The sequence below is a fragment of the Cnephaeus nilssonii genome, assembly GCF_951640355.1.
Source record: "Cnephaeus nilssonii genome assembly, chromosome: X".
In the NCBI taxonomy this organism is placed as follows: domain Eukaryota; kingdom Metazoa; phylum Chordata; class Mammalia; order Chiroptera; family Vespertilionidae; genus Cnephaeus; species Cnephaeus nilssonii.
In genome coordinates this window covers 18,524,349-18,596,437 of record NC_137071.1, presented here as the reverse complement: position 1 = coordinate 18,596,437, position 72,089 = coordinate 18,524,349, and the positions used below count along the sequence as shown (strand labels likewise).

The 72,089-nt window shown below is 45.3% G+C and overlaps 1 protein-coding gene and 1 pseudogene across 2 annotated transcripts; one reads left to right on the top strand and one right to left on the bottom strand.

Annotated features, from left to right (window-relative positions):
• Nucleotides 1-27,988: 27,988 nt before the first annotated feature.
• On the bottom strand, nucleotides 27,989-29,176 carry LOC307095902 (ETS-related transcription factor Elf-3-like; annotated as a pseudogene). Its single transcript has one exon. The product of its transcript is annotated as an ETS-related transcription factor Elf-3-like (transcript).
• Nucleotides 29,177-37,412: 8,236 nt separating this feature from the next.
• On the top strand, nucleotides 37,413-37,958 carry LOC307096121 (ferritin heavy chain-like; the record flags this gene model as incomplete). The annotated part of the gene is made up of 1 exon (XM_079765673.1): nucleotides 37,413-37,958. The coding sequence occupies one exon, from the start codon at nucleotides 37,413-37,415 to the stop codon at nucleotides 37,956-37,958; it is 546 nt and encodes a 181-aa protein (XP_079621799.1).
• Between the last annotated feature and the right edge of the window lie 34,131 nt (nucleotides 37,959-72,089).

The window sequence follows — 72,089 nt, the reverse complement described above, 5'->3', positions numbered from 1 at the left end:
TACACATATTGAGCAAATAAGGAAAAAAAAATACCCATGTTGAAATGGATAGAAGAGGTTGAGACAAAATATTACCATAAACCCCATCCCTGTCATGCAACACACAACCAGGAGAGAACTCACAACTCCTGAAACTGAACACAGGTCTGGCTACCTGCCACAATGAAAGCCAAACTCATGAGTAAGGTGCTAGTAAGAAAGAAAGAGGTTTATTCAAGTGCCAGCCACTTGAGAAGATGGTGGACTCTCTTCCCAAAGCCTATCTTTTTTTTTTAATCCTTGTATCATTATTTATTTATTTATTATTTATATTGTTGAAAGTATTACAGATATCCCTTTTTATTCCCTATTGACCCCTTCTAGCTCACACCTCTCCCCAGCCCCAGGCCTTCACCACACTATTGCCTGTGTCCAGGGGTTATGCATATATGCATGTAAATCCTTTGGTTAATCTCTTCCCACCCACCCACCCCCACCTTCCCTCTGAGATTCTAGCCCATCTTAACATATCAGTGCAGGCAAGGGTTTTTTCAGGAGGGAGAGAGAAAGCTGAACATGCAAGTTCTAGTTTTGAGAGAAAAATCATGTTAGAATAACAAGCTAGGTTTAACCTTTACTAAGATTAACATGGGTAGTTTTACATAAATTATTTTATAAGCTTACTTTGTTGGTAAATTCTTATTTTAGTTCTATTCTATGGCTAGTTAGACTTATATAAGTAGTATATCACATTCATTCCCCATAACACTCCCAAGTTCTCCCTGAGGAATGAAGGGTTTGGACCCCATATATGATATTTCAACTTTTAAGATTTCCACCAGAGACATGGGCCCCGAAAACATGTAGCTTTGAAAGCTAACAAGGCTTGTGTCCACGAGACCACACAGAGATGGCAATGCTCATTCTTTCCTTGCAAGAAGCCTATTTGCTTATCTTAATAGCTACAGGGCAGACTTCTACTCTAACATACATCTAGGGGCCAACTGCAATACTCCCCAGAGACCCCAGAAAACCCAGAGGATGCTGGATATCATCTTTGTGCTCTCTCTCTGCCTCACTCCAGTTCACTAGTTTATCTCTCAGAACAGAGCGTTTGCACAGGTCTGATGCCCTGGGAATGCCCCTGAACACCTGACTCAGGGAACCATTCTTAGCTGGCTATCCCCGCCCCCCCAGGCACAGTGCAGTGCACTATACAGAAACACCCATCTCCAGTCTTCTCATAAAAGAGAGGATCCAGCTTCCAATCAGCCTGCATCTAGGTGCTGACTGAGATGCTCCCCTTGGGACACTGATAGATCTTGGCACACCCTCAGCTACTGGGAGCCACTGAGAATAAAGAAGACTGCTTAGACAGGCAAAAAGGTTTGAGAGATAACTTAGAGCTGGGTAGATTGAACCAGTAAGATTCATCTGCTACATGAGATCACTCCTTTAATATCACACTTTCATCAATGGATAAGCCATCCAGTCAGAAAATCAATAAGGAACATTGAACTTAACACATTACGACAGAAGGACTTAGACATTTACAAACATTCCATCCAAAAGCAGCAGAGTCTTCTGTAATGCATCATGTCTAAAACTTCCTTTATTTTTCTCGCTAATTGCCCTGGTTGGTGTAGCTGAGTTGGAGCTTTGTCTTGTGCACTGAACGGTTGCCAGTTCGATTCCAAGTCAGACCAATGCCCAGGTTGTAGGTTTGGTCCCCAGTTGGGGCACATATCAGAGGCAGCCAATTGATGTTTTCTCTCTCCTCTCTCTCTCTCTCTCTCTCTCTCTCTCTCTCTCTCCCCCCCCCCTCCATGTCCTCAGATTAATATTAAAAAAGGAAAACCTGACTTCTGTATATATGTGCTACATTTAAAAGGCAGTTCTCTGGACCATTGGGAATAGAGCCTGCCCACAGCCTTGGGCAGTGTCCTCCCTGCTACTATCCAAAATGTTCCCAACCCCAATCTTTAATGGCAACTCCATCCTTCCAGTTGTACAGGCCGAAAACCTTGAAGTCACATATGAATCTTCCTTTTCTTCATACTCACATCTATTCCATCAGCAAGTTCTGTTGGCCCTCCCTTCAAGATATATCTAGAATCTGGCCACTTTCCCCATCTCTGCTTTCACTGCTCTGAGACATCATAATCATGTTTCTGAATCATGACAATAGCCTTCAGCTGGTCTCCCAACTGCCACCCTTCCCTCCTTTAGTCTGAGCTCAAGCTAAGGTAATACTGTTAAGGTATAATCAGATCTGGTCAGTCCTTTGGCTTAAAACCCACCAACAGCTCTCCACCCCAGAGTAAAAGCCAGACTCCTTGTAGCATTCTACAGGATCTATACAATCTCACCCGTACTTCCCTGTCTTTATCCCTCCTACCCTTCTCCTTGTTCACTCTGCTCCATTCATCTAACTGCTGTCTTACTGTTTCTCAAAAACACCAGCCAATTCTGACCTCAAGGTCTTCATTCTTGCTGTTTTCTCTGCTCCACTTGAGAAACACAGCATATCCAGTGAGCCAACCCCAAATGCCAAGCCAACTCTGGGCTCTGCACTTACCTCCTTGTTCCTTCCTCTTTATCATACAAAAGTTTCATGCCTTCCACCCTATTTTGAAGTTTTCTGGACCGTTGGGAATAGAGCCTACCCACTTCATGAAGTGTTAAAATTTGTATTACCTAAATTGTCTTCTTTAATCACTCTTAACAACCTTCTGAGTCAAACCTATCCTAGTCACTATTAAAATTGCAACCCAAACATCTCACCCCTTCCCCACTTTACTTTTCTACATCCCATCTATTTTCAGCTGCCATACTATGATTCTTTACTCATATATTTTGTGTATTATCTGTCTGCCCCAGCTAGAATGCTAAGTTTGTGAGAGTTGGGATTTGGCTCAGTTTTGTTCATTATGATATCCTAGAGCACCTAGAACTCCTGAGACGTAGAATGTGTTCAGACTGAGTGAATGAACTAGGGAAGAGGCAGCTACACAAGACAGTGACATTTAGGGATTTCCTGTATTAGCTTTTCTTTCCCGGGCATTAGTCATGTTCTTTTTATGTTCAGAGTTTCAGCATGAAAGAGATAGCTCAGGGACATTCCAGCAGAGTCAGAAACATCACTGCTTAGGAAATAAGATCCTAAAAGATATAAGGGAACTGAAATTTCATACAAAGGAAAAAATGGGCGATTTAGCATCTCACCTGGAAGATGATGGCCAACTGTTCTCCAGCTCTACTGTTTTGGTTTTAACCAGAAACAAAAGTTTACATTCTAGCAAATTCTAGCTTAAACTTTTGGGATGATATACAAGGAAGAATTCAGTAATGGGCACCCTAGCTAAATACTGGATGCAATGGATTAATCTTTCTCTGGGAGGTTTTATAGAACAGATTTCCCTTCGGGTCTGGTCCCATTTGGTAGCAATGTAAGCTGGGTAAAAGCTAAAACAAGAATGTAAAATGGCTTCATAACAAACCTTTCTTTCCCTTGACCCTCTGGCTTATCTTTCACTCTCTTGTTTGGCTGAACCTCTTGTTTAAGCCTGATCTTTTTAATATATGATAGGATGTCCTACTGCAAGTCACAAAATAGCACCCTATGAACCATTCTGGCATTCTTTTTGCTCAAACACAGGTCAACGTTTGCACTTGTAAGTAATGCTAAATTCTTCCTTAAATCCTTCCTCAACCTCCCACCATGTTTCTCTTAAATTTTTTTTGAGATCCTAAAGCTGTATAAAATACTCTGATGTAGTGATGATACAAAACCTGACCTATTTACATATATGCTACATTACAAATTATAACTATAAAGTAGGTGTTTAATATTTATTTTTTAATATATTTTATTGATTTTTTTACAGAGAGGAAGGGAGAGGGATAGAGAGTTAGAAACATCAATGAGAGAGAAACATCGATCAGCTGCCTCCTGCACACTCCCTACTGGGGATGTGTCCACAACCAAGGTATCAAACCTGGGACCCTTCAGTCTGCAGGCCGACGCTCTATCCACTGAGCCAAACTGGTTAGGGCAGGTGTTTAATATTTAGTTTAAGGGCCTTTTCTAACTCTAAAAGCATCTGAAACAATTTTTATCAATATTAATAAAAATAAACATTTACTTTGTTTCTACTTCACGCAAAGCACTTAGGATACGAAGTTAAAAGAGGGGCTGGTGCCCTGACTGGTGTGGCTCAGTTGGTTAAGCATCATCCCATGCACCAAGCAGTCGCCAGTTTGATTCCAGATCAGGGCACATGCCCAGGTTTCCGGCTTGATCCCCAGTAAGGGGCATGCAGGAGGCAGTTGATTGATGTTTCTCTCTCCTTCTCCCTCTCCCTCTCTCTCTAAAATCAATAAAAACATTTTTTTTTAAAAAGGAGGGGCTGGTGTGTGCCCTCTTGTATCTCACAGTCTACTAGTAAGAAATAATTGCCATAAATCATGATATAAGACTTAAACAAGTTAAAGTGGAAGGACAAGGAGGTTGTACTAAGCAAATAGGGGGAATCAGGCAAAATTTCACAGAGAAGATCCCTACACTAAGTCAAATAATTGCATTTTCAAGCACTATGCTAACATTGTTTTATGTGTTTTGTTTGGAAAAGACCTTTTCAATTAATTTGCTCTTCAGAGTAAATTAATGTTCCCAGCAGTATATGATGGTCATGAAAAGATCCTGTAAGGAATTGGTAGCCAGATGTCTAACAGAGTAACATGCAGCTCAAGGATTATAATTGCCAATAAAGTTACATATTTCTGAGCACATTTAGCAAAGATTATTTAACAGATGAGCATTACTACAAGCACATTGAATCTGCCAAGTACCCCATCTGAATACTAACTGAACCGAGCATTGCTGTACAATAGAACACACATAGTAGGTCCAAATTAACTTTTGGTTTGATTTCATTCTTACATAAAGGAATCAACACACGAAAAACATAATATATTCATGTGTTTTGATAGATTTGTACAATCCCCTTTCATCAAAAAAGACAGCATATTTGGAGCTTTCTAGCAAATATAGCAGATTTCTAAACTACAAAAAAAAAGTAGAGAAGAAATGAAAGATTCATATTAATAGCAAGAATTGTTATGCTGATTGTGAGTTATTTGTGCTCTGTACTATTTTTTGCTTTCTACTGAATAGTCATTATCTTACTCCATGTTTCCCTTTCAAGTCATTTGGAAAATCCAAATGAAGAAGCTGAATAAGGAGATGTGCTTCGACATCTGCATCCTGAAGTGTCAAATTAAAGTGACTGTGTAAGTCCTGCCCCACTCACAAACAAGTAGGGTTTTATAAGTTTCAGGAGAAGCTAGATTGGGCTGCAGTAACAGACTGCACAATCTCAGTTGCTAAACTCAACAAAGGTTTATTTCAGAGATCAGGCACCAGCCTCCTTCCATCTTGCAGTTCCACCATTTCAGAGGCCTTTCAGTTGAGCCACATGGACAAGAAAATGAGAAGATGTAGAAGGCACATTTGTGGAAGTCACAGAACATTTTTGTTTATATTCTCATTGGCCAGAATTCAGTCACAATTTCCCAATCTAACTGCAAGGAAGGCTAAGAGATACTGTTTTTCTGGGTGCCCAGGAAAAGGAAGTGAATGGATGAACACCTAGCCAGTCTTTGACACAGAGGGAAAGAACTTAAAATACACATTTTTATTCAAGCAATGTTATATATGATGATTAGAGTCCCAAGTCAACACACCCAAGATGCAACTGAATAACATTGCAATTAGAGTAACACCTGAATGACTTAAATGTCACCTCTCTGGCCATCTTGTCTACCAAGACCAAAGTTGAAAACTCATTAAGTTATATTAGAGGTTCTGCATTCTATAAACTCATCTTCCATTTAGCAAACATTTATTTTGCCTATCTGTGGTAGGTAGGCACTAAAAAAAAAAAAAAAAAGGAAAGGATCTAGCTATTTCTCTCAATGACAATAATGAGACTATCTTTTGCCAGATCAAGATAAGAACCAGGGTGTTTCAGGAACTGCAGGTAGATCAGTTGGCTGGAACACAGTGGAAAAGACAGGTGCAACAAGGGCCAAGGATCCAAGACCCTGTGTGCCATTCTGACAACAATTTGAGCTTAAATGGGAATCTACTGAAAGAATTCAAGCACAGAAGTACAACTGGATGAGTGCATTTGAAAGACTACTCATACTGCCTGCTTCATGGAAAATGAACTAGCAGAACATGATAGAGACGGCTGTGGCCATTATATAGCTGCCACTATTTTGCCATTAAGGACATTTTGTTATTGTTATCTGCATCCAAGGATATTTTTCCATGGATTTTTAGAGCAGCGGTCTCCAACCTTTTGGACTTCATGGACCACCAGTGGTCCACGGACCACCAGTTGGCGATCACTGCTCCAAAGGTTTCCTTAAACCAATGGTCGCCAACCTTTTGGACCTCACGGACCACCAGTAGTCCACAGACCACTGGTTGGCGACTGCTGTTTTAGAGTGGAAGGGAAGGGAAGGGAAGAGACTGAGATAACCAAACATCGATGTGAGAGAGACACATCGATTAGTTGCCTCCACAGGCGCCCCAACCGGATTCAAACCCTTGACCGGATTCAAATCCAGGACCCTTCAGTCCACAGGCTGATGCGCTATCCACTGAGCCAAACTGGCTAGGGTGCCATTAAAGATATTTTGATGTAGATACCCTGACCTGGACATTTTGACATAGGGTAATTTTGAGGCAGTATAAAAAAATCATTAGGCATTCTTTTTCCATTATCAAAATAAAATTTGTTGTTTTTTTCTTCTGATTATATGCTCATCATGAAATATTTAGGAAAACCAAGACGGCCGCATAGGTTAACGCAGGTACTCACCGCCTCCCACAACCATATCAAAATTACAACTAAAATACAGAACAACCATCATTCAGAACAATCTGAAAGCTGGCGAAATGGGAAGTCCTACAACTAGAGAAGTAAAGAAGAGATCACATTGAGAATGGTGGGAGGGGCAGAGGCATGGAATATGCTGGTCCAACACCCATGTGTGGTGTTTTGGTCTTTTTTTTTAATTGGGAGGGAGATCGACCCTGTGGAGGCCACCCCTGAGGAGCAAGGGGTCCCAGCCCCACACCAGACCCCCAGCCCAGGATGCCAGAGCTGGGAAGAGAAGTCCACATAACTTCAGGTTGTAAAAACCAGCAGGGGTTGTGGCTAAGAGACACAGAGGCTGCTGGAGTCCCAGGTGTTCCTCTTAAAGGGCTGGCACTCAAACTTACTAAGACTTGCTCCCTCAGGAGGTGTTGGGGGACCTAGATACATACAGGGAGGAATTGGATTGTCTGGCATCAGGATAGGAACTCGGGGGCAGCTTTCTCCCAGATGGAGGTGCTTGCAAAGGTCACTGTTCCTATGTTGCAACCTTCCCTGTCACAGGGCTGACTGGCAGGGGCCATATCTGAGTCTCTATCAACCTGGATTACACTATTTGCTTCACCCTGGCCCTGGTGATTCCCTAAGACCCCGTCCCATCCAATTTGCAGCCCTGCCCAAGCTGTTTGCAGCAACTTTTTCATATGAATGGCCTGTCCTGGTTCAGGCTTCAGACTTTGCTAAAATCTCTCAAACACTGCAGCTGGTGTCAGTAATCCCCAAAGGTATCAATAAGAGGCCCAAGACCTGGCACTAGTACCAGCCTGCCTTACTTCACAGTTGGGCCTCACCTGGGCACTTCCAAACACAATACAAATAGCAAGTATCTTCAAATCTCTTTGTAGCCCCTGGCAGGTGATCCCAGGAAGTGGCTGACTTTGCACCTCCATAGAGACCCTAGAGCCAGTGCACCTGGTGGACAGCTTCAGACCATGCCAGATTACAACTCTACACATCCACAAGTGACACACTCAAGGGGCACACTCAGCAAGCACCAAAGTCCCACTGAAGCAAGTCCTGCCCATAAGGGTGTCTCCTGCACAACAGATCTCCCAGTGTAGACACAGCTGGTCATCACAGCCAATTGGCCTGGAGGTCAATTCCCACTAGTGACACCATTAGCAATCAAGACTTTACTACAACAAGACAGTGCACACAGCCCACACAGGGGTGCACCTAGAGTGTCCAGCTCAGGTGACTGGGGAGGCTGAGCCACGGGGCCCTATAGGACACCTACTATACAAGGCCACCATACCAACTCCAGGAGACATAGCATCTCTACCTAATACATAGAAACAAACACAGGGAAGCAGCCAAAATATAGTGACAAAGAAACATCTCACAAATGAAACAAATGGAAGAAAGCAAACTACTGGACACAGATTTCAAAACCACAGTTATAAGGTTACTCAATGATCTTCATGAGAGCTTCAAGGTACTTACATTTTCAAGAATCTTAGTGAGAATGTCAAAGACATGAAAAAGGACCAGTCAGAAATTAAGCATGCACTAACTGAAATAAGGAATAATTTACAAGGATTCAACAGTAGAGTAGAGGATACTGAGAATCAAATCAAAGATTTGAAATATAAGGAAGCAAAAAACACCCAATCAGAAGAACAAAAAGAAAAAGGAATCCAAAAATATGAAGATAGTGTAAGGAGCCTCTGGGACAACTTCAAGTATACCAACATTCACATCATGGGGGTGCCATAAGGAGAAGAGAGAGAGCAAGATATTGAAAACATATTTGAGGAAATAATGACAGAAAACTTCCCCTACCTGGTGAAAGAAATAGACGTACAAGTCCAGGAAGTGCAGAAATTCCTAAACAAGAGGAACCCAAAGAGGCCCACACCAAGGCACATCATAATTAAAATGCCAAGGATTAAAGACAAAGAAAGTATCTTAAAAGCAGCAATAAAAAAACAGTTAGTTACCTACAAGGCAGTGCCCATATGACTAGCAGCTGATTTCTCAACAGAAACCTTGCAGGCCAGAAGGGAGTGGCAAGAAATATTCAAAGTGATGAACAGCAAGGACCTACAAGCAAGATTACTCTACCCAGCAAAACTATCATTTAGAATTGAAGGTCAGATAAAGAGCTTCCCAGAAAAGGAAAAGCTAAGGAAGTTCATCACCACCAAACCAGTATTACATGAAATGTTGAAGGGTATTATTTAAGAAGAAGAAGGAGGAGGAGGGAAAAAAAGATTAAAAATATGAACAACAAAATGTCAATATATACATATCTATCAACAATTGAATCTAAAAAAATAAATGAACAAGAAATCTAATGAAAAAAATAAACTGGTGAATAAAATAGAATCAGAGGCATGGAAATATGGAACAGACTGATGAATCTCAGAGGAAAGGGGGATGGGGGGAAGGGAGAGATTAACCAAAGATCTTATTAACACAGACAATAGTATGATGAAGGCCTGAGGTGGGGCTGGAACCAGTGGCAGGGAGTAATGGGGGGGGGGGGGAAAGAGGGACCTCTGCAATATTCTCAACAATAAAGATTTAAAATAATAACAATTAAAAATGAAATATTCAGACAATACAATGAGGTATAAAGGAAAAGTAAAAATCACCCATAATTCACTGCCTGGTTCAAACTGCTGTTAACATATCCAGTGTATACATTTCTATACCTTTCCCCATGTATGCTTTTTCTAATAGAAATGTGATAATAGCATAAATGCAGATGCAACATGCTTTCTTTGCTTAACAATACATTCTGAACATTTTTCCAAAGCAATAAGTATAGTTTGGTATCATAATATTTAATAGTCATAGAGTATTCCTTTGATTGGATGTCCCATGAGGCAATGTAGGGTAGTGACTGAGGGTGTAAGCTCTAAATTCAAATTCTCTGGATTCTGATCCTGGCTCTTAACCAAGGGTCAGCAAACATTTTCTGTAAAGGGCCAATTAATAAATATTTTAGGCTTTACAGGCTGTATCAGTTATGGTTCTCCAGAGAAATAGAATTAACAAGATATATGAATAAATATACATATTTTATATCTATATCTATCTATCTATCTATATATATATATATATATATATATATATATATATATATATATAGAGAGAGAGAGAGAGAGAGAGAGAGAGAGAGATACCTATTGATAGGTATCTATAACTATATATCTATAGATACTTATAGAGATATCAATCTCTAGCCATCTATCTCTATCTATATATGTAGCTATAGATATATCTATCCTATCTAATAAAGAAGGAATATGCAAATTGACCATCACACTGTCACAAAGATGGCTGCACCCACAGCGAAGGCTGAGTTCCCATAACGAGCCTTAAGGAGCAATCAGCAGGGACCTGAGGCTACATGGCTCTGGGCCAGGGCACAGGACCTGAGGCTGTGCCCCCCGCCCAGTGGGGCTTGACAGGAGACCTCAGGCCATGCCCCCTGCCTGGCGGGGCTTGATGGGAGACCTCAGGATGCACTCCCCCCCCCCCCCGCCCGGCTGGGCTTGATGGGGGACCTCAAGGTGCATCTCCTGCCCTGGAGCTGGGCCAGGGGACCCCAGGCCGCACCCCCCACCCTGGTGCCGGGCCGGGAAACCTAAGAGTGCGCTAGGGGACCTGAGGCTGCGCCCCCACCCGGCCCTGGGCCAGGGTACCTTAGGCCGCGCCCCCTGCCCTGGCGCTGGGCTGAGGGACCTCAGGCCGTGCCCCCCACCCTGGCGCCGGGCCGGGAAACCTAAGAGTGCACTAGGGGACCTGAGGCTGCGCCTCCCTCCCGGTGCCAAGCCAGGGGACCCCCGCCCAGCAGGGCTTGACAGAAGACCTGAGGCTGCGCCCTCCACCCGGTGTCGGGCCAGGGGACCTGAGGCTGCAACCCCTGCCCAGCAGGGCTTGTCGGGGGATCTGAGGCTGCACCACCCACCCTGCAGGGCTTGATGGGGGCCCTGAGGCTGCACCCCCCGCCCGGTGCCAGGCCAGGAAACCTGAGGCTGCACCCCCTGCCCAGTGAGGCTTGATGAGGGTGAGGCTGGCGGGGTCTGGATCTAGCCCAATGGGGGTGGGGCCAGCTGGGTCTGGGTCTTGCACGATTTTGAGGTGCCGCAAGTGGGCAGGGACTTGACTCTGGGTCCTGTGGCACATCCCAGACTCTGACAGGAGGAAGATTTTCATATATATTTTACTAATTTTCTTTCATCTCTGACACTTCTATTATAGAGAAAGGGCAAATAGCAATATTAAAATATTTCCTCTAGCCCTAACCGGTTTGGCTCAGTGGATAGAGCGTCAGCCTGTGGACTGAAGGGTCCTAGGTTCGATTCCAGACAAGGGCATGTACCTTGGTTGCAGGCACATACCCAGTAGGAGGTGTGCAGAAAGCAGCTGATCAATGTTTTTCTCTCATTGATGTTTCTAACTCACTATCCCTCTCCCTTCCTCTCTGTAAAAAAATCAATAAAATATATTTTAAAAAATAAAATAAAAGCATAATGGATTATTATTAAAAATAAATAAATAAATAAAAAATAAAATATTTCCTATAATTAAACCTCTTTTAATGTGCACGAATTTCGTGCACTGGGCCACTAGTATAAATATATATAGATATATAGATGTTTTTATATATGGAGAGAGAAGAGGTATTTTAAGAAGTTGGTTCACATGAATGTGAATGCTGGTGAGTCCAGAATCTGCAAGGTGAACCAGTGAAGAGTTGCAATTCAAGACTGAAGGCAGTCTGTTGGCAGAATTCCCTCTTCTTCCAGGGATGTCAGTTCTTTTCTATTAACTGATTAAATGAGGACTACCCATACTATGGAGAGTAATCTGCTTTACTCAAAGTCTATTGATTTATAGTATGTTAATCTCATCTAAAACGTACCTTCACAAAAACATCCAGAGTAATGTTTGACCAAATATTTAGCTATCATGGCCTAGCCAAATTGACACGTAAAATTAACCATCACATGAGCCATATGATTGATCTCTGTTGCAAACTAGTCAGCTCTGTCATTGTAGTGTGATAGGAGACATATACAATATGTAATCAAGAGGGCTCAATCCTCAGGGCACATAGAATCAAGCAATGAATGCATAAATAAGTGAATAACAAATCGACATCTCTCTCTCTCAAATCAATAAAAAACACCCAATGCTCCTAGGAGATTTAGAAAAAAGTTTACATGACCTAGTTTAGAAAGAAGCCTTGTGCTAGAATACTTTTTTAAAAAAGTATTTTTGAATACTATTAATACTGCATTTTTCCAATAAGTATCTGACCAATTTGTTTATGCTTCAATAAATATTTGGAAAAGTGAAAAAAAAAAGCCAGACCAAACCACACTTTAAGTGAACTTTTAAGAGAAACCCGCTGATTTTAAAAGACTTGCTCCAATAGTCAAGGGGTACAACGTCTGAGTACTCAAAACAGGTTCATCTATAACAGTGATGGCGAACCTATGACACGCATGTCAGCACTGACACGCGTAGCCATTTCTGATGACACGCGGCCGCTGAGGCGGCTGCATGCCGAGGATGAAACATTTGCTGCTCCTGAGGATGAAACATTTGCGAAATAATGTTTTTTCCTCAAAGTGACACACTACCCAAGTTATGCTCCGTTTTTTGGCGAAGTTTGACACACCAAGCTCAAAAGGTTGTCCATCACTGATCTGTAATAATAAAAGCGTAATATGCTAATCAGATCAGACAGTTGAATGACCTTCTGGACATCCTTCCAGACAAAGCCTCAGTAGCAGGGACCGAGGCAGAGGTGGTTAGGGGTGATCAGGCAGTCAGGCAAGTGGTTAGGGGCGATCAGGCAGGTAGAGGGGTTAGAAACGATCAGGCAGGCAGGCAAGTGGTTAGGGGCGATCAGGCAGGCAGGCAAGCAGTTAGGAGTGATCAGGCAGGCAGGCAGAGTGGTTAGGGGTGATTAGGCAGGTGGGCAGAGGTGGTTAGGGGCAATCAGGCAGGCAGGCAAGCAGTTAGGGGCAATAAGGCAGGCAGGCGAGTGGTTACGGGCAATGAGACAGGCAGGCAGAGTGGTTAGGGGCTATCAGGCAAGCAGGCAGGTGAGCACTTAGGAGCCAGCGGTCCCGGATTGTAAGAGGGATGTCCAACTACCAGTTTAGGCCTGATCCCACAGTCGGACATCGCCCGAGGGGTCCCAGATTGCGAGAGGGTGCAGGCCAGGCTGAGGAGACACCCCTCCCCCATGCATGAATTTCGTACACCAGGCCTCTAGTTTTAAATAACTACATAGACTTCTTTTTAGCACTCAGGACATCCACCTTTTAAAAATGTAGTTATAAAAATACAAAAGTGTAAATTCTTAACATGATATAAATGGATAATGTGTCATAACAGAGGTTGTTGATTTTCAAAACATTAGAAAGCATGAGGGAGCAAAAAAAAAATGGCAAAAAGGGAAAGGCATAATCCCCAAATTGTTAATATTCCAAGGCAGAATATCACACAATGGTGGAATTTCCCTCCTTCTTTTCTCATGCAAGTCTCACATCTCAGTAAGTGCAGAGGAGATACTAACCCAGCATCACTTCAAGCTCATAATGCAATACTTTGTGGCATTAAAAGGGAACATAATTATTTGTCACCTTCCCATCCCCTCTGTCCTCTTTCTGCACACTGACTTCTGAAGTCATCACAGCCTGCCCATATCTGCTGTAGCTTCTTTCACCTGCCAGAACCATACTGACACATTGAATCTGAATAGCAGGGGGTGTGTTCCATTTTCAGCACCTGCATGACCAGGGGTTTGGCTTTTATCTTTCAGGGCATCATGTATTTCTATGGATTCTAAATAGATAAAGAGGGAGCTTGTCGATAATTGTGCCCTGCCACTATTGTGACCACGAGCTGTTAACAGGAGATAAAAACAAGGCTGACCAACCCCATGTGGTGATTCAGACCCCAATGTAGCTGATATTCTCCCTTGAAGAAAGTCAAGTTGGGACAACTTAGGATTGATTTTTTTCTGAATCAAGGGACCAGAGGAGAGGATGTATTTTTTTCCCAATATTTCCTGAGGAAAAAAAGTAAGACCATTTGGGGAAAATGTAAGTTAGATCAAGAGCCCTGTAAGTCTGATGCCTTAAATTTATTTTATACCATTGAACCATCAATTTCTGGATGTTAATTTTGTGTCTTGCTACATTGCCTAATTCATTTATTAAATCTAGTAGTTTTTGGTGAAGTCTTTAGCATTTTCTATGCACAATATCATGTCATCTGCAAATGACAGTTTTACTTCCTCCTTTCCAATTTGAATGCCTTTTATATGTTCTTCTTGGCTGATAGCTGTGGCTAGGACTTCCAGTACTATGTTGAATAACAGTGGTGAACGTGGACATCCCTGCCTTGTTCCTGTTCTTAGGGGAAATGGCTTTAGTTTTTTGCCCATTGTGTATTATGTTGGCTGTAGGTTAGCCATACAGTATATGGCCTTTATTATGTTGAGGTATGATACCTTTAATCCCACTTTGCTGAGAGTTTTTATAAAAAGTGGGTGTTGGATTTTGTCAAATGCTTTTTCTGTGTCTATTGATATGATCATGTGATTTTTGTCCTTCAATTTGTTAATGAGATGCATCACATTTATTGATTTGTGATATTGTGGCAGCCTTGCATCCCTAGAATAAATCCCACTTGGTGATGGTGTATGATCTTTTGTAAACATATATTTTTATTGATTTCAGAATAAGGGAGAAGGAAAGAGAGATAGAAACATCAATGATGAGAGAGAATTATTGATCGGCTGCCTCCTGCATGTACCCTACTGGGGATAGGGCCCACAATCTGGGCATGTGCCCTGACTGGGAATCAAACCATGACCTCCTGGTTCATAGGTTCACACTCAATCACTGTGTCACACCAGCCAGGCTGATTTTTTAAATATATTGCTGGATTCAATCTACATATATAAAAGGCTAAGTGACCAGCCTGTAGGTATGATGTGCACTGACCACCAGGGGGAAGACACTCAACACAGGAGCTGCTGAGCAACAGCAACTTTGCAGAGTGCCCTCTCACACTCTGGGACCCCTCAGGGGATGTTGGACTGCCGGTTTTGGCTGGATCCCTGAAGGCCAGGCTGAGGGACTCCAACTGCCAGAGGAACCCCGCTCACTCTGAAGATGCCTTTCAAGCCCCGGTCCCCCCCCACCCCCCCACCCCCGCCAGGTGCGGCTGGCCAGGGAGGACCACGGGAGGTTGGCTCAAGGGCATGTCTGGCCTGTCTTGCCTAGTCCCACCCCGCCAGCCACCTTCTAATTAATTTCCTTTCAATGTGCACGAATCCATGCATCAGGCCTCTAGTTTGCTAATATTTTGTTGAGGATTTTAGCATCTATGTTCATCAGGGTTATTAGCCTGAATTATCTTTCTTTGTAGTGTCTTTATCTAGGTTTGAAATTAGGATAATACTGGCCTCATAGAAAGAGCTTGGAAGTGTTCCTTCCTCTTGGATTTTTTTGAATTGTTTGAGGAGGATAGGTGTTAGTTCTTCATTGAATATTTGATAAAACTCCCCTGTGAAGCCATCCAGAGCAGGGCTTTTTTTTTAATTGTTATTATTACTGCTTCAATTTCATCCATTTTTACTGGCTTATTCTAGTTTTCTGATTCTTCCTGATTCAGTTTTGGAAGATTGTATTTTTCTGTTTCATCCACATTGTCCAGCTTGTTGGCATATATTTGTTCATAGTATTTTCTAACAATCCTTTGTATTTTTATGGTGTCAGTTGTTACTTCAACAAAGTTACTTCAACTTTGTTTCTCATTTTATTTATTTGGGTCTTCTCTCTGTTTCTTGATGAGTCTAGCTAAAGGTTCATCAATCTTATGTTTTCTAAGAACCAGCTCTTGGTTTCATTGATCTTTTGTTTTTTGTTTGTTTGTTTGTTTTAGTCTCTCCGTCATTTATTTCTGCTCCAGTCTTTATTATTTCCTTCCTTCTACTTACTCTGGGCTTTTCTTGTTGTTTTCTTCCTAATTCTTTAAATTGTAGAGTCAGATAGTTTATTAATATTTTTTAAAGTAGGCCTGTAGTGCTATGAACTTCCCTCTCAGAACTGCTTTCACTGTATCCCAGAGATTTTGAGTTGTTGTGTGTTCATTTTCATTTGTTTCCAGTTAGTTTTTTATTTCTTCCTAGATCTCACTTGTATCCCATTCATTGTTTAAGAACATGCTATTTAGCCTCCATGTGTTTGAATTTTTTTAGTGTTTTTATTGTAATTGAATTCTAATTTTATGCCATTGTGATCCAAGAAATGCTTGATATGATTTCAGTCTTCTTGAATTTATAGAGACTTGTTTTGTGTCCTAACATGTGGTTTATTGTTGAGAATGACTCATGTGCACTTGAGAAGAATATATATTAAGTAGCTTTGGGGTAAAGTGCTCTGTAAATGTTAATTAAATCCATCTGATCTCGTGTGTCATTTAGAATCACTGTTTCCTTGTTGATTTTTTTGCTGGAAGATCTACCCAGTGAAGCCAGTGGGATGTTTAAATCCCCTATTATGACTATACTAGAGGCCCAGTGCACGACATTTGTGCACTGGGTGGGGGCGGGGGTCCCTCAGCCCAGCCTGGGCCCTCTCGCAGTGAGACCCCTTGCTCCTTACTGCCCACCTGCAGCAGAGGTGGGAGAAGCTCCTGCTACTGCCACTGTGCTCACCAGCCATGAGCCAGCTGAGCAGCACTCCCCCTGTGGGAGTGCACTGACCACCAGGGGGCAGCTCCTGCGTTGAGCGTCTACCCCCTGGTGGTCAGTGTGCATCATAGCGACTGGTCTTCCACCCTTCTGTCGATTTGCATGTTAGCCTTTTATTATATAGGATTGCTGTCAATCTCTCCCTTAAAGTCCTCCAGAATTCGTTTTATGTATTGAGGTGCTCCTATATTGAGTACATATATGTTTACCAGGGTTATATCCTCTTGTTGGATTGATCCCTTTAGTGCTATGTAGTAGCCTTTATTGTTTCTTGTTATGGATTTCATTTTTAAGTCTATTTTGTCAGATATGAATATTATTACCCCAGCTTTTTTTTTTTTCCATTCCCATTTGCATGGAAAATTTTCCCCCATCCCTTCACTCTCATCCCGTGTATCTTTTGTTCTGAGGTGAGTCTCTTGTAGACACCATATATTTGGGTCATGTTTTCTTATTCATTCAGCTACTCTATATCTTTTGATTGGAGTATTTAATCCATTTACATTCAATATTATTATTGATGGGTACTTATTTATTGCCATTTTAATTGTTTAAATCTTTATTGTTGAAAGTATTAGAGATGTCCCCTTTTTTCTCCATTGACCCCTTCTAGCCTGCCCCTGTTCCATGCCCCAGGCCTTCACCACACTACTGTCTGTGTCCATGGGTTATGCATATATCATACAAATTCTTTGGTTGATCTCTTCCCACCCACCCATTCCTGACTTCCCTGTGAGATTCAACAGTCTGTTCCATGCTTCTATGTCTCTGGATCTATTTTGTTCTTCAGTTAGTTTATTTTGTTCATTAGATTCCACATATGAGTGAGATCATGTATGTAATACTTGCCTTTCTCTGACTTGCTTATTTCACTTAGTGTAATACTCTCCAGGTCCCTCCATGCTGTCTCAAAGGGTAAGAGATCCTTCTTTTTTACTGCTGCATAGTATTCCATGGTGTAAATGTACCACAGCTTTTAAAATTTTTTAACCCACCTGTCTGTGCTCCCATCCCTCTTGCGTGTCACCAACTGCCAGCGACAGCCAGGTATCGACCCAGCGCTCCAGCACCATCCATTTTTAGGTCTAGTTGAATCAGCAGGTGAGTTGTTACACACTCCTTAGTGGATTCCGACTTGTACCACAGCTTTTTTTATTTAGTCTTCTAATTCACTGATCCAATCCTCAGCTTCCCCTAATCTGCTGTGTATTCCTACCAACATGTTCTTTATTAGTGTTATGTCATTCATTTCTGACTGGCCATTTTTCATAGTTTCTATATCTTTTCTCACACTGTTGAGCATCCTTATAGTCATTATTCTGAATTCTGTATCTGATAAATTTCTTATCTCCATTTCATTTATTTCTTCTTCTGGAGAATTCTCTTGTTCTTTCATTTGGGGCTTGTTATTTTTTGTCTCCCCATTTTGGCTGCCTATTAGGGTTTGTATCTATGTATTAGGTAGATCTGCTATAACTCCAAGTCTCTGGTGTAAGACGTGTCAGAAGCTGTTTGTAACCAGTCCTGGTACTGTTTGGAGCTATCAGCAATCCATAGTTTGTGGCTCCCTCTGCTGGGTTTGTGTGTGTTTGGAAAGGACCAAGATGCATACCAAAGGGTGCTTTTGCTAGCCCTGGGTCCAGAAGGAGATCAGGCAAAAACTCAGAGTCTCCAGAGATCTGCCTCTGCCTGTAGTCTGTTATTTTCAGTCTCTTAATGAGCCTCAGGCAGTATACCACAGCCAGGTGTAAACTCCACAGGGTGGGGCAAGAGGTTTTCCAACAGGTTTAGGCAATTTCTTCCCTCCCCCCCAGGCAAAAGCTGCCTGGATGATAAAGGTCTGCCAGAGAAAGATGACCTCCACAGCTTGAGGGAATGACACAGCACAGGGAACCAGGGTGTCTGCCTTCTGAACTCTATCCCCAGAGCCCCCTACCCTGGATTCTCCTCACACAGCTCTAATCCACTCTGACCTTCCTCTGCTGGAGCCCAAGGTGAGTGGCTGCACACGAAATGTTCTGCATTGGCCCTTTAAGAGGGTGTCTGTATTACCAGCCATCTCTCTCGCTTGCAGGCAGCAACGCTGCAGCTTTTTACAGCCAGATGTTATGTGGGCACCTTTCTCAGTTCTGGTGCCCTGGGCTGGGGGGCCCAGCTTGGGGTTTGGACCCCAGAGTTCTCAGTGGGAACCCCCACAGCTGAGATATCCCTCTGGAACTTCATCTGCTGTCTGTGGGAGCCGGCCAGCCCTCTTGTGCCTTCACACTTCCTACCAGTCTCTATGAGGTCTCCACTTTCTGTCCTTGGCTATCAGGGTTCTCTCCAGCCAGTCTTCAGTTGATTATTCAGAATGGTTTTTCTATATTTTAGTTGTAATTCCAGTTTGGTCGTGAGAGAGTGTCATTGTAGCTTCCACTTAATCCACCCCCATCCCATGAACATTCTTTTATATTAGTTTAGTGTACACATATTCTATATCACATTCTGGGTCATAGTATAGGTCATTTTACTTTTAAAGAAACTGCCATACTGTTTTCCAAAGTTGTTATACCACTTTAAATCCTTGCCACATCCTTTCCAATACTTGGTATTTTGTGTTTTAGCTATTGTAAAGGCAAAATGGTATCTTGTTGATGATACATTGAATTATAACCTTCAAATCCAGGGAGCCAGGAAGTTGGAAGTGAAGTAAATGTCAGCCTAAACTCTTCCCATTCAACCTGGATGTGGGTCCAGATCTGCAGCTACACTCAACTGCCATTCATGCTGGGTCAGCATAGACTTGACATTTCATGAACAAAAGAGGCTTTATGTAAAGCTGATATCATGCCATATTCAGTAGACCTGAGATACCTTTCATCTTTAACTCCCTCTTCTCTCCCAAATCTCCACACAAATGTTCAACCAAATATGTGACACATAACTGATGAATACCTAGATAGAACCTGACTGAAATCTCAGTTTCAGAGTATTACCTACGACACCAAACACCAAGTTCAAATTCACTGCAAAAATTAAAACCAGGGGTTTATTACCCCACGAAAAGCTAAAGGCTAAGTTGGAAACCCCAAAAGACTGTGATCCTCAAACAACAGTCATTCCCCAAGTCTCTTAATCAGCCAGTGCTCTTGTGGCCTCATCTAAAATTTGAGTGTGCCAAATCTGAGAGTCACATGTATCTGATGAGAACTGATGAAGTGTGGAAAATATCCAAACTTCCTTTAAAATAACTTTCCTAGAAAAGACAAGGGTGTTTTTTTTAACTTCACAACTATGCTTTGTTTGACATTTAAAGAATAAAAATATTTCTAAAAATCAAAGGCAAGAGCCCACTGCTTTGCTCTTTTCTCTATTTTATTTTGTCCTTTTTGCCCAACTATTTCTGGAGCCCACAGCTAATAATAAACAATGTGCATTGACTAACCTTCTTCCCTTTCCCCAAGAGGTGACACAGAGCAATTCTATTTAGGATAACATCTCCTCTGCAGAATATATCCCAAAGCTTCCTGGTGTTAAATAATAAGTTATGGAGAAGAGATAGCAGGAGAGAAATTAAGAGGTGAAGAAAGAGGAGCACTGCTCTTTCTTCAGCTGAGATTTGACAAGTCTTGGTAACTAGAGGCTTACAGCACACTTGGGAGAGAAATGCTGTCCTTCAGGGATGTTGCTGCCCTAGCACATTGTGAAAGCTTTCCTTGGCTGAGCAGATGATGCTAAGGAGCACAGCCTACCCACCTAACAAACCTCCCTGTGCACACAGAAGCAGCCATAATCCACCAGCTACCTATTCCCATAATTCATTATACTTCCAGGTTGCAAGCTGAGAGAGCTATGGGCACGGTGCTATGGGAACAGTGCTATGGGATCAGTGTGCTAGTGACCGTTTTGCTAGAGAACTAAGGAAAAGAACTATGGAAATCATTTGGAGTGTTCACCAAATAGTTTCAGCCCTCCACTTTCCAGGCACATGGTGAGGTGGCATTTTTCTGCCTCCTTTGAAGTCAGAGCATCTCATTTTCGTTGGGCAGTGAAATGTAAGCAGAAGTGACATAAATCACTTACCAGTGGAAGCTTTAAGAGACAATGTGAAATTTGTCATTTTTCTGATGACCATAGAAGTGTGTGTTGAGATGAGGCCTCTATCAGTGTGGCAATCATGAACATGAACAGGGCCTCTTCTGGATGCACAATGGGTATCTAGTATAAGGAAGACCGTCTGCTTTCTTGATCCTGAGAGTAGGTATCTCCTTAAATTTTATGTCCTAGACACTTCACTTGCCTTGCTGGTCAAGAGCAAGAATTAAGCTCTTCTTATATTAAGACACCGAGATTTGGGATGGGGTTATTTGTTACTGCAGCACTCTGTAGCCCATTCTGACTGATGATACACGCCTGTCTTAGAATAGAAAGAGGAACACAGACAGACTCCAGCACTGGGCCTGAGCTTTTCATGACCTAGAGGCTCCAATTCTAAAAATCACTTTTGTTTTTATTCATAAGTAAGCCAGCATTTGAGAAAATAAAATCATATTAAGTAATCAAATTCAGTGAATTTATAGATATTCCTGCATGTAATAAGCATATCCAGAAGAAGAATAAAAAATGAGCAGTTAAAGAACATAATCAGGGATTGTCCCAAGGTAGGATGATTGTACATAAATGAAAAGTAAAAAGGACACAGGGTGATCAAGATTCAGATAAAATGCCTGTTCTTCTCTTCTCAGGGTCCATATAAAAGTAGTAAAATTCCATTTATAATGTTTACACAGACCTGCTACAAATTACCTGCTGGGTTCAAATCAAACTCTCCATGTACATAGGTATAGGTATAAGCAGCTCTGTCAACATAACACAGGAAGCCTGTAATACTCTTTATCACGGCGATGTAGATACCTGCTTAAGAGTATCCCATTTGTCTACAAAATAATCACCTAGTTAAGTACCATGTGGTACAAAGTTGGATTCTTTGGAATCACAAAACCGTGATGAGCTTTTAGACCTTTTCTAGAAAAAATCAAACTAACTCCCCCTTGCTGCAAACCTTTAGATACCATCTATAATTAGGATGATTGGCACATCCCACAGTCTTATGCTGGGAGATTTCTCAAGTGCTTAGAGAGTGGGCTCGATAAATCCAAGACTGCACTCAAGCCCAGGGGGGCCAGTTAGCTTCAAGAGCTTATGCATCAGGGACAGCATAGTACCAAAGGGACCACCCCTGAGAAAATCCTTCCCAGATACAAACTACACCCACATTTGTGGTCTCAAGACAAATTCTGTCAAGTTAGCCACAAAAGAGCCTGGATAAGCATGTCTAGAGCTCTCCACAATCCATTATTGCTAATGGAAAAATAAACCCTAACACTCCTCTTACTGGTTACATTACCTCTCCATGGTTCTGCCAATGAACACACTATCTTTCAGACATACTCTTTATGAAAATATTACTATTTTGTAACAGGATAAATACCCACCAAGGTGCTTCATTTCAGCACCTTTAAATATATATATATAAAGTCAGTGACTGTAATGACCGAAGGCTCAACCAAACACCGGAAGTCAGTCCTGCAGTCAGTGCTGGGTTGCCGTGACCCAGCACTTACTGCTGAGGGGGGCTGTGGATCTGGCCTGGAGAGAGAAGCAGGGTCTGATCCGTAGCCTCTGTGGCAGCTGTGATCAGCTCTTGCCTCTCTCTTTTTCTCCAGGCCTCTGCGGGGGATGCTGATCAGCCCCACCTCTCTGATTAGGCCCAGAGATAAGCCCAGAGATGCTGACTGGCATAGAAACTGACCAATCAGAACCAAATATGGGTGAAGTGCGAGGAGCCAATGGCTGCCTAGGAGGCAGAGCTTTTGACACTGACGGGCATAGAAACTGACCAATCAGAACCAAATCTGGGTGAACTGCAAAGGCAGAACCTAAGGTGGGGGCTGAGGAGGGGTTTTAAGGCAATTGGGGGCGAGATCAGGCTGGCAGGGGAGGGCATTTTGGGGCAAGATCAGGCTGGCAGGCAGAGGCAGTTAGGGGTGATCAGGCAGGCAGGCAGGCAGGCAGGCAGAGGCAGTTAGGGGTGATCAGGCAGGCAGGCAGAGAGGTTAGGGGTGATCAGGCAGGCAGGCAGAAGGGTTATGGGCGATCAGGCAGGCAGGCAGGTGAATGGTTAGGAGCCAGCGGTCCCAAATTATAAGAGGGATGTCCCACAGAGATCGGGCCTAAACTGGCAGTTGGACATCCCGCAAGGGGTCCCCCGTTGGAGAGGGTGCAGGCTGGGCTGAGGGAACCACCCCCGCCTCCCCCCGCCCCCGTGCACAAATTTCGTGCACCAGGCCACTAGTACTATTATGTTAATTGAGCCCTTTCTCCTGAGGAATGAACCCAGTAGTCACTGTCCTATGGTCTCAATTAAAACCCAGGTCATAACGTTCTTCCCCCACCTGTTTGACATCCTACATTGCCAGTCTCAACAATGGTGAATCAAAGCCTGAAATTTGGTTATTGTAGATCCCTCTCTTTCTCTCTTTACCCTCAGCCATCTTCAAAGCTTATTCATTTTCCACCTCCATGACATTTGCATCTTATCCTTCCCCTCCATTACCCTTGCTACTGCCCCACTCCATGCCCCACCTTCTCATCCTGGATCATTCCATTAGTCCCTTGGATATTCTCCTTCTCTGCAGACTCATGCCCCACTAGTCTACCTCTCACTCATGCCAGAGTAATCTGTCAGAGACAAAAATCTGATTTTGACACTCCCCTGTTTCGAAAAGTCTCAAGTGCTCAAGGTAAACAATAAATCCCAGAGCTGGGATCCTAGATTTTCAGATTTCTCTTGAAATACTTAGAGCTCCCCCTTGCATTCACACATCATCCATCACAAACTGCTAGTACTTCTCTGTTTGTGTAGCATAGAACATGTGGGGTCACTAACTGGAAAGCTCTTCCCTTCAAGTTCTGCCTGGGAAATTTCTACTCATCATCTTGATTGTCACCTTTTTGAGACCATTCCTGAACTTCCTTCATTCCTGACCTTCCTTTGTGGACCTGTTGTACTGGTAAAACGTTCTGATCCTGTGTTGTAGTGATCTGCTGCTGCGAGTCAACAACCCCCTTCTCCTGCAAAACACAGTGGTTTAAAACAACCACCATTTTATTATTGGTCATAATTCTATGGGTGAGCTGGTTCAGCTCAATGGTTATTCTTCCCTTTGTGATGTCAGCTGGGACTGCGGTCATCCAGAATATCTCCAATGGCTTGCTCACATGGCTGGCAGTTGGTGTTGGCTGTTGTCTGGGAACTCAGCCTCTTTCCCCCTCCTTCGTGTGGTTTATTCTTCTCACAGTATGGTGGCTGAATTCAGAGGAGTAGTTCCAAGAGTGAAGCTTCTGAGTGGAAGGAAGAAAATTCTGCCCTTCTTGGAAGTCCTAGAATGCCACTTCCACCAGATTCCATTGGTCAAGGAAAAATAAGTGCCAACTCTATCAATAAGGAGCAGCATGCTCAAACAGGGAGGGGGGAATTGTTGGGGCTGTCTTTGGAGACTAGTTACCATACCCTGGTTTGGTAGCTAGTTTGGTTTGTGTTTAGCGTATCCCTAAAATTCTGAAAGCCTCTTGAGGATAGCTGGTATGTTTTAATCATGTCTTTACCCACAATTCTTAGGACAGGTCCTAGAAAGTGCCACTTAAATGGTTAATACATGTTTGCTGACTCTAGCAATCCAATTAAATCAGATTAAATCTGACCAAAGTTTTTGAGCACCTATTTTGTGCTATTCTATCTTGTTGGGTGCTGTGGAGGTAAAGAAAGGGTGTGTGCCCTCCAAGGGCTTATGAGTCAGGGACAATGTAGCACCAAAAGAACACAACAAAAAAAGATGATTAATAGTTCAAGGCAATTACAGACAAGCCATAATTGGGTGGTCTATGATTGATTGCTATGCTAATTTTGTGGACACTAATCCCTATAGATCTTCTTCAGGGGAGGCTGTGTTCACTTAGAATATGTTTTATGTAGGAAATGGGGTTGGATCTGAGTCGAAATGTCAAGCTAGGACCTGAGATGGGATAAAAAGATGATCATGAGGAATGAATACCGAAAGCAATTATGTGGAGTTGGGACCACACAAGATGCATTACTTAGTATGCTTACACACACAATTGTGAAGTTTTTTCAAAAGAATCATTGCTATAAGTATACTCTAATAATTATGTACATGAATAACAGTGGTCAAAAATGTGAGTTATAAATATTTTTTTAAAAACCAACTAGGAGAAATGGATAAACCGTGCATGGCAGAGATTATATTGCTCACTGAATATCACATGTTTTTGCCTACATCTCCCAGCTTCCACTGAAGTTGCTTTGGGCCAAAGTGCTATGACTTCTGGTTCAAGGTAATAAAGAATAAGTGGGAGGTCTCCATGCTTCCTTTCTCCCTTCTGTGCTGTTGGAAGTGACACATTCTGAGATGGTAGGACTGCAGGATGGCATTGAGCCTGCATCTGTAAGTTAGCCATTGTTGGAGAGCCACTAAAGAAAGTCACTTCACCTGTTCCAGACTGTGAAGTGAGCAAGAAATACATCTTGTCTTCAGCCATTGAGATTTTTAGGTTTTGTTTTCCACTGCAGTGTACCTTACTCAGTCTGATTCTACCGAATGTTCTCTAGGAAGGACCTGAATGTCACATAATAAAAATCATTTATCCTCTATTTAGAAAAGATAACCACCAAAGAAAACTTTTAAAATATGCTTTTGGCTATCTGCAATTGGGGATTATGCTTTCCTGCCTAGGAGCAAATAATTAAGAGGTGTCTAATTAAATAGCATCTTCAATCCCTTATCTATATTGATTGGATTCACTTATGCAGTGCTGTGTAGACACTCTGCAAAAGCTGTAATCCTGGGTAGTAGAAGGTGAGCAAGGAAGGACAAAGATTTATGTGAAATAAACAAATAATCCTCAAATCTCATTAAGTCAACACCTTCCCCAACCAGACTTTTTAACATGGCTACTAACACGTACAAAATGACTCTCCCTGCTTCCTCTTTCCCACTCCTCTTTCTCGCAGGCCTACTAATTAGATGAGATGCAACCATGGAGTCAATCACCTAAGGCAGTGGTCGGCAAACTCATTAGTCAACAGAGCCAAATATCAACAGTACAACGATTGAAATTTCTTTTGAGAGCCAAATTTTTTAAACTTCTTCTAATGCCACTTCTTCAAAATAGACTCGCCCAGGCCGTGGTATTTTGTGGAAGAGCCACACTCAAGGGGCCAAAGAGCCGCATGTGGCTCGCGAGCCGCAGTTTGCCGACCACGGACCTAAGGAAACAAGGGAGCCAGGGGTCAGAGAAATACACAAGCTAGACAATTAGAGCCTGAATCTTGGATGGCAGCTCCACTTTGGCCATTACTTTGTTCCCCGAGACTGTCCTAGATGAGGTACTTTCTTTCTTCTATCAGCTCCATTTATTCTCTGTCCTGAAAGAATACACAGCTGCATACTAGTTTCTGGGTCCTCATGACTTTGTTAGGCTGTGCATTAAACTTGAGCCAAAGAACAGATGTTCTTTGGAGTAAATTCCTCTGAAGTGAGCAGTGTCTGCAGAAGGCCCATCTGAGAATGGTCCTACCACACCCAGGGAGCAAGATCTATAAAAAGGAATTAGACTGGCCTCTGAATTTTCTGCCCTGAAGAGAGGAAATCAAGAGAATATCCCAACCTCACGCTCCTCCTGCCCTCCCATCCCCTGCCAGTGCCTCCCACTGGCTGAACCCAACCGGAAGCAGAGGGCACAGGGGCCCATGGATGCAGTCCACACAGGTCAGCCTCCCAGGGCTCAGAGTAAGATGAAGAAGGACAGAGAACAGTACTGGAGAGGCAAATGGAGGATATCCAGCAAACTGAATAAAACTGAAAGGTTGCAACTTTAAAGAAAAGGTATATTTAACTGAACTTACTATCAGTTATTGACTTCCACACACCAGTACATACAATGGATGGCTCAGTTCAGAGGCCTCCCCTTTGGCTCTTCAAGGCAGCGATTCTCCTTTTCACCCTCCAATCAGAATAGTGAGAAAGTAGAGGCCGGAAGGGGCATTCTCCTCTTCAGAATATAATGTGTGTGGGTGTTGGACATGGCTCATTAGTGCCCAACCAAACAGGAGCCACCACAAAACTTTCCCATGGCCTTTGTTTTAAAAAGATGCCTTTTGGTGGAGACAAACACTGCATTCGAGCTTCCCCTACCTCTGATCACCAGCTGGAAGGAATTTTTTCTGGAAGGAAGAGCCCATGGCCCATTCCTGAATACTCTACACCAGTGATGGAGAACCTATGACACGCGTGTCAGCTGACACGCGTAGCCATTTCTGATGACACGCGGCCGCTGAGGCGGCCGCATGCCGAGGATGAAACATTTGCTGCTCCTGAGGATGAAACATTTGCGAAATAATGTTTTTTTCCTCAAAGTGACACACTACCCGAGCTATGCTCAGTTTTTTGGCGAAGTTTGACACACCAAGCTCAAAAGGTTGCCCATCACTGCTCTACACCCTTAGCATCTGTGGGTCCCAACAGCCCTTTCAGCATTATGACTCAGGGAGCACAAAAGTGGTGATGAAGGGATCCTTTCTCCAGGTTCCAAAAGCTTATGTTACTACCTCCTTCCAGGGTTAATTTTACCCAGATGGTGCATGTCAGCCTGTCAGATTGCCCTGTGTGTCAGTCAACCCTCCACTCTTTTTTTATTTTTTACAAAAAGCCCAGAAGGCACTTTATTGGGGGGGTCTCTGTGCCCCGCTGGAGAGAGAGGAGCCGACCCACCCTGAGCGTCTGGCACTCCCGCCCCCCCGCTGGCCCAGCCCAGGGCCGAGAACAGTCAGGGGGATGTCTTAGAAAAAAACAGATCTCTATGTACACCTGGCGCATCTGTAGCACATAAATTAGGGAGTGCTCTGACCCCTGCCCACGGAGCCCACACATTGGGAGGGAGGCGGACCCAGTCCAGGGAGGAGTGCAGGCCCTGTCCCCTGGCTCACGGTGCCCTGGGTCTCCTTGCCCCCCGGCCTCCGTCCGGGCACCCAGCAGAAGGAAGGCGGCGTTGGCAGCCTGCTCCGGATTGGGCATCAGGAGGCCCCGTAGAAGCCACACTTGCAACATTGTCACCGAACAAGTCACTTCAAACCAAGGGCTTGTAATTCCACGAGGCGGGGGCCGAGGAGACCCTGAGCCTCTGCTGGGTCCACAGAACAGCAGTCCTCCCCATCGATTGATCGGGGCCACGGCCTCAAGTCCATGTGTCTGATTCGGGTCCACTCAGACCCTCAGTTCCGACTCCCGACCACCTCCTCCTCCTTCCAGCCAAACTTGTAGACGAGCCGCCATCCGTCCACGCGCTCCAGGATCTCCCGTTTGTAGTAGTACCTCCTGGCCCGGCTCAGCTTCTTGTAGGTCATGCTGCTGTTCGTCTTCTGGCCCCACAGCTGGGCCACGGCTCGGAGCGCAGGAACTTGAACACGCCCTCCTGCCGGTGCTCCCACTTCATCAGGCCCTCCTTTAGCTCCGGGTGGATGAGGATGTCCAGGATGATCTCCCACAGGTGGGTGCCTCTTGGGGGCGTGCTTGCTCTTCCGGCCCTCCACACTGTCCCGAGTCTCTCTGTTCAGCTTCCGAGATGGCCCCGCTTCCGCTTCCCGTGCTTGGGGTCCCCCTTCTTGTAGTCAGGGCAGTCTGCCCTGGAGAAGAGCTTGCTGTCCCTGGGGTCCAGGTCCACGTCGCTCTTTCCCCCTCCCCCCTGAGTTGGAGGAATGGGAGCACCCAGAGGCACCAGTCCCTGCGGTGGAGGTGAAACCAGTGGAGACATCCCAGCTGCCCATGGAAGGGGACGGGGACGGGGACGCCCCGCCCCCCCCCTCCCCTGCGCCATAGCTGCCCGAGTTGTAGGGGCTGGGCTGCCCGCATCTCCAGGCCAAAGGGGCTGCCCTGGTCAAAGGGACTGGGGCCCCCAGCGTCTCCTGGAACGAGGTGCTGTCCTGCTCCAGGAGATCAGTGATCCAGCTAAGCTCGTCCGGGAAGCTGGATGTGAGGTCCCACAGCTGGGCGTAGAACTGGTCCCCCAGGGGCCCGAAGACCAGCCGCAGCCGCAGCCGCAGCTCCTTGGGCGCGCAGCTGCAGAGCGCCACCCCATCCATGTTGCAGCGCGAGAAGTCGGTGGTGCTGGCTTGTTCTTCTCCACCTGGTAGCTGATCCAGTTGAGCACCTGGGCCTTCGACCAGAACTGGAGCTGTTCCCGTGACCAGCTGGCCTTCTCTGGGCCCTCGGGCGGCATCTGGGGGTTACTCAGGGACAGCACGAGGTCGTCGGCCCCAAAAGCAGCGACGGCGGTCGTGGGGGGGGGGGGGGGGTGTGGGGAGCGGGTGTGTGTGTGTGTGTGTGATCCTCCGGGCTGTACATGGTTACATGGCGCTGAAGTAGTTGCTGAAAACGTTGCTGATCTCACGGGTTGCGGCCATAGGGCTCCAAAGTGGTGGTGCGGGAGGACGCAGAGGGCAGGTGGGCGGGATGGCGGGATCGCAGGCACCAGTAACGCAGGAGGCAAAAGCTCAGCAGGTAGTCCAACCCTCCACTCTTTAAATCGTTTTTCACTACTTTCCCTGCCTGGAAACTCTCACCACTCCCTTTGTTCTCAGGTGCTTCTGGTTTTCTATGGGTCTTCACTGGCCATACCTAGTTCTCTGTCCTCTCTAACATGCACTGGGCCGGCCTCAGCCCCACAGTGACTACAGTGTTCTGCTGCTGAGGTCCCTCCTGTGGCCTGCTCTCTAATTGCCCCCTTCCTCCGCTGGTTTGCATTGGTTCCCTGCTTCCCCGGAGTACCCCCTGCCTTCTTCTCATCAGAGATGCTGTCCTTCCAGTCCACATCCAGTCAGGAAGTCTATGCCTTTACATCCCAAATACTTTTCTGGAATCACATCTCTGGTGAGAAGCCCATGAAAGGGCGTGATACACTAAGCCCACTCCTGTGGAATTTGAATGTGTTCCTAGTGGGGCTGGGATGAGAATGAAGAATGTTAGAAGATAACTAAAGAAAAATAAACTCATGACTCTCATGTAAATACAAAGTAAATACACGTCAAATATTTTCTTTCACTCATTAATTAATGAGGAAACCAGTATGATGTTACAAATGGTTCAAAGGAAAATGCAAAATGAGTTCAAAATAAGTTGCCTTCCACCAGACACAATTCATCTGCATTTCTGTGGACAAGAATAATTTGCATTAGTTTTCCACAATTTTCAGAGTTATAAAATAGATCAAAATCAACGAAGGGGGCTCTAAAAACAACACCTAGTACATTTTTTCTTTGCCAAATTTAAAGTCATCCACAATTTTTCCTGCTAGGAGGAAGGCCTCTCCCTTTCCCCACAGAAACCCACATCTGTTGTAACTATTGGAAACACTGTCTGTGAGGTGGGAACAGGCATTTCTGCTTATGGAGACCAATATATACATGTTCTCCTGAACTCCAAACCTCAATAACTGCTATAGATGGATTGTGTGCACCCTACCCCCCCCCCCATTCATATATTGAAACCCTAACCTTCAATGTGATAGTACCTGGGGGTGAGGCCTTTGGGAGTAATTAAGTCATGAGAGTAGAGCCTTCATGAATGGGATTAGTGTCCTCATAAAAGAGACTCTGGGGAGGATTCCAAGAAGATGGCGGCGAAGGTGAATGGCTGATCTGTTGCCTCGCATGGCAGTTTTGGAAATACAACTAAAAGATGGACTGGTGAGCGCGGCGACTCCTGCTCGCGTCTCCCCAGGCCGGGCGGCTGCTCCTCTCAGTCAGCACCTCAGCCGGGGCCATGAGCTCGTGGGCGACTGTGGCAGCTGCTGTGGCGGCGGCTGCGGACTCGGCGCAGTGGCTCTCAGTGAAGGAAGAGACCATCTTTCTGCAGGATGGGCCCATCCGCGTCACCGACCTGGCCGAGCTACCCAGTGAGATCCTCGGGGCCCCAGTGGCCGCCGACACCAACTTAGAGGATTTTTAGGACTTCCTGTCTTACATTCAAGTCCTTTAGCCATTTTGAGAGAGGAGAACCAAGAAGGCAGCAAAGTTAAACAAAGGAACTTCGCCCCGCACAGCAATTTCAAAAATACAACTGGAGGACAGAGCATCTGCCACCCAGAACCACAGGAGAGCTGGCTGAATGGTGGATTTACAGCTAAGAGGGAAGAGGAAAGAGCAAACTCAGAGGGGATGAGGTGCGGAGGCGCGTGGGTCGGACTGGTGGCGGGGGAAGGGTCGTGCGGCTTTTGCTCCAACCCTAGGGGAGATTAGCTCCCCATCACCCTGAAATCCAGCTTCTGGGGACGCGCGGGAGACCCAGACGCCTGCGGGGAGAGGCTGGACTCTCAGCCTTCGTGTCAGAGAGTGGGAGTAACTTCCTTGCGGAGGTGCGCCCAGCAATCAGTGTTTGCTGCGCTGGAGTGCGGAACGAGGGGGCTTAGAAATGTGGAAAGCAGAAAAAGCAGACTTGCAGCCATTGTGGTTCGCCACGCCATGGCCTGGTGGCGCCCTGAGGCCCCGCCCCGCCCTGAGACCCGCCCCGCCCTGGGACCTTCCCCGAACGTTTTGCAGGCCCACCTGGGCTCCAAGCAACGGCTTTTGCATGTGGGGGGCCTGCCCTGTGGCAGCTTGACCAGATAAACTGCGGTTCTAGTCGGACTGCTCCAGGGCCGCTCAGACAGGAGGAGGAAACTGCAGTTTTTGCTGTAATTCCTGCTGAGTGGCCTCAGGCAGTAGCTGACCTACACTCCATTGGAGACCCAGAAACGAGGGCATCTAGTGGTCGGTGTGAGATGACACCAGATTTCAACCACTCGCATAAGGGACACATTCAAGAGGCAGAGGCAGTGAGCGCCAAAGCCTTGCTGCACCAAGACCCGGCCCATAAACCTGTCTCCTGCACAGCAACTCTTCCTTTATAGACACAGAGGGTCCGCACGGCCAATTGACCTGGAGGACAATTCCTCCCAGCGACACCAACAACAATCAAGACTTAACTATACAAAGGAGGACCAAGATGGAGGCATAGGGCGGAAGCCTGATTGTTGCCTACCACAACAATTTTGAGACTACGATGGGAGAGCAGAGCAGACACCATCCAGAACCACCGGAGGGCTGGCTGAGCAGCTGCTCTACAACTAGAATAAAAGAGAGGGGTACGCAGGATGATGCTGATGCCGGTGACCCAAAGATCACACTTTAAGAACTACGGCTCAGGCGACACAATGGCGGCCTGGAACGTGCTCAGCGCAGTTCCCCCGGTGGTCTCTGGCTGAGGGGACGGCTCCACTCGCTGCCGAGCACGGACAGACGAGCCCCTGGGAGACATGGGGTGGGAGACTCCGCGCTTGCTGACCTCCGAGTCCTTCAAGAATCTCAACACCCCGGAAGCGGCCAGGTGCGCTCGCTCGGTGACCGGCCACCGCTGCAGACCCAAGGGCCGACGCAGCCACCCCGGACCAGCCCACCGCCGCGCACCTGGCACACCGGAGCTTCGCCGAGCCCGCTGCCCAACGAGTTCTGCGGCAGCTGCCCTGGAGCTCTGAGAAAATGGCCGAAGGAATTTCTGAGAGGGAATTGACCAACAGGAATGGGGATCAAGAAGACGAAACCCCGCTGGGTCCCGGATCCGGGTGAAGCCGCGCGCCCCTGGGTCCGGGGGAAGCTCGATCCCGGGTCCGGGCAAGGCCGTGTGCCCCTGGATCCGGGTGAGGCTGGGTCCCGGGCCCGGGAGAGGCCACGCGCCCCTGGGTCCGGGTGAGGCCATGCGCCCCTGGGTCCGGGTGAAGCTGAATCCTGGGTCTGGGCGAGGCCGTGTGCCCCTGGATCCGGGTGAGGCTGGGTCCCAGGTCCAGGTGAGGCCCTGCGCCCCTGGATCCGGGTGAGGCCACGCGGCCCTGGGTCTGGGAGAGGCCACGCGCCCCTGGGTCCGGGTGAGGCCACGCGCCCCTGGGTCCGGGTGAAGCTGGATCCCGGGTCTGGGTGAGGCCATGTGCCCCTGGATCCGGGTTAGGCTGGGTCCCGGGTTCGGGTGAAGCCGCGCACACCTGGGTCCAGGTGAGGCCACGCACCCCCTGGGTCCGGGTGAGGCCACGCACCCCCTGGGTCCGGGTGAGGCCACGTGACCCTGGGTCCGTGTGAAGCCGTGCCCCTGGGTCCGGCCGAGACCAAACCAGAGGGAATCGGACCTGCATTACCACCATTTGTCCACCATCCAGAGCTGAGGGGTCAGTGCCGACATGTACACATAAGGAACTGGTGGACATTGATATTGGGTCTCAAAAGAACTGTTGGTCCAGAAAGAAACTCACTACAGACTGATTCATTTGCCTGTCAGCATAACTATTATTGCTCGTCTCACATTCAGTTCTTATAAGTATATCTCTAGTGACACATGATCTCGCTCATCTAGGGAAATGATGAACAACATAGACTGATGAACAAGAACAGAACCAGAAACAAGGAGGCATCGATCAGACTATCAGGCCTCAGAGGGAGGATAGGGGAGGGTGGGGGGAGGGGGGAGAGATCAACCAAAGGACTTGTGTGCATGCATATGAGCCTAACCAATGGTTAAGTTCAACAGGGGGTTGGGGCATCCGTGGGGAGGGGTGTGGGATGGGAATGGGGGGATGAGGACAAATATGTGACACCTTAATCAATAAAGAAATTAAAAATAAATAAATAAATAAAGAGACTCTGGGGAGCTCCCTGGCACCTTTGGCCATATCAGGACACAGTGAGAAGACACCCATTTGCAAGGTAGAAGAGCATTTTTGCCAGAACCCAACCATGCTGGCACCCTGATTTGGGCTTCCAGCCTCCAGAACCGTGAGAAATAAACACCTGTTGTTTAGAAGCCATCAGTCTAGGGTACTTTTTTAAAAATATATATATTTTATTGATTTTTTTTTAATAGAGAAGAAGGGAGAGGGATAGAGAGTTAGAAACATCAATGAGAGAGAAACATCGATCAGCTGCCCTCTGCTGGGGATGTGCCCACAACTAAGGTACATGCCCTTTGACCGGAATCGAACCTGGGACCTTTCAGTCCGCAGGCCGACGCTCTATCCACTGAGCGTAACTGGTTTCAGCCAGTCTAGGGTACTTTGTTATAACAGCCTGAATGAACCAAGACAACAGAGGATGGAAGACTCCTCCCTTTTAGAACATTGTTACTCAGAGTGCAGTCTGGCATCACCTGAGATCTTGTTTAGAAATTCAGATTATTTTTTAAAATTTAAATTCTTTATTGTTTAAACTATTACATAAGTCTCCTCCCCACCCACCCACCCACCCCATTGACCTCTCTCCGGCCAACCCCCAGCACATGCCCTCACCCCCCTACTATCTGCATCCATTGGTTATGCTCATATGCATGCATACAAGTCCTTTGGTTGATCTCTTACCCCCTCACCCCTTGCCTTCCCTCATAGGTTGGACAGTCTGTTTGATGCTTCTATGTTTCTGGTTCTATTTTTGTTTATCAGTTTATGCTGTTCATTATATTCCACAAATGAGTGAGATCATGTGATATTTATCTAGCAATTCAGATTTTTGAATCAGAATCTATATTTTAAGAGGTCCCAGACATCCCAGGTTTATGGATCAAAAGACTTAATATTGTTAAGATATCAATACTCCCCCAAACTATTTAGTTTCAATGCCTATCAATAGCATAGCTAGCTTTTTTTTTCAAGAACTTTGTAAGCTTATCCTAAAATTCACATGAAAATTCAAGGGACCCAGAGTAGCCAAAACAATCTTGAAAAGAAGAATAAAGTTGGATGACTCATACTTCCCTATTTCAAAATTTACTACAAAGCTACAATAATCAATACAGTGTTATTCTAGCATAAGTTTAGCTATATGGTCTTACAGAATACAATTAGGAGTCTAGAAATAAACTGATATATCTGTGATCAATTGATTTTCAACAAATGTGCCAAGACCATCCAGTGGAGAAAGAATAGCTTTCTCAATAAATGGTGCTGGGATAACTGGAAATCCACATGCAAAAGAATTAAGCTAGATCCATACCTCACATCTCACACAAAAATTAACTCAATAACAATAAGAGACCTAAAGGTACCCAAAAGTAAGAGCTAAAACTATAAAATTCTTAGTAGAAAACCTAGATGTAAATCTTTGACCTTGAATTAAGCAATAGTTTCTTATGACATCAAAACCTCAACAAAATAAAAAATAAATAAGTTGAACTTTTAAGAACTTGTATTCTTCAGAGGACACAGTTAAGAACGCACAAAGACAACCCACAGACTGGGAGAAAATATTTGCAAATCATATATCTGATAAGGCACTTGTATCTAGAACATACACAGAACTCGTACAACTCAACAATAAAAAGACAAATGATTCTACTTAAAAGGATTTGATAGACATTTCTCCAAAGAAGGTATACAAATGGCCAATAAGCACATACAAATATGTTCAACATCATTAGTCATTAGGGAAGTGCAAATCACAACCACAATGTGATACCACCTTACATCCACTTAAGATGACTAAAAAAATAATTTTTATACAGACAATAACAGTTTTGGAACCCTCACACATTGCTGGTGGGAATGTAAAATGGTACAGTCACTTTGGAAAACATTTTGACAGTTTCTCAAACTATTAGAGTTATCATGACCCAGAAATTCTATTCCTAGGTATATACTCAAGAGAATTGAAAATATATGTCTACACAAAAGCCTTACACAGATGTTTATAGCAATATTGTTCATAGCACCACAAAAAAGAAAACAACCCAAAAGTCCATAAACTGATGAAAGGATAAATAAAATGTGGTATATCCATGTAATGAAATACTACATGCAACCCTATATTTATTGCAGCTTTATTTAAATAGAGAAGAAAAACTTTTTCTTAATATTCTATAATCTTCACTAGGACTTGCTATGACCATTGTTGAGTATGATCTGGCAGTACAGTGTGAGTTTAGATGATTGTGGCACTTGCATTGTATGTATATATTCTTGTGGAGTACTTACCCATGAGGGTGAGTCCGGATTGGGCGTCGTAATGCTGCATCCATAATGCAAATTAAGGTTTTTCTCTGCAGGAAATTTTTAGTGTTTCCAATCTGTTATGTCTGCATATAGAAGGAATAGATTTGAGTTAGACCTCGTGACTTCTCACACACTGTCTCAAATAAAGAAGCCACTGCAAATCTATGAAAATCTTCTGCAAAGACTGTAAAAAAAGGCAAACAGACCCAATCACAACCAAGAAGCTGCCTTGATATTTCAAGTATGTTTTTATTTTATGAATGAAGAGTCACATTCTGATTGAAAATCCAAGAGGCATTTCCCCAAGATACAAACAAAAGGAAGTAAAGAGACACAATGCAGGAATCCCACCAGGAGGCTCAGAGATAACTTACAATTTCTTCTTAAAACACTATTAGAACTTGGAGGCAATGTATATACACAACATATAAACAAAAATGCTAGAGCAATGAAAGTAAGGATGAATGTTAAAAACATTATCTTAAGTAAAAGAAGGATGAATGTTAAAAACATTATATTAAGTAAAAGAAGCCAAACACAAAAGGCCACATATGGTATGATCCCATCTATTTGAAATGACCAGAATAGGCAAATCTATAGAGACAAAAAGTAGATCAATGGTTGCCCTTCCTGAGGGGAAGCAGATTGGGCACTTAACTGCTAATGGGTAAGGAATTGCCTTTTGGAGTATTGAACATGTTCTGAGATTAGATTGTGGTATTGCACACTTTCATGAATATATTGCAAACTATGGCTGAGCTGGTGTGGCTCAGTGGTTGAGCATCAACCTATGTACCAGGAGGTCAAGGTTAGATTCCCCGTCAGGGCACATGCCCCGGTTGCAGCCCAACCCATCCCCAGTGTAGGGCATGCAGGAGGCAGCCCATCAATGATTCTCTCTCATCATTGATGTTTCTCTCTCTCTCTCCCCCTCTCCCTTCCTCTCTAAAATCAATCAATATAGATAGATATAGATATAGATATAGATATAGATATAGATATAGATATAGATATAGATATATAGATATATAGATATAGATATAGAGATAGAGATAAATAGAGATATAGATATAGATATAGAGAGATAGAGATAGAGATAGAGATAGAGATAGAGATAGAGATAGAGATAGAGATAGAGATAATGTGTGTGTGTGTGTATATATATATATATATATGGAAATAAATGTTCACTTGCAAAAGGTGAATGTTATAGTATATAACTTCTGTCTCATCAGAGCCTTTTTTAAAAAAAGGACTTGAGACACTCAGCAGAGTGGCCTAGGTTTCCTGCCTGGGGCTCAGGTGGAACGTGGAACGCTGCGCCTCACAATGCCCTCCTGTAGGGAATCCACATTCCACTCCTAACGCCGGCTCTTAACCGACCGCCGGCCTGTTCTATCACAAGCGGGCCGGCCAGCTACGACCCAACTCCTGAATAGCCGGCCGCTGGCCACTGAAGTCGCTCACCCTGGGTAAGGCCACCGAAGTCTCTCACCCTGGGTAGACTCGGAGGACCCCGCCGCCGCCGCCTTGCCCACCGCCGCTGCCGGCTCCGCAGCCCCCGCCTCCGCGCTGCCTTGGCTTCTTTGGTCCCGGCACCTGCGCCACCTGCGCCACCTGCGCCACCTGAGCCACCAGCCATGACAACCCCGCCTAGGCGCTCCAATAACTACCACCCCGCCTGCGAGGCCGCCGTCAACCACCAGATACACCTGGAACTCTATGTCATCTATGTGTACAAGTCCATGGCCTCTTATTTCGAAAAGAACATGGCCTTGAAGTACGTGGGCCAGTTCCTCCTGACACAGTCCGCCCTGCTGAAGGAGCACGTAGAGGAGCTCATTCGGCTGCAGAACCAGCGCAGCGGCCAAACCCGCCAGTATGACGGCAACATCAACAGGCCTGACTACAACTACTGGGACAGCAGCCTGAAGGCCCTGGACCACGCCCTGGATCTGGCCATAAACGTCAACCAGAACCTGCTTTATATCCACCAGCTGGCCATGGAAAAGAAGGATGCCCGCCTGGCGGATTTCCTGGAGGACAGCACTCTGTATAATCAGGTGAAATCCATTGAAGAGCTCAGGGGTCATCTGAGCACTTTCCCTATGTACCCGAGGAACCCAGAAGAAAGCCTGACGGAGAACCTCCTTGACAAGCTCTCCCTGGACGATAAAAAGAACTGAACTGAGCTTGGGCTACTTTCCCACGGCCAGGGGGGCGGAGGGGTGTGACTTCCTCTGGTGGTATGATGGGAATGCGTATAGCAATGTTGCCCTTCTGGGTTTTACCATCCTGCAATAAAATTCTTGGTTCCTAAATCAAGGTCTCTGGTTGATTGGTGCGCGTAAATCCCTCACCTTGTAAGTTTTAAAAAGGTATCTAAGTCTCTCTCCACCCAGCCAGCCCCACATTCAGCTTGAGATCTCCACGGATGGAGGGAGGAGGTATTTCGTGGGACCCTGGAAATCACAAAATTAATCATCCCCTTATAAACAGTGTGGTGTATGGGGGTGGAGTGAGGTGGATGGTCAGGGGCCCTGGTGAATATGGGTGTAAAAAGTACTTTTTAAAATGGCCTAGCCCTGCATTGGTGGTTCAGTGGTTGAGCATGGACCTATGAAGCGGGAGGTCATGGTTCTATTCCTGGTCAGGGCACATGCCCGTGTTGGGGGTTCAAGCCCCAATAGGGGGCGTGCAGGAAGCAGCAGATCAATGATTCTCTCTCATTGATGTTTCTCTCTCTCCCTCTCCCTTCCTCTCTGAAATCAATTTTTAAATTTTTAAAAATAAAAATAAGAAAAATAAAATGGTCTGGAATTTATCATAGTAGTTGCCTCTGGGGAAGAAGCAAAGAGAATGGGATTGGGCCAGGATTAAAATAAAGGGGGGGGTCTTCAACTTTACCAGAAATGTTTTCGTTCCTTCAGCAACACATATGTTAATGTATGTTGATTCCAAGTAGCAAGCTGGGGGCCCTGGAAGCCACATGGCAGAGTACCCCTTTGACAAGCTCACCCTGGGCAACAGTGATAATAGGAAATGAACCTTGGACTGGCTTCCCTATAGACACAGAGTTGATAAACTAAAACGGTAACAATGACACTTTGCGAGTCCAAGTTCTTTTCTTCACACTATTGCATTATGTTTTTTTAAAAATATATTTTATTGATTTTTTACAGAGAGGAAGAGACAGGGATAGAGAGTTAGAAACATCGATGAGAGAGATACATCAATCAGCTGCCTCTTGCACACCCCCTACTGGGGATGTGCCCGCAACCAAGGTACATGCCCCTGACCGGGATCGAACCTGGGACCCTTGAGTCCGCAGGCCGACGCTCTATCCACTGAGCCAAACCGGTTTCAGCTGCATTATGTTTTTATAAGAATCTCAAGAAGTAAAAAGGACAGGTGTCATCACCATGTCTTTACCAATAGAAAAGAAGGAGGCCACACAGGTAAGAGGGCCTGGAATGCAGACATGAGCGTGGATCTCTGATGCCACATTTCTGTTCTATTTTTCCTGTTAGCCCACAGGTATACCAATGGGTTAAGCAAGACTGGATGGGTATACTGGGGATGCAGCCAGATAGCCAGCCCCGGGAGGGAGGGAAATCCCCAACACTCTTAGAGACAACCCTGATCACTATACTCTCCCCTAATTACAGGTGTGTCTTCCAGCCCAGGGGTGGAGGTGGCCTCTAAACGTCAGCCAAAATGCTTCTCATATGAAATAAATCTTCAGAATTAGCAACAGAATGTAGAAGAGGTAGCAGGCCACCTCACAGGAAGGCAGCCCACACCTGCACACCTGACTTCCTCTATTCAGGCTCTCTCTCCCACACAGGCAGCAATGTTATTACCTGTGTTGGCACTGAATACATATAAGACCTCAGAACTGGAAATCCCCAGAGAGTAGACAGTCTACCATCCATCCAGATGGCTTCACTGTCAGTGACTTCTCTGCAGAAACAATAGGTAATGGGTATGGCTGAAAAATACACATGTTCTGCCTCCAAATCCAGCTCATCTAGACAGAGAAACCCTGTATTTTTCCCATGCACAGGGTACAGTAATCTATACACCGAATCATTGGCTGTTGAGGTCTCATTAATGGGATCTAAAGCTGCCCAGTCTGGCTCCATCTTGGCCACTGGGCCCCTTCTTTATCTCATCTTTTCCCTTCCTGTGATTCAGAGGGATTCCCCAGGATAATGCAGGGAAATCTACTTAGACTGGCATCCTGTTATTTTACCTGGGAAAAAGGATTTCCTCACCTACAAGACTCAAAAGAAAATTGTGATTACACTCCAGGGCCTATTACAAGCCACTACTTGTAGTATCACACTTCCCAGCATTTCTTTAGGAATCCCTGCCAGGGAAGTCAAGATACAGCAGCAGCTCAATTGTTTCTCTCCTTGTTCTCCGGCAAGACAAAAGTAAATGTTCTAAATCCCATCTTTTAGGTTCAAACAGCCATTTAAATATGTGGGGCAGCCGAAACCGGTTTGGCTCAGTGGATAGAGCGTCGGTCTGCGGACTGAAAGGTCCCAGGTTCGATTCCGGTCAAGGGCATGTACATTGGTTGCGGGCACATCCCCGGTAGGGGGTGTGCAAGAGGCAGCTGGTCGATGTTTCTAGCTCTCTGTCCCTCTCCTTTCCTCTCTGTAAAAAATCAATAAAATATATTTTAAAAAAATAAAATAAATAAATAAATATGTGGGGCAGTGGTGGAAAGAAGTGAGAAACATTCAGACTAATGAAGTTGGCCCCGTTGCACTTTCTAATGTCTTGATTTTGTCCATCCATGTAAGTTTCCTCATTTTCCCACCCTCCACTGCAATAAACCTCTCCAAAGGGCTGATCGAACTTCTTCTTCTTCCTCTTCTTCTTCTTCTTCTTCTTCTTCTTGCTTGGGAAAATGGATTATTGTAATAAAACTTTATTTTTTCAAACATGGCCACAGAGGCAGGACCTCATGTTTAACACACACACAGACTTATGGGTTTTTTATTAAAAATAAAACAAAGTTTATGAAAAATGTTTTTCCACTTTTTGTATTTGTAATCCCATTAGCACGGGGACTTTGGCAGCAGGTGGGAGTGAAGGGCAGCTAAAGCTGCCACTGGGCAGTCACTGGGCACAGGAGGAGAGCACCAGCCTGGGAGTGGCTTCATTCACACATGCAGGAATACTCACCTACTGGTCAGCCACACCACACACACACAACACAGATGCAGATGTCTACCCAGCATCAACCACAGCCCTGTAGAGATGCGCTCCACTCTGGGTAAGCCCAATATGTGAAAATCCAAATAATCAAACAGCTAAAGAGAGGGAGGTTGCTTGCTTGCTTTACAAAAGAAGCAATCACAGGCTGCTTTTAAATGGTCAGCAGTCCAAATGCATCAAAGGTCAGAGGGTGAGGGGGAAAAGGTCCCATCAGTAAAGAGGGAAAGAAAGAGATGAAGGCCTTCAACCCTTGCCTCAGTTACCCACATGTGTTTACATCTAATTAGAGAGTGAGAGAGGCAGGTTGTATACAGCCTAGGCCAGTGGTCGGCAAACTCATTAGTCAACAGAGCCAAATATCAACAGTACAACGATTGAAATTTCTTTTGAGAGCCAAATTTTTTAAACTTAAACTTCTTCTAATGCCACTTCTTCAAAATAGACTCGCCCAGGCCGTGGTATTTTGTGGAAGAGCCACACTCAAGGGGACAAAGAGCCGCATGTTGCTCTCGAGCCACGGTTTGCCGACCACTAGCCTAGGCAATCTGATAAGAAGAAAAGGCCAGCTCAGAATCAATGTGAAGAGCCCTCACCAGCCCCAATACTAAATCTACCTAGGGAAGGGAGTTGGGCCTGAGGAAAAGACCATTGGCTGAGGTCACAGCACTTAAAAAAGCCTGCAGTATCCCCAAACAGAATCCTTTGCAGAGCCAGTGGTGCTTATCCTATCCTAAGATATAAAAACCTAGGGTTCGTAACGACTGATCAAAGGCTCCACCAAACACTGGAAGTCAGTCCTGCAGTCAGTGCTGGGTTGCCGTGGCGACCCAGCACTGACTGTCGAGGGGGCTTTGAATCGGGCCCAGAGAGAGAGGCAGGGTCTGATCCACAGCCTCTGTGGCAGCTGTTGTTCAGCGTTGCCTCTCTCTTTCTCTCCAGGCTTTGCCAGCAGCTGTGCCTCTGTTTCTCTCAGGGCCTCCTTGAGGGCTGCTGATCAGCCCCGCCTCTCTGATCAGGCTCAGAGAGAGGCCCAGAGACACTGACTGGCATAGAAATCAACCAATCAGAACCAAATCTGGGTGGCTGCCTAGGAGGCAGAGCTTTTGATGCTGACTGGCATAGAAACTGACCAATCAGAACCTAATTTTGGTGAACTGCAAAGGCAGAACCTAAGGTGGGGGTTGAGGAGGGGTTTTAAGGGCAACAGCTATTTGGTGTAAGGTGTAAGAAAGTGTTTCAATTTTTTAATAACTGTTTTGGCACTATAGTGCATATGGCTAGCTATCAGTCCAGATATAGGGGTTATATATTTTTGTCTGCCAAAAGCATCTCCTCCTGCTGAAAAATGCTCCCACCACATTTAAGCAATCCTATCCTTATATATCTATACTAAAAGAAGGGTAATATGCTAATTAGACCAGGTCAACTGGCCATCTTCCAGACGCCCGACTTCCTTCCAGACAAAGCCATGGTGGTGGGGGCTGAGGCAGAGGCAGTTGGGGGCGAGATCAGGCCAGCAGGGGAGGGCAGTTGGGGGCATTAGGCAGGCAGACAGGTGAGTGGTTAGGAGCCAGTGGTCCTGGATTGCGAGAGGGATGTCCGACTGCCAGTTTAGGCATGAGGGGTCCCAGATTGGAGAGGGTGCAGGCCAGGCTAAGGGACACCTCCTCCCCCATGCACAAATTTCATGCACCGGGCTTCTACTTAATAATGGTATAAGAATGAACTCTGTGTTTCTCATACTCACAACTATAAACCTACTTTTACCCTACCCTGCATATTTTTTTTTGTTGTTCCAGTCTTACGGCTTTCTCATGTTCCACTATAGCTTTTAGTGCTACATCAGTATACCAGGAAGAAGAAAGAAAAAAATTGTTCCAGATTTGGCTATTAGAAACTCTTTTAATTGGCTCCTGTGTGCCTTTGACATACTCCCATCATTGTGTTTGTGAGTGTTTGTGTGTGTGTGTGTGTGTGTGTGTAGCAGTTCCTGACTTTCTGGCACTACAAGATGCTCTAAGCTCATGATGCATTTCCTCTGCCTTAGCCCTAGAATTAGCCACTTCTCTAAAGAGCCCTAGTTCCTATTATTGGATAAATGGTAATATTTAGAAACTAAGATCCTGGCAAACTAGTGAGTTTTTAACTGGACAAGTGCTCATAAAATTCTATTATTTCTGGCCTTTCTTAAAAATATTGACTGGGCCCTGTTCCCATGGGAACCTTCATATGGAGCCGAGTTTCAGCTACCACCTTAAAGCAATTACTTTCTCCAATTCACCACAAGTACATGCCATTTAAGAAATATAGCTTAGGTGCCCAAATGTGCCCTTTAGTGATTTAAAGCACCTGCTGGGCTCTGCAGGTACAAACTTTGTGTTGTTGTACCTAGATTTTTCTGTCTCAAGCATCATGGAAAGTGAAGGAGTCAATAACTTGGGATGAGTCCTATCCCTTGGGTTGGAGTGCTCTTGTATCTCTGGGCCTCTGATGGTATTTGGGAGGTGAAAGTTTGGTTCTTGGGCTCTCCATGCTTATAAGTAAAAATAACTCAACTTATAGCTCAATCTACAGGTGTCTCTGTCAATGTCTTTCCACCTTGTTGGCCAAAGCATTCAGCTTCTTTTACCTTTTTTTATCATTCCATATCATGATAAGAAATTACCTTGATACTTTTGTAGACTTTAAATGCATTACCAGGCAAGATATATAAGAAGTTACAGACCAAAAGGCTCAGATAAAACTAAGATGCTTGAATCATGCTTTTTACTGAATGATTTAGAACAGTGAGACTTGAGGAAAGAAAAGGAGAGGGAGAGGGAGAGGGAGGGGGAGAGGCAGATGGAGAGGGACAGGGAGAGGGAGAGGGACAGGGAATCCTACAGGGAATCGAGCCTGCAACCCAGGCATGTGCCCTGACTGGGAATTGAACTGTGACATCCTGGTTCATAGGTAGGTATGTCAACGATACTTTAATAAAAATAATAAAATTAAAATTAAGTTTTCTCAGGCAAGTACAGCCTTGCCCATTAGGAGAGTAGTCAAGAAATGGCTCAAAGCCAATAGATCTAAGGGCCAATGAAAAGCAAAAAACCCCATCCCTATTTTTAGAAAGAGGAATGACCAGGTGTCCTTCTGATGAAGACAACTGTGTGCTCTACAACCAGGCATTTAAAGCACCTTCCCTCACAATTTTTTTCTGGAAGAATATTTTCTTCACAAACAATTTCCTCTGATTAGAGAGAACCACCACTATTTTGTCTGGAGGTTCCCAAGAGGGACTGACTAGAAAAGAACCTACTAGAGAAAGAAAACTAGAAGCCTCAAGTGTTTGGGATCTGTCCCTGCTCTGGAGAGTCCTTTGACAAGCTTCCTTGATTAGGGCTGGTCCAAGATGCAACAGTCCTTCAGTGCAGAGAGTTGCTTGCATGGGGGAACTCAGTGATGCCAGGACTGGGCAGAAATCCTGATGACATAGTTAACAACAAACCCAAGGGCCTTCGGTGAGGGCTCCTAAAGCTTTAACTTGATTTCAGGAGCCTCTGATATTTACAGGGGCACCCACACTAGCATTTCCCTGTTATCTGCCAATTTACATCTTACTGAAAATAAAGAGTTTACAAGAAGGGGGTTTGTGGAAGGGGAGGGCTCCCCCCTGAGCAAGTTGGGAAAACCCATATCACCTACCTGATCTCTTCATGGTAGCAAATGAGAATGGCCTTCAGGAAAAGAAGTTTGGAAGAAAAGGAAAATACCCAACTTTTCTAAGATGTTAGGGAGAGAAGTGGAGACCTGAAGATGGCAGGAAGATGGAAAACCCAATCATAATTATAATCATACTAGAGGCCCATTGCACAAAGATTCGTGTAATAGGCCTTCCTTCCCCTGACTTCTGGCACCCAGGACCCAGGCCTTTGCTCTGGTTGCTGCCTTCCCTCTGGCCGGAGTCTGACACCTTTGCTGCTGACTCTGTCTAGAGTCTGCCATCTTCATCTTCACTACAGACTCTGGCCTGAGTCTGCCATCTTCATCTTTGCTTCAGATTCCAGCTGGAGTCTGCCATCTTCGCTGCAAACTCCCTTTGCTGCAGACTCCAGTTGGAGTCTGCCATCTTTGTCTTCACTGCAGCCGGAGTGCCGCTCCTGTAGATCCCTTCGCCCCCCTTCCTCCTCCCTCTCATAGCAGGCATCCTGCCCCGCCCAGCCGCTCCGTGCCTGGAGAGGCTGGGCAGTGGGGGCCACCACCATCTTTGTCCTTCTAATTTGCATATCCCCTCCTGATTGGCTGGTGGGCGTCGCAGAGGTATGATCAATTTGTATCTTTCTCTTTTATTAGTGTAGATGGTCCAATTCATACATGTATTAAGGTTGTCAGAAATGCATGCCCTGTCCAGGAGGACTTTACATATAAAATATGATAGGTCTACACTGAACAAAGCAATTTTAATACAAAAAGTGGCTTGCTTTTTCCTCTCTACCCATTCTCCAAGTATGTGGATGTGTATAGAAAAAAGAGGGTAAAGAAGTGAAGGAAAGAGTATTCTATTGATCAAAAAATCATGATCTGGATTACTAGCATTTCCCTGTTATCTGCCAATTTACATCTTACTGAAAATAAAGAGTTTACAAGAAGGGGGTTTGTGGAAGGGGAGGGCTTCCCCCTGAGCAAGTTGGGAAGTGAAGGAGTAACTGTCTGAGAGATGGTTAGCTTTCAGCTGAACCCTGAGAGAAGGAGAAGAGCTGGCTCTACAAATGTGGAGGGGAGCCCTAACTGGTTTGGCTCAGTGGATAGAACGTCAGCCTGCGGACTGAAAGGTCCCAGGTTCAATTCCGGTCAAGGGCATGTACCTTGGTTGCAGGCACATCCCCAGTAGGGGGTGTGCAGGAGGCAGCTGACCGATGTTTCTCTCTCATTGATGTTTCTCTCTATCACTCTCCCTTCCTCTCTGTAAAAAATCAATAAAATATATTAAAAACAACAACAAACAAACAAATGTGGAGGGGAAAACAACATGAGCTAGACACCCAGATCATGGCCTGCAGGATCCAAGGGTAAAGGCAAGAGAGGGAGTTCATCTGGCATGAAGGGGAAAAGGTGTGTAACTCAAGGTGAAATGATAAAAGATGAAGTTTGGGAGACAGCTTAAGGCCAAGCATGGAGTTTTTATGTTTAAGTAAAAGGCATTTGGAGGAAACAGTAGCTTTGGGTCTGCACTTCAGGAGAGGGCTGATAAATCCCTTCCTGGAGATATCCTGGGATGCTGAGGGTGCCCAGTGACAGATACCTGGGATGAATATTAAAACGGAAACCAATGACCTTGTGTTTGAAGTAGCAGAGAAAGCATCCTCTCCAATCAGGCTAGTGGCTTCAAAAAGGTCTGTATAAGGTCTCGCTATCCCTTTTTTTTCATACTAGAGTTTGACTATTGTTCCAATTGGCTGCTTTAGAAGAGCGCGAGTCCAGATGTCAGAATGTCAGAAGCCCCTGGTGGTGCCGGCCCAAGTATTTTAGAGAAACATCAGTGAGATGCAGGGTTGCACCATTCCTCTCAGAGAAAGGACATCAGACTCAACTCTGGTACTTTTTGCCTCTCTTTAGAAACCTTCCGTTTTTGTCAGACATTTGGAAGAAGTAAGTTTATCAGCAACCCCTAAAGTTTAAAAGAGGCTGATGTATCTTAACCAACCAGTCATTCCTGGGGAGTGCACATGTATCAAGACAGAATTGAGGAACAATGGTGAGGTTGTATGGTGTAGCATTTATTCACCTGACTCAACTAACGAAACATGACCACTCTCCCCAGACCTCCATGTCTTCATAGGAAAATGTGAAGAGGGGTCCTTTGGAAATTTCCCAACCCCCAAAACTGACAGCCTCACCATCACTGTCTGCCTTGAATACATGAGGTCTAATCTGAAATTGCCTTTTATCTCGGCTTATGTTTGTCACTACAAGAACAACTCCTCTGCCCCAGTTTCCTGGAACACGCCTCATCCTTCACACGCTAATCCTCACAAGGCTGTCTGTGAACTTCCCCTTTTCTGTCCCCTTCTGTTGCCCTTCCTCAACGTTTTAATTCCTTCCTCTGTGCTATTTGGAATTCACGGACCATTATCAGCACCATCTCCTATGTTCTCAAACTCTTGCCTGAACACTCCCTTTACCTTCTTGCTCTCACTGCAATCTGAAATTCCTCTAAAGCAGTGATGGGCAACCTTTTGAGCTTGGTGTGTCAAACTTCGCCAAAAAACTGAGCATAACTCGGGTAGTGTGTCACTTTGAGGAAAAAACATTATTTCGCAAATGTTTCATCCTCAGGAGCAGCAAATGTTTCATCCTCGGCATGCGGCCGCCTCAGCGGCCGCGTGTCATCAGAAATGGCTACGCGTGTCAGTGCTGAACGCGTGTCATAGATTCGCCATCACTGCTCTAAAAGCACTACTTCCCCTGTAGTGGTCCTCTTCCCTTCATGCCAGATGAATTCCCTCTTTTGCCTTTGTCCTTGGCTCCCACAGACCCTGATCTTGGCGTCTAGCTCATGTTGTTTTCCCTCCACATCTGTCGAGCCAGCTCTTCCCCTTCTCTCAAGGCACTACTTCCCCTGCAGGCCTCTCAAGTCATCCTTATGCCCCACCCCCCTACACACACACACACACACACACACACACACACACACACACACAATACCACTGGGCCTGAAGGTAAGACAGATGTCCTCCTTCCTTGTTGATACTTCCAGGCCATTTTTTCCCATGATCTTGTCCTCTAATATATTCAGCCACTCGTTGCTATAGTCATATCATAGGCCTGGTCATCTGTGATAAACATTCTCTCTCCATAATCTCTAATTCATGTATCAGACTCTTTGAACACAACCTCCTCTTTTTCTAGTCCATTCCCTCTAGTGTCTTGATGACAAAAACCTTTTACAGTAACTCCTCTAGAAAATCCAATCACTTGGTCAAACAACATTTTCACTGCATTTCAACTCTTTGATCTCAGGTTCAATCCCATGGTAAATTATAATAATCATTTTCTTGTATACATTTCCACCTGACCTGACCCTCTTGTTCTGTTATACTTGGGAAAAACAACCTAACCAAACCATTTCTCCCCTATACTACACCTGTACCCATTCAGTTATATGTGGCTAGAAAAAACCTCAACCATACTAAGTGCACTTAAACTTGAGTATAACTTTTAAGTGGGCCCTTAGTACTGCCAACAATCATACAATCTTTCCCTATTCTACATTCTCTCCTACTCTTCTTGTCCATCATTCATATACATATACTAGAGGCCCAATGCATGAAATTCGTACAAGAGTAGGCCCTCACAGCCAGGGCTGCCTCGAAGCCCCATCCCCTGTCCATTGGTCATTCTAGAAGGTTGTCCGGAAGGTTGTTCTGGAAGGTCATTCTGCCACCCGGTCTAATTAGCATATTAGCTCTTTATTATATAGGATTCTCCTCCAATATCTATAAGCCTTAGGTACATAGCAAGCCATCCCAATACATATTTGCCTTAAAGCAGTAATTATTTTATTTTCTTACTAAAGGCCTGTGCACTGGATGGGAGGGTCCCTCAGCCAAGCCTGCCCCCTCTCACAGTCCGGGAGCCCTCAGGAGATGTCCTACTGTGGGAGGCAACTGGACTGTTCAGGGGAAGGCGCCACCCCCATTACCCCACTGCCGACCATGGCAGCTATGAGGTCTGAGCCCCAGGCCTCGCAGCTGCCGGGGCTCACAGCTGCCTGAGCCCATGGCTGCCGTGAGCCCCGGGCCTCACTGCCACTGTGGCTTTGTCCGGATGGGCATCTGGAAGACATCCGCCCTAATTAGCATATTACCCTTTTATTAGTATAGATGATTTTGTTGATCAGCAGTTTGGATTAAGGTCATTTGGGTAGTTATGCTTGACTCAGTGTCACTCATGTAACTGTGGTCATTTGGTGACTCAAATGCAGGCTGGTTGGTCTATAACAGCAGTTGAAGAAAGGGCATAACTTAAAAAAAGGTGACATGAGAGGTAGGAGAATTCTATTTTCAGGAACAAGTTGTAGAGCCGTTTGGTATAGCGGAGCCCTATGATGCAATATAATATAGTGGGAATATGGTAAATGCATAGGAAGTGTCATGTTTGGAATTATCATAAAGCACAATCAAGCCCCAGGTCCACCAGATGTCCAAAAGAATACATGAAACCAGACTAGTTTGACAATATAATGAGCTTTCCTTATGCATTTTGATTCTTGCATTTACTCCTCTTACTAAATTACATATTATTTTCTTCATTCTGAATTCTGTATAGGTTTAAGAAATTAAAAGTGTTGTGCCAATAGATTTTTTTTCTGATTTTAATAGTTTCATCAAGAGCATAATTCTGGCTTGTTGGATTGTTGCTCTGCTATTATGTTTCTATCACACCACTTCTAGTTATCTATACCTCATCTATAGCATTCAGACATCAAAACAAAAGGTTTTGAAACTTATGTGAGAAGTTTAGAGGAGAGCTCCCTATATATTATAAAAACAGACAAGGTCACTGCTTAGTCAACTTTTCTTACAAAAGAGTTTAGTGATAATAGCTAAATTAGAGCTCTGATCAATCACAGCTCATGATGGGATCTGTTGATGGGTGCCCTTGGTAGACCTGTAAGCGATGTCCTAAGAAATTATACTTCTGTTTCATAAGCCAAAAATGTACACATATTTGACTTCTTACTCTCAGTCATGATCCCCAGCGTATCTATCATACTCCCAACATGTATGTGGTTATTCCAGTGTAGTTTTAGATACACAAAGTCCTTGATTATTGAGGCCCATATGATCTTAGAAAGATATACTCAAACAAGCCAATGCATAATTATTTAAAAGCCATATGGAGAAATTTAGGACTACATACGATTTATTCATTCATCCAATATTATTTATGAGGGCTTTATTTTGGTCAAGTACTGTCCTATATGCTATGTCTTTTACCCTCAAGATGTTCATACTTTAGTTGGAGAGACCAACATTCCAATTATTATGTAAGTGCTATAATCGAATTAAGTACACACAGATAACTGAAATGTTATTTTGACTTGGAAATGGTGGGTGTTTTGGAAGATTCCTGGGGTATGATAATAACTGAAAGAAAATTTGAAGATTGAATAAGAGATGTTTAGAAGAAGGAACAGGGGAATATACTGCAGGTAGAAAGAGTGGTGTGGGCCACAATGGACCTTCCTGTGTTCAGAGTCAAAGTGGGGGAGGACAGGGCAGTTAGCAATGGGATGATACTGCTGAAGTTATTCACTGAGTGATCAGATTTTCCCTTCAGAGCACAGACAAATGTGGAAGATAAATTAAGCATCTAAGCATGGATGAGGGTGGAGGTCTGGGATCTATTAAGGGACTGTTGGGCAGAAATGGTGACGTCTCAACTAAGAGAAAAGCAGTGAAGAGGAGAGGAAGGAGTGATGTTGAGAGCTATTGAAAACCAGAAACTATAGTTCTTGGTGACCAGGTGGGAAGTAAAGGAAAGAAAAGGATTTTGAAGATAATGTTTAGATTTTTTAGCTTTGGACATTTGGGAATAGGGTCACATCATCATCAGAGACAGGAAACACAAGAGGAAGAATGGGGACCTTGGAAGAAAGTAGGGACTCTTCTCAAGTTCAAGATGCCATGGGACATCTAGGTGAATCTGAAAATGGAATGAAATGTGACAATTATATATTTAGACTATATAGAATTAAAGGTGTGGGGTAAACTTTACCACCCCTAACTCCCTTCTGCCTATGTATATCCTAGCTCCTTTATTGCAAAAAAGGCCTCCATCTGAATGAGAGGAGAATAAAAAGAGAAGGCCTCATGGATTGTGTAGAAGGTGGGTATGGACTGGAGGAAAGACAGGGATCTGAACAGACAGAGGGGAGAAGAAAAGGCAGTTCATGGAGGGAACACAGCACCAACAAAGAAAGAACACTAGTACCAAGCAAGGCAGAGCACAGGGTTCAAGATGTAGAGAAGAGGAAAATGAGCAAAACCAAGAGGATGGCACTGGATTTCCTAATGAATGTATTCTCTGGATGGATGCTAGAATGTTTAGATTTCAAGCAGGAAGAAGCCATGGTAGGAATTTGGGCAGAGGAGGAATATTATAAGAAATGAGTTGCTTCTTGATTACTGTAATGTGGTCTGGGAAAAAGCATCCAGGAGAAAAGGCATAAGAGGAACCAAAGAGATCTGCTCAAGAGGTGACTGCGGTCTTCCAGAACCTCTAGCTGCTTTGTAAGGGGGAGAACTTCCTGGGGTTCTACTGGCACAACTCTTCCCTGTCAAGAATATGGCAACACCTGGGTGACTGGGATTGAAGAAGTCACACTACACACTCTTTCAAAGAGGTCCCAGCTATAGCCCTCTTGAAAAGGCAAGAAGAGCTCCATGAATTTTTTTTTCTTTAGAGACATACAGAAGCAAATAAAAATAAATCCTGTGGTAATGACTATTTTTACTCAATTACACATGCATTACTAAGTGTCACAAATCCCTGAGGTGGAAGGTGTGATTTTCTGAGTCTGCTGCTGTGTTGAGATGAGAGAAATTACTCAGTGTTGATAACTCTGTTGGATGTTGGTAATGTAATTACAGTTTCTCAGACTGGTCTCAAAAATTAATGTTCATCTATTTTCTATTTTCCTTTCCCTTTGGGGAAAATAATAATAATGTATAGACTTGCTTGATTTGACTTTACACCCAGTTTTCATGACATTTTTATTGTGTCTTATACCAAATAGATTGATTTTTTTTCAACGTGTCTTTGAAAATGTTATTTACACAAAGAGATTGAATGGACTTAATTTGTTTAGTCTCCCAAAGTGATGCTTCTAAGTGGGTCATGATAATCTAGTAAATATATTATGTGAATAGAGGTGGTATGAATAACTAAAAAAATTATTCATAGCGTGCAGAGAACAAAAATGGATAAAAGGAAGTTGGCTAACAAATAGGACTGAAATGTTAGAAGAAATATGGACATAAGGTGTTCATATTAGTTGTCCCATTAAAACGCAATGAAAATTTTAGAGAATTTCTATGTATCATTAGGGCTTCACTGTTGCTGTTGTGGTTGTTATTTAAGTAGATACAGAAGTGGCCCAATATAACTAATGTAAAGTTGTCCTCCTTGCTTCTTTGGGCATCATAGACAGTTGATCTTAACTGAATTTCTGCTTCAGAGAATTATAAAGTACTATTATAAGATTTCAAATGTTTCCCATTTCTTGTCCTTTATCAGGGTCTCTAACAAAGCTTCCACATTGGGTCCACTTGCTAAAACAACCTTAAACTGCCTAACTCATTATTATTATGTGTGTTGCAACTGCTGATAACCATAAATTAAGTAAGTTTTAAAATACTTTGTAAAGGAAATGTCAATGATCAGAGAAGCAACTGTCTTAAATGACAGCTTTAGGCACATAAAATTCATGGATAGACGGAAAGGCTATAAGCACGTACAATGTATTCAGCATCAACAGAGTGCTTTCATTTATAATATCTCATGGAAACCTATCACTTACATTTCAATCAGGCCATAGCAGAGCATGGCCAGAATGGCTAAGTTAAGAAAAAGTGGCAACTATGTGGTCTTAAACATGGGAACTCTTTTGTTCCCTTCTATCAGACCACCTTTGGCTACCAACATTGGGGAACATGGAAAAGAGGAACTTTAGCATAACGTCTTGCTCAGATCTTCGCTTTTAAAGAAAAACAACCAGTTAACATAAGTAATATTTTCCAATTATGCACTGCCCAGGGAGGTGAGGCAGTATTGACTTTGGAATCAGATTTCCTGGGTTCACATCAGATCCACTTGCTAGAAGATGGGTGATCTTGGACAAATTAATAAACCTGTGTGCCTCAGTATCCTTATCTGTAAAATGGGAATAATAATTGTCTTATCTCACAGGGTTGTTGTATATATAAAACATTTTACATGCAGAGTAAGAACTCAATAAAGGTTTTAAATGATGATAAAGAAAACATCACACTGTCCAGATCTCTATGTTGGGAACAGGTTTGGAGGACTGCATCAAGCTCTGGATGCTCATTTTTTAGAGGCCTTTGACAAATGGATCAGCCTGGAACGTTGAAGAGCATGAAAAACCACGTTACATGAGAAACTGTTAAAGGGACAGAAATTTCAGCCTGTGGAAAAGAATAACCCAGAAGCTGTTCAGAAACATCAAAGAGCTGTCACGAACAAGAATAATTGACTTGTTTAGGAAGTCACTGGAAGTAGCGAGTGAAGGTTATGTGTAATTTTGCACAAAAGAAGACATCTGGCAATGAAATGAGTTGCTTCTCAAAATAGCAAGTACCCATTACTAAAAGTATTTATACAAAGTTTGTACAACCCACTTAAGTGAATTATTAAGATAAGATTCCATCTTTGTATGGGAAACTTAAATAATAATTTCAGGATATTAGAGACTAAGAACTCTTTATTGTGTTTTAACTTAATTTTAAGATTACAAATAAGTTTTCAGATGCTGCCTCTTCCTCCACAACCTTCTTGGGATGTATGCTATCGCTGAAAGATATACAGCCAGCATTCTCTGCCAACATTACCAAAATATTTTCACCAAGAGGTTAATTAGAACCATTTGGGGAATTTGATAGGATTTTGAAATTTGATTGCTTAACATCTTCCATCATTTTATTTTGGCCTGTGTTAACTGGAAAGTAGGTACCATTTTATAAAAACAAAAATTCCATAAACACAATAAAAAGAGTTCTTAGTCTCTAATATCCTGAAATTATTACTTAAGTTTCCCATACAAAGATGGAATCTTATCTTAATAATAAAGACTAAAATTCCCTTGATAGGAGACAGTTGCAGTGTTTTCATTATTTTATCTCATTTGATCCCTTAGCAAGTAATATTATTTCCATTTTACAGATGAAGTTCTGCTGGTTTAGTGGCAAAGTGTGGGCCTGAGCACACACCTTCTAATTCTCAATCCATGCTCCTTCCATTTGCCCTCACTCACATGCTTCAATCTCTTTAGTTCACATACATCTGAAGACCAAAGACAGGGACAAAAAGTCTTGTCAATTAAACTCAGTCATGAAAGAGAAAAAGCAACCAGGAAAATGCTCTGCCAAAAGTAAACCTCAAAAGGAAATATGGAGCTTGAAATTCAATTAGAGAAAACTGTGGAGAGATTTTAAAAATAAAACCAGTAGGGATTAATTAAGGAAATAAAATTAGTTAACCAAAAGGGCCAAGGTTTAGATACATTGGAGTTGAAACAACAAAGATAGCTCGGCTGCAGTGGCTCAGTGGTTGAGCCTCGACCAATGAACCAGGTGGTCAAGGTTCAATTCCTGGGCAGGGCACATGCCCGGGGTTGTGGGCTCAATCGCCAGTAGGGGACCTGTAGGATGCAGCCAATCAATGATTCTCTCTTATCATGGATGTTTCTGTCTCGTTCTCCTTCTCGCTTCTTCTCTGAAATCAATATATATATATATATATATATATATATATATATATATATATATATATATATTATATTTTATTGATTTTTTTCAGAGAGGAAGGGAGAGGAATAGAGAGCCAGAAACATCGATCAGCTGCCTCCTGCACACCCCCTACTGGGGATGTGCCCGCAACCAAGGTACATGCCCTTGACCAGAATCGAACCTGGGACCTTTCAGTCCGCAGGCCAACGCTCTATCCACTGAGCCAAACTGGTTTCGGCAAAAATATATTTTTTTTAAAAAAAAGAAAAAACAAAGATATGTCTAGGATCTGGGAAACTAAGCACGGAGAACTAAGAAAGGAGGCAGATAAAATGAATGAATGTGGTGAAGGAAAAGTGAGAACCATCAAGAACAATACTAATATAGGCTGGAGCACCAAATGGAACAGTAGGAGGATCACGACAGGCACAAGGAGAGGTCAATAAAAGAACACCTCCAAGTGGAAAATAACTATGAAACAAAAATAAAATGATAGACATAAAAAGGCAGTTGGGGGAGCAAGATCTGAATGAAGAACAACAGATTTGTTTTTGCATGTTGTTTTCTACAGGGGTAAAATTCTATTTGGCTTTATTTGGGCTGATTTTCTTTCCACTATGCCTCCCTCTGAGCTCTCCAAAAGGGAAATGCTGAGGGTGTGAAGGAGATGAAAAGTCAAGCTACATATTTTTAATGTGCTTCCAAATGCCACTGAGAAAACTACTTCAGCCTACTTGGTGTGTAACATATTTTAACACTGCTAAACTGTGATAGTCATGATGATAGCACTAGTTGGCATTGGTGGGGGGAGGACCATGAGTCAGATTTGAAAACAAATATTGTCAGTTTCCTGCTCATATACTTGATCTTCAATAGCATTATGAGTTGGTATTTAAAACTATATCATTTCTTAAATTGACGCACTGAAACAGAACTTCTAGACCCTCGGATAAAAAGGAATTACCCTATATCTGAAGTATAATATTACCATATGTATGACAATGAGCAGAACAGTGCTTTTGGATCTGCTTCAGAGTATCATCCAAATACACACAGACTGCCGTAGACATCTATTGAAGCCCTAAATCAGGCAACTTGATCTGCCCTTGGCCACCCCATCAAATACTTGCTCTAGAAGCAGCTTCTCCCTAAGGAGCAATGTCCTCAAGAATGCCCAGAACAAAATGACTTCTCTCCATCATTGACATCAGGAATTTTCTCCACAGAGAAAGTGTGAGTGAAGATATAAAATGGATAGAGGAGCGAGAAGGGAGTGAAAGGAATATGAGAGAAGCTGCTACGTGACTCAAAAATGTTACCAACTAGGGTAACATTTAAACTCGTGAAAGCCTCAGTGTTCTTATCTGTTAAAAAGGGATAACCATAGTACTTACCTTTAGGGTTATAGCAAAGAATTGAATGGCATCACATATGCAAAGCACTGAATGCAATGCCTAGTATTATGTATAATAAGTGCTCAATAAATGGAAATACTATGATTATTACCATTTCTCTACTTCTACTTTTGCCTTGATTCATTCTTTACTTCATTCAACAAATATTTGTTGACTACCTACTATATGCCAGGTACTGGGCTGGTATTGGGAGTATGGATCTGTATAAATCAGACATCTCTCTGCCCCTGTGGACTTTACAGTATAGTAGACATAGTATGAAAATTAACTGTTAGATTAATTGTTTGACCACATCTATATATATAACCCTAATAAGCAAATAGACTTAACAGTGGAACAACTGAACAACGGTTGCTATGACATGTGCTGACCACAAGGGGGTGTGCGCAGAACATGGCGGGCATCGGTTACTGTGGGATGGTGGAGCAGGTGAGAGGGGGTGCCAGACCAAGGTGGGGCACTGGTTGCTGTCATCAGGGCAAGCCTCTGGTGGTTACTGAAAATTCTTTGCTCCTGTGGGCCATGGTCCAACCTGGTGCTCACACCTGCTGCTGGCACCAGCCATGCTCGCACCCACTGCCAGTGCCTGGCACTGGGCGCCGGCCCCGATCACTCGGTGCCATCAGCAGGTGGGAGTGGCAGCTGCCAGCCCTGATTGCCCCTGAGGGCTTCTCCACCTTCCCTTGCTCCTGAGGGGTGATCAGGGCCAGCAGCCGCTGCTCACACCTGCTGATGGTGCCAGCCCCAATTGCTCCACACCATCAGTGTGTGGGAGTGGCAGCAGTGAGAGTGGGGCTGCTGGCAGACAGGGAACCAAGGGCTGTGGCAGGAGGGGCCGGTGGGGGTGCAGAGGATGAACCAAGACCCACCCCTGTGCTCACCGCAGCCTTGTGGCCCACAGTTCCTTTCAAGGTGCACTAATTCGTGCCCGGGGCCCCTAGTCTGTGATAAATGCTATGAAAGAGAAGTCCCAGCTACTGGGAGAGAGTATAACAAGGAACCTGATTTAATATAGGGTTTCTTTAAGAAGTTTTGCCCTAGCCGGTTTAGCTCAATGGATAGAGTCAGCCTGCGGACCAAAGGGTCCCGGGTTCGATTCTGATCAAGGGGCACATGCCAGGTTGCAAGCTCAATCCCCAGTAGGGGGCATGCAGGAGGCAGCCAATCAGTGATTTTCTCTTATCATTAACTAGTGTCCCGGTGCATGGATTCGTGCACATTGAAAGAAAATTAATTAGAAGATTTTAACATCGCTATTAGCCCTTTCTCTATAATAGAAGTGTCAACCAAATTCACGATCCACAATGACAGATCAAAACACACATGTGTGACTGGCGCCAGCAAGAGCTTTATATGTATTGTGTCTGCTTTCTGATTTAGCTAACCTTTTTTCAGCCCAGTGAAGCACCCCAACTTCTCTTTCAGGTAATTGTCAGCAGCACAGCAGTAAAAATCAACATGAAGCAGATTATTATTGTAGATCACGCAGGGAGAACAAAGGGTAAAATATTTAACTGCAGCAGTGTTTGACTATATTCTGTGCAGTGAGAAAACCTGAAGTCATTTTCAAGTTCCACCATTTCTTACCTTTTTTCAGTCGGGTCAAGTTTCTAAACTTTCTAAATCTCTGTTTTCCAGCTAATGAAAAGAAAATAGGATTCCACCAAGTCTCCTATCCTACCTACTCCAGGACTTCTGTGAGGATCAAATGAGATGAGGCATGGGAAAACGCTTCACAGACACTTGGTTAAAGTGTGAAATGTTTGCACCTGGCTATAAAGCAAGTCAGGTTCCTGGGCTGAAGAAACTCCAAGGAGGCTAAATGCTAGGGAGAGTAAGCTGAGCGTTGCTACTTGATGTCATTACCTGGCGCCCACAGTCACCGTTTCTGGGCTGGGCTGCGCTGTGGGCCACATTTTGTGCCATGGGGTCTCAGCAGCGTTGGCTGCAATTTGGTGGGGTGTCGCTCCAGGGAGGTGGTGGGGCCTGTGTCCCACTTGGGGGAAGCTGAGTGTTGGTTTGTCGGCACCAGGTCCGTGGTGCTGTTTATTTTTAAATGGCCAGTGAGTGTCATGGCAGCTCCTGTGTTGAGCATCTGCCCCCTGGTGGTCAGTGTGCATCATAGCTACTGGTCAGACGGATGGACACTTAGCCTTTTATATATATAGACTAGTGACCCAGTACACGAAATTTGTGCACATTAAAAGGGGATTAATTAGAGGAAACAATTTAATATTGCTATTTGCCCTTTCTCTATAATAGAAGTGTCAGAGGTGAAAGAAAATTAGTAAAGTGTATATGAAAACCTTCCTCCTGTCAGAGTCTGGGGCTCACCATGGAATCCAGAGTCAAATCCCCGCCACCCACATGCACCTCAAAATCATGTGAGACCCAGACCCAGCTGCACCCCCTCATTGGGCTAGATCCAGACCTGGCCAGTCCCAACCTTGTCAAGCCCTGCTGGGCAGGGGGCGTAGCCTCAGGTCCCCTGGCCTGGCACTAGGATGGGGTGTGTGGCCTGAGGTTCCCCAGCCCAGACCGGGGGGGGGGGGCATGCCTTGAGGTCCTCCGTCAAGCCCCGCCAGGTGGGGGACACGCCTGAGATCCCCTGTCAAGCCCCACTGGGTGGGGGCCATGGCCTGAGGTCCCCCGTCAGGCGGGGGAGGGGGGTGGCGCACAGCCTCAGGTCCCCCGGGCCAGCACTGGGAGGGGGGCGCAGCCTCAGGTTCCCCATCAAGCCCCGCTGGGCTGGGGCATGCCCTGAGTTCCCCTGACCCAGCACTGGGGGTGCACCTTGAAGTCCCCCATCAAGCCCCACTGGGTGGGGAGGATGGCCTGAGTCCCCTGTCAAGCCCATCCAGGCAGGGGGGGTGTGCAGCCTCAGGTCCCCTGGCCCGGTACTGGGGCAGGGGGAGCAGCCTGAGGTCCCCTAGCCCAGCACCAGGACGGGAAGTACACCTTGAGGTCCCCTGTCAAGCCCTGCCAGGTGGGGGGCGTGGCCTGAGGTCCCCTGTCAAGCCCCACCTGGTGGGGGGTGCAGCCTGAGGTCCCCCAGCCTGGCGCTGGGGCGGGGGGAGCAGCCTGAGGTCCCCTAGTCCAGCACCAGGACAGGACGCGCACCTTGAGGTCCCCCATCAAGCCCAGCCAGGTGAAGGACGGAGCCTGAGGTCCCCTATCAAGCCCCACAGGGGCAGGGGAGGGTGTAGCCTCAGGTCCCTGATTGCTCATTAAGGCTCCTTATGGAAACTTGGCCTCAGCTGTGGGTGCAGCTAGCTTTGTGATGGAGTGATGGTCAATTAGCATATTCCCTCTTTATTAGATAGGATGTTTCTATCTCCCTCTCTGAAATCAATAAAATATATTTAAAAAATAATTTTGAGCTAAGTTTTGAAGGATGAATAAAAATGGGGGCCTTATTATATTTTAACCAAACTAATCCAGCTGGTTACTCCAGAAGGAAAAAGATAGTAGTTCCCAGTCATTTCCTTCTTACTGGAAGGAATAGCCAGAGCTAAGCAGACTGAAACCTTTGCTTGCTTTCCTAAATCCAGAACTCTTGTCAGAGGGAAAGAAGTGATGCAAGTCCATTCTAGAACCCAAAGTCTAAATCTATTCTGTGGGTTAAAATACACATTGAGTTATAATTCAATTTTACACATACTTCTGTCTCACATCAGAAAGTTCAGAAATGAGAATCATATAAATGCAAGTATTACACTGGCTACTGAAATGTCTTTCATGCCAAAGAGAACCAAAATAATAAATGGGGATATGCACCAAGCCCGCCTTGTGCTGTTAGAGTTAATGCTGCTAGGATGTTTATATTATAGACTTCATCTTAAGGCTCTAAGATTCAGTCATAAAATCTCTTCCCAGCTGAAATGTGGCATATAAATAAGGTCTCTACTTAAGGGCTGAATTGCTCTGTTGCTCTTTCAAGCTGTCCTTCCTCTGGATACAACTCTGGGTAACTTTTTAACACTGTTTGACACTACCACCCACTTAACATTTTTTTATTGCATTTATTGGGATGACATTGGTCATATAGGTTTCATATGTACAACTGTATAATATATCATCTGCATATTATAATGCATGTTCACCAACCCAAGTCAAGTCTCTTTCCATCACCATTTATCCCCCCTTTACCCTCTTCCACCACCCTCACCCCCTTTCCCTCTGGTAATCACCAGACTGTTGTCTGTGTCTATGAGTTTTGTTTTTTTCTCTTAATATTTTCACCTTTTTCACCTAGCCCCTCCAAACCCTCTCTTCTGACAGCTGTCAGTCTGTTCTCTGTATCTATGAGTCTGTTTCTATTTTGTTTGTTATCTTATTTTGTTTATTAGACTCCACATATAAGTGAAATCATATGGTACTTGTCTTTCTCTGACTGGCTTATTTCACTGAGCATAATGCTCTCCAGGTCCATCCATGTTGTCCCAAAGGTAAGATTTCCTTTTTTTTTTTTTTTATGGGCTTGTAGCATTTCATTGTGTAAATGCACCACAGCTTTTTTATCCACTTATTTTGATGGACATTTGGGCTGCTTCCAAATCTGCGTTATTGTAAGTAATGCTGCAATGAACATAGGGATGCATATATTCTTTCTGATTTGTGTTTCTGATTTCTTAGGATATATTCCCAGAAATGGAAAACTGGGTCATAAAGAAGTTCCATTTTTAATTTTTTGAGGTAACTCCATAGAACTTTCCATAGTGGCTGCACTAGTCTGCATTCCCACCAACAATGCACAAGGGTTCCCTTTTTTCTACATCCTCAATAGCACTTGTTTGTTGATTTATTGATGATAGCCATTCTGGCAGGTGTGAGGTTATGTCTCACTGTGGCTTTAATTTGCATCTCTCTGATTAGTGATGTTGAGCATCTTTTCATATGTCTATTGGTCATCTGTATGTACTCTTTTGAGAAGTGTCTATGCAAGTCCTTTGCCATTTTTTAATTGGATCGTTTGGGGTTTTTTGGTGTTGAGCTGTATAAGTTCTTTATAAATTTTGGATATTAACTCCTTATCAGATACTGGTGGGCCAGTGCACAAAATTTGTGCACATTAAAAGGAATTAATTAGAGGAAATATTTTAATATTGCTATTTGCCCTTTCTCTATAATATAAATGTCAGAGATGAAAGAAAAATAGTAAAATGTATATGAAAATCTTCCTCCTGTCAGAGTCGGGGGCACACCGTGGGACCCAGAGGCAAATCCCCACCCACCCACGTGTGCCTCGAAATCGTGCGAGACCCAGACCCGGCCGGCCCCACCCCCATTGGGTGAGATCCAGACCCGGCCGGCCCCACCCCATTGGGCGGGGGGGGGGGGGTGGTGCAGCCTCAAGTCCCCCATCAAGCCCTGCTGTGTAGGGGGACACAGCCTCGGGTCCCCCAGTGCACCCTCAGGTCCCCTGGCCCAGTGCCATGACTGGGGGTGCGGACGCAGATCTCCCGGCCCAGCGCCGGGCGGAGGGCACAACCTCAAGAAGTCCCTGTCAAGCCCCGCCAGGTGGCGGGGGGGCGCAGCCTCAGGGCCCCCATCAAGTCCCGCCAGGCAAGGGTTGCAGCCTCAGGTCCCCGGCACACCCCCAGTGCCATGGTGGGGGCTGCAGCGTCAGGTCTCCTGGCCTGGCACCGGGTAGGGGGAGTAGCCTGAGGTCCCCTGTCAAGCCCCGCTGGGTGGGGGGCACAGCCTGAGGTCCCCCATCAAGCCCCACCAGGCAGCGGGCACAGCCTCAGGTCCCCCGGCCCAGCACTGAGGAGGCCTGGCGCTGGGGTAGGGGGTGCGGCCTGAGGTCTCCTGGCCTGGCGCTGGGACGCAGGGCGCAGCCTGAGGTCCCCCGTCAAGCCCCACCAGGCAGCGGGCACAGCCTCAGGTCCCCCGGCCCAGCACTGAGGAGGCCTGGTGCTGGGGTAGGGGGTGTGGCCTGAGTTCTCCCAGCCTGGGCCATGCAGGGGGCACACCCTCAGGTCCCTTGGCCCAGTGCCATGGCGGGGGGTGCAGCCTCAGGTCCCCCGGCCCAGCACCGGGGGGAGGGCGCAACCTCAAGACCCCCATCAAGCCCCGCCGGGTGGGGGCGCGCAGCCTCAGGGCCCCATCAAGTCCCGCCGCCAGGCAGAGGTTGCAGCCTCAGGTCCCCGGCACACCTCCGGTGCTGTGGTGGGGGGTGCAGCCTGAGGTCCCCCGTCGAGCCCTGCCTGGTGGGGATGCGACCTGAAGTCCCCTGGCCCAGGCCTGGGGGGCGCAGCCTGAGGAGGCCTGGCGCTGGGGCAGGGGGTGCGGCCTGAGGTCTCCTGGCCTGGCGCTGGGACGCAGGGCGCAGCCTGAGGTCCCCCATCAAGCCCCAGCAGGCAGCGGGCGCAGCCTCAGGTCCCCCGGCCCAGCACCGGGGCGGCGGGGCACAGCCTGAGGTGGCCTGGCGCTGGGTAGGGGCCGCGACCTGAGGTCCCCTGTCAAGCCCCACCAGGTGGGGGGGTGCAGCCTCAGGGCCCCCATCAAGCCCCGCCATGCAGGGGGCACACCCTCAGGTCCCTTGGCCCAGTGCCATGGCGGGGGGTGCAGCCTCAGGTCCCCCGGCCCAGCACCGGGGGGAGGGCGCAACCTCAAGACCCCCATCAAGCCCCGCCGGGTGGGGGCGCGCAGCCTCAGGGCCCCATCAAGTCCCGCCAGGCAGGGGTTGCAGCCTCAGGTCCCCGGCGCACCCCCAGTGCCGTGGTGGGGGGTGCAGCCTCAGGTCCCCTGGCCTGGCACCGGGGTAGGGGGCACAGCCTGAGGTCCCCCATCAAGCCCCACCTGGTGGGGGGTGCGGCCTGAGGTCGCCCGGGCCAGGGGGCACAGCCAGAGGTGGCCTGGCGCTGGGGCAGGGGGTGCGGCCTGAGGTCTCCTGGCCTGGTGCTGGGATGCAGGGCGCAGACTGAGGTCCCCCGTCAAGCCCCAGCAGGCAGCGGGCACAGCCTCAGGTCCCCCGGCCCAGCACCGGGGCGGGGGGGCACAGCCTGAGGTGGCCTGGCGCTGGGTAGGGGCCGCGACCTGAGGTCCCCTGTCAAGCCCCACCAGGTGGGGGGCGTGGCCTGAAGTCCCCCATCAAGCCCTGCTGTGTAGGGGGCCACAGCCTCAGGTTCCCCAGCTCAGTGCCGTGGCGGGGGGTGTGGCCTCAGGTCCCCCGTCAAGCCCCACCAGGTGGGGGGGTGCAGCCTCAGGGCCCCCATCAAGCCCCGCCAGGCAGGGGTTGCAGCCTCAGGTCCCCGGCATACCTCTGGTGCTGTGGTGGGGGGTGCAGCCTGAGGTCCCCCGTCGAGCCCTGCCTGGTGGGGGTGCGACCTGAAGTCCCCTGGCCCGGGCCTGGGGGGCGCAGCTTGAGGAGGCCTGGCGCTGGGGCAGGGGGTGCGGCCTGAGGTCTCCTGGCCTGGCCCTGGGATGCAGGGCGCAGCCTGAGGTCCCCCGTCAAGCCCCACCAGGCAGCGGGCGCAGCCTCAGGTCCCCCGGCCCAGCACCAGGGCGGGGGGCACAGCCTGAGGTGGCCTGGTGCTGGGGCAGGGGGTGTCGCCTGATTTCTCCCAGCCTGGGCCATGCAGAGAGCGCAGCCTGAGGTCCCCCGTCAAGCCCAGCTGGGCGGGGGTGTGGCCTGAGGTCCCCTGGCCTGGTGCTGGGACGTGGGGCGCAGCCTGAGGTCCCCCGTCAAGCTCCACTGGGTAGGGGCGCAGCCTGAGATTCCTCCATCAAGCCCTGCTGTATAGGGGGGCACAGCCTCAGGTCCCCTGGTACACCCTCAGGTCCCTTGGCCCAGTGCCATGGCGGTGGGTGCAGCCTCAGGTCCCCCGGTCCAGCACCGGGGGGAGGGCGCAACCTCAAGTCCCCCGTCAAGCCCCGCCGGGTTGGGGTGCGCAGCCTCAGGGCCCCATCAAGTCCCGCCAGGCAAGGGTTGCAGCCTCAGGTCCCCGGTGCACCCCCAGTGCCGTGGTGGGGGGTGCAGCCTCAGGTCCCCCGGCCTGGCACTGGGATGGGGGGAGCAGCCTCAGGTCCCCTGTCCAGCCCCGCCTGGTGGGGGGTGCGGCCTTAGGTCCCCCACCCTGGCCCGCCACCACACAGCCTCAGGTCCCTGCTGATTGCTCTTTAGGTATCGTCACAGGAACCCCACCTCCACTGTGGGCGCAGCCATTTTGTGTTACAGGAACCCTGCCTCTGCTGTGGGTGCAGCCATCTTGTGATGGTGTGACAGCGTGAGGGTTAATTTGCATATTACCTTGTTATTATATAGGATATCCTTGGCGAATATGTTCTCCCATTCAGTGGATTGTTTTTTCATTTTGTTGATGGTTTCTTTTGCTGTGCAAAAACTTTTTAATTTGATGTAGTCCCATTTATTTTTTTCATTTGTTTCTCTTGCCTGAGGAGGTATATCAGAAAAAATATTAGTATGAGAAATCTCTGAGTTATTACTGCCTATGTTTTCTTCTAGGTGTTTTATGGTTTTGAGTCTTGAGAAAATTGGACAGATATGTGCAAAAATATGAAACTAGACCATCTTCTTATACCATACACAAGAATAAACTCAAAATTGATTCAAGACTTAAATGTTAGCCTCAAAACTACCACCCACTTTTAATTCTTCATGCTTAGAGAAAGATCCTACAAAAGCCAACTTATCATTACTGCCTAGAACTTAAAAGTGGGCAGAAAATTAGGCATTTCTGTAACGTGGCCAGAAAATGAGACATCTGTACACTGAGAAGAAGGATATGTTGCGATCAGAGGATAATTTCAACATGAAATTCCTTTAAAAATGTATTCCCACTCAATATTCTGTAGGATGTTAAACCTCTGATGATTACATGATAGCCCCCCAAAGAAAACAAACTACCTAGTAATTGTCTTAAGAAACATTCAGTATCACTCATATGTCAAGTTTGGCTTCAAACTCAGGTACATCTCATTCCAAATACACTGTATAATGGAATTAGGGGAAAAGATTGGGAATATTAATAGAGATAGGATTTCCTCAGGATTTGGAGGGGGGCAATGGTTGGAAATGCATCCAGCAAAAAGTTGCAAAAAAGGAACAGCTCCTAGCAAGCAACAACACCAAACGGCAAATCAGCAGTCACTCGGGAAAGAAATCACCAAGGAAGTCCCAATTTTCAGCCAGCATTTTAGCACATGAGAATAAACATATTTGTCTTTTCCATCTACATAAGTTTTGCTTCTTAGAAGATATAGTACAAGGGTCTTATCAGAAGAAACAATCTTTGAAAAATGTTTTTATTGATTTTGACAGAGGAAGGGAAAGGGATAGAAAGATAGAAACATCGATGAGAGAGAAACTCTAATCAGCTGCCTCATGCACACCCACTACTGGGGATTGAGCCCGCAATCCGGGCAAGTGCCCTGACTGGGAATCCAACCGTGACCTCCTGGTTCATAGGTCAATGCTCAACCGCTGAGCCACACTGGCCAGGCTAGAGGGAACACTTTGTACTTGTAAAGTAGATAACTGTCTACTCACTATGCTGTACACCTGAAACTGATACAAAATAGGAGCATGGAATGCTTTCTCCTCCATCCTGAACTTAACCTGATCTGACTATAGTGAAGGAATTCCCTGTGGAATGTTAAGTGGCTTCTCTGGAAGTTGTTTGCATATTTCAGTTAAGAGGTTTCGAGGGGGTGGGAATGAAGCAGCCATGGATAACCCAGATACAGTAGTGCTGTTCCTGCACTAAGTAATTTGAAAGTGATTGGGTCCTGAACCAACAGACCATGATACTTGTATTAATTTTATTTTTTAAATATATTTTTATTGATTTTTTTTTACAGAGAGAAAGGGAGAGGCATAGAGAGTTAGAAACATCGATAAGAGAAAAACATTGATCAGCTGCTTCCTGCCCACCCCCTACTGGGGATGTGCCTGCAACCAAGGTTCATGCCCTTGACCGGGATCGAACCTGGGACCCTTCAGTCCACAGGCTGACACTCTATCAACTGAGCCAAACCAGTTAGGGCTGTACTAATTTTATTGAGGTTGGAAGAAAGCTCTTGCAGTATCAACTGAAGGATGTGAAATAAGCTGACCTATGCTGATCCTCAATAATTATAGCAGGGACCTATCTTAAAAGTTAAGATGATCTTTATAAAACAGTGGCTCTCAAAATGTAGTACCAGGGCCAGCAGCATTAGTATCATATGGCAGGTTGTTAGAAATGCAATTCTCGGGCCCCTGGCCTCAGTTGGTTAGAGTGTCGTCCCATACAACAAAGTTGCAGGTTTGATCCCCGGTCAGGGCACATACAAGAATCAACCAATGAATGCATAAATAAGTGGAACAACAAATTGATGTTTCTCTCTCTCTCAAATCAATAAAAACAGTAAATTAAAAAAAAAAATTAAGCCCAACCGGTTTGGCTCAGTGGATAGAGTGTCGGCCTGCAGACCGAAGGGTCCCAGGTTCAAATCCAGTCAAGAGCACATGCCCAGGTTATGGGCTCAATCCCCAGTAGGGGCGTGCAGGAGGCGGCCAATCAATGATTCTCTCTCAACACTGATGTTTCTGTCTCTCCCTCACCCTTCCTCTCTGAAATCAATAAAAACATATTTAAAAAATATTTTTAAAGAAATGCAAATTCTCGGACCCCACCCCAGACTTATTGACTCAGAAACTCTGGGGATGTAGCCCAGTAGTCTGTTTTAAAAGCCTTCCAGGTGTATTATGCTAAGCGAAATAAGCCAGTCAGAGAAAGATAAGTATCACCTGATCTCACTCATATGTGGAATCTAATGAGCAAAATAAACTGATGAACCAAATAGATCCAGAGACATAGAAACATGGAACAGACTGTTGAACCTCAGAGGGAAGGCGGGGGAAGGTGACTGGGTAGGAAGAGATCAACCAAAGAACTTGTATGCATATATGCATAACCCATGGACATAGACAATAGGGTGGTAAAGGCCTGGAGCTGGGGGTGGGTGCGGGCTAGAAAGGGTCAATGGGGGCGGGGGAACGGGGGGGGGGGTGGCGGGGGAAGGGAACATATGTAATACTTTCCACAATAAACATTTAAAATAAAATAAAAAGTCTTCCAGGTGATTTTGATACAGGCTCAAGTTTAAGAACCCCTGTAGTAGAAAGAGGTTATACTGTATATCAGTTAGGATTAGTTTCAACTGCATATAAAGGTAAAACTCAAAATAGTATTAGTGGCAAAACATACCAGATTTATCTTTTATGTAGAAGAAGTCTGAAAGTGGTCTTTCCAGGGCTGGTGTGGTGGTACCACAAAGCCATCAGAAACCAGAGCTCTGTATTTTGGTTTTGCCATCCTCAGCACTGGTTGTCATCTTCAAGGTTGCTCCATAGTCCAGGATGACCATGGAGCCCTAGCTCTCACATCTCACATTCAAGGCGGCAGGAAGGAACAAGGGGAAAAAGATGAGAGGGGAATGTTCCCAGATGAGTCAGCAAGCAGAACACCATTCCTGTTTACATTGCATTGTCCCAAACTTAGTTACACGACCACAACTATCTACAAAGGAGGCTGGGAAATGAGACCTTTAATTGGATCTGGGACAGTATTTGAACAAATTGAATACAATGAAGGCTCTGTTACTGAGGAAAAAAGAGAATTGACATCAGGTGATTGTAGAAGCCTCTGCCACAAACCGTTAAAATGCAGCTGGGAGAACTTGAGAAACTTAGAAAACATCATGAAATCATGGACATCTTTACATTTATACATTATTCTTCTATTCAAGGCAAGTGTTTGGTTTTTTTATACAAAGTCTCTGAGGAAAAATATTAGGATCCTCAAATGTGTGGAATGAGAAGTTGTTTGTGGTGTCTTACTATACCATTTACCTGCGAGGCCATAGTTCTAATAGTTTCAGGATAAATGTCCTTTATTTGATCATCATAAAAGTAAGTGGTTGGCTCCCCCCCCCCAAAGATAAGTTGGTTCAAATGAGCTTTTCTGTCTAAGAAAAGAAAACCCCAGTCCTCAGAAAAAATATACAATAACTTGGCTTTACTGGTTCCCAGCCCCAAGTTCTGCTCGGAACATGGCTCCTAAGCTTTGCTTGACCCAGAATGAGAGTGGAAGTGAAGGAAGCCCAGCCAAAGCAGGAAAAGATACATTTAAAGAGCCATCATCAATGTCTCTTAAGTCTCGAGCTCTCAAACCTTAGGTCTATGAGACTCACATGGGAAACTAGATACAAATGCAAATCCCCATTTCCCAAGCTAAAAGATGCTAATGCTCCAGAACTGGAACAAGAACCTGGAGTTCATGTGTTTTCTCAAGGACTCCAGTTGACTCTGATGGGCCTTTGAGAAACTCTAAAATATCTGAAATACCCAAATGCACATTATACTGCAGCAGGCAATGTGTGGGACAAATTCATTCAAAAGCTGAGACTTGCATCTTCTCCAAAGTACAGCAAAGTTAAAACAGCTGGTTGATTTGATGAAAAAGATCAAATCAGCTGTTTGACCGCATTGTTCAGTAACTTTAGTCAAAACAGGCAAGTCGGGGAAATTCTCCATGCCTTGAGGCCACCGTTAATGAAAGCCAGCTCAACAACAATAGCGAGGACAATGACAACAGTCTGCTTGAAGACAAAGGCTGCACCAGATCCCAACATGAATCCTTTGTTAACCTGGGCCCTACTGCTTGCAGTATTAGGTGATGTTTAAGTTTCCTTCCAGCTCTAACAAGCTATAATTTTACATTCAGGTCTTTAGACAAGTGTTGACACTAAGGAGAAACAGCAGCGAGGATGTCTGAAAGGAAGAATGGGGATGAAAAGAAGGCAGAGAAGGGGAAGAAAGGCTACCTTTGGCACAAAGCTGCTAACTCTTCAAAAGAAAAAAACAACAGCCACACATACACCACACAAGCACACACACCTGCACAAACCCTCATTATTTTTCAGCTACCACCTATCTAGATCAGCTGCCGTTAAGCCCTGCACTGTTGACATGAGTCAGAAAAGTATAAGCTCCAGTCTAGCCAAGATTAAGAGTTTTGCTTTGTATTACACCCACTTCCAACTACAATTTCACTGCAGCAAAAATGACATATGAGGGGAAAACACCCCATCCTATCATGCAGGGTGCTGCTTAAAATAGGAGATGTGCTCCATCTACTGGTACAGACGACAACCACACATAGAGAAGCAAACACCATTAAACAGAATCAAGGGACATGTTTTCAATTGGATTCTGGATTTTTTTTTAAAGGGCACTTTTAAAAAAAAATGAGAAAGAAGGAACCAAGAGAGAAAAACATGAAATTTACTAGGACAGAAGCTAGGAAGAAAAAAGAGAAACAGACTGGACAGAGACACAATGGGAGAAGCAGCATAAAAAACAGGGAAGAAAGTGCTAAAATGGCAAAACTGTAAGAAACGGATGCTATTCGGTCATCATTTCAACACAGGCTTCAAAAATGCCCCCACGACTATTCTGTACACTTGAAACTGATACTAATATTGAATGAAACTGTTTAGAAAAATAAGTTTTAATTTTAAAATGTTTTTACAATGCCCCCTTACAATCGGAAATAGCACACAATGTGCCATGTTTTAGATCCTTCATTTAAATTATTTATTACAGGAAGGGGGGCCAGCGGTGGGCACTGCCCAGGCGGCCCGGAGCTACCCATGGCTCATGCGCATGCACTCAGGATGTCGCTGCAGCAGCGGCTGTGGGGCTTCCGGCCAACTGGCGGCAGAGTCCCCCCGTGGCCACCATTCCACGTCAACTTCAACTACTCCAGGGGCCTTGCCTGCTGGAGCGCCTGCTGCTGGGCCACACGCCGTGTGACGTTCTGGCCAAGGTGCTGTGCGACAAGGCGGTCAGTGCAGCTGTGGCCCTCTTGGCCTTCTACACGAGTATGAGCATTCTCCAGGGAAATGATGACCTATTTTTGGACCCAAAACAGAAATTCTGGAATACATATGAGGGCTGCATGACTGATTCCTTTCACCAGCTGCAACATAGCAGTTGGGATATATTATCTTTTTAGAAATATATCTGATATTACATTCTTCTATTTTACATAGTTCTTAACAAACTTGAATACGGAAATCATTTCACACTTACAGAAAAGTAACAAGAACAGTTCAAAGAACACCCATATGGGTGGCCTGAATAGTGAGCCAGATCACATCTGCAGGTGGGAAGTTCCATCTCCTTGAGGAGGGAGGTGCCCAGTTCCAGTCACTGGGGTCTCTGGTCCCCCATTTGACAGCTTATCTCAGAGGTTCTACCCATGATATCAACAGACGTGGAGCCTACAGTGCACCTTGTCCAGATCTGGACCCCTTGGGCCTTGGCTCCCCCTCCCCTGGCTCCCTCTGCAAAATATCCTGTGAGTCTTTGACAGCACCTACTATGTGCCCACACCAACACCAGGCCAGGAGCAGAGGATTTGGAAATGAACTAGAACTCCTGCCTGGCAGAAGTTCACCATATGGAGGAAGAGACTGGCCTGTAAAAAGAGAATGTGCCCCTCAAATATTTGATGGGAAGTTACCACCATCTTTGTTTGCTCTGACATTGTGCAAAACACTCCTCAAAACATTTATGCCTAAAAGGCCACTCCAGAGTTCCAGGAACTTCTCCTCTGAGAGGTAGTTCTCTCCACCAGGGGCCTCCTGACCCAGCCTCATCTCATGCTTCCCTCTCCCTCTTCTGTGCTTCACCTTCTCTTGAACTCCAGCTCCTGAAACATGGCAGCCTCTTCCCACCCCAGCCTTGAACCTCCCTTCCTTTCTACTTTAGCTTACCCGTCATTCCCCAATGAAGCCTTTTCTGACCACCTGTGCCCATTATCAAGTCTCCTACCCCTCGGTATTGCTCTGTTGAACTCCTCACAGTTGTAATAAATCACTTATTAATGTAAAAAAATACCCTTATGCCCTTTACCCAAATTCGCCAATTGTTAACACTTGGCCCTATTTGATTATTTGCGTGCTCTATCCATTCATCTATCTTTCTAGTTTGCTTTTCTAAACCATTTGAGTTAGTTACACATAGAATTACCATTTGCCCCTAGATACTCAAGTTTCTATTTTCTAAGAATAAAGATGTGCTCATATAAAAAAATAATTGCAAGGAAATATTTTGTAGGGATTCTATCCATATTGACTTGGGTGAGTCTAAGGCTTAATATAGAACCATTATACATTTTGTCATTGTCTAAAAACATAGAGACAATAGTGCTGACGCCGGAATTTTACACCAGTTTGGAAAAGACTGGAGGGGTTGAGACATGACCAGCCCTTCTGTGCTTCTTGTGCATATACACTGAGTGGCCAGATTATTATGATCTCTGATCACATAATAATCTGGCCACTCAGTGTATATCCTATATAATAGAAGGCTAATATGCAAATTGTCCCCTTGACCAGGAGTTCAACCAGCAGGCAGGCCGGCCAACCGCCCATGTCCTCTCCCCCTGGCCAGGCTGGCCGGACCCCATCCATGCATGAATTCATGCACCGGGCCTCTAATATATATGTATACTGAGTGGCCAGATTATTATGTGTTCAGAGATCATAATAATCTGGCCACTGAGTGTAGTTTGTCTCTAATGACAACAGCTGTTGCCTACCAGGCCTGTCAGTGTTTTCAAGCATGATGTTTAGGCTTCTGAAGAATATGATACCTTTTTTCCTCCAACAGAGCTATGTGCTTTCAGAGGTGCTGATGAATATTTGACCATCATTTCTCATTTATAGGTATTGACAGTGCAGGTCTGCAAAGCATTCTAGAAACAACTTTTCCACTTCTCAGAGACTTGTCTTATCAGTGGATCCTAGGGCTTCTGGAGATGAAGAGGCAAGAAAAATAACACTTCCTGAGCATCTGCTAAGCACCAGGCTCAGGGCTTCACAGGTTATTCACTTAATCTTCACACCCACACTATGGGGGTCTTTCTTCTTATTCTTTTTTTTTGCAGCTATCAAGACAAAGGCTCAGAGAAGTTAAATAATGGTTCCAATCCTTTTAACTTGTGGATCTGGAAAACTGACCATAGGAATTGTAGTGTGTGGGCTTTCTATTATAACATGAAAATGCAGTATCATAATATAGGCCAGTATTTCTCACGTGAGCAATTGCATCAGGATCTCCTGGGGTTAAGGTTACCTG